Source organism: Amaranthus tricolor, chromosome 8 (assembly GCF_026212465.1).
Source record: "Amaranthus tricolor cultivar Red isolate AtriRed21 chromosome 8, ASM2621246v1, whole genome shotgun sequence".
In the NCBI taxonomy this organism is placed as follows: Eukaryota; Viridiplantae; Streptophyta; class Magnoliopsida; order Caryophyllales; family Amaranthaceae; genus Amaranthus; species Amaranthus tricolor.
The window spans coordinates 29,481,721-29,534,594 of NC_080054.1; the positions used below are offsets into that span (position 1 = coordinate 29,481,721).

The window sequence follows — 52,874 nt, forward strand, 5'->3', positions numbered from 1 at the left end:
TTGAAATATTTTACTTTAAGGAGAGAAAATTTTGATTAATGTTTATGAGACATATTTAGAAGATAAAAATATTAATGTGAGATCTCGTTAGATTCGTCTTAATGTATATTTTTTATTATATATTTTTTTAACTTTCTATTATTTGTATTTAGAAATAGCTTAAAATTTAGAATGTTTGGAAATGTCAAAGGAGCGGAGGTGTAGGGAAGGTTGCTATATATTTGGAAATGTCATATGATTTGTTCAAATTGTGATAATATTCTTTTTTTTTAGTATGTTTTGGAAATTTTATTATATTTTGTGGGATCATGTAAAGTATGGAAGTGAGTTAGGACCATCTGTTTTGAAGTAGCTATCGAATAATGTGAGTAGGAGAAAGCTGTGTGTTTTTTGTTCTTCATATCGTTACTTGTAACAAGTTATAAAAGAATGTAACAAAACTACCTAGGTTCCAATGTGTCGGGTACGCCAGAAAAATTGGGTGGGGGGAAGGGAAAACAACAAATTTGTAAATTGCAACACTATGGGCACGACATGCTGTTAACTGACTTGCCAGATGGATATCAAGGGTAACTTCATCTTATGTAGATTTTAACTGATGAAATATCTCGGATGCAAGTCATTATGTTCCTTTTTTTTTCATAAGATGATTGAGAGTGTTGGGAAGTAGGATATGAATTTTGTAAAGATCATTGAGAGTGTTTCATTAAATCGTGGTTTAGATTAGAGTTCTTGCGTGGTCTTATGTAGTTTATTCACTTATTGGAGTACATTGCACTGTTTCATAAGTGTTCAGTGTGTCTTAGTGTATGGAGTGAATATAGTTGGATTCCCAGTTCCACACTCTAGACCAATAGTTATCGCACTGCTGAGATGGACTGAACATAAAATTTAGTTCTACATACACATTTGATGATGAAACAAGTTATTCTTTTGAATGATATCAACAACATTTAGCTCTCTTTTTTACTTATTTCTCTTATCAGGTATGTCTTTTGCATGTAGGGAAGCAAGGGAATTGAGAGATCTAACAATCATGATCTTTGATTTGTAGAAAGAAGTTGAAGGTGTAATCACTTACGTGACGAGTATCTAGTTATAAAATAAGAGGAAGATCCGATAAAGTACAAAATAAGTGCTTGTTCACTGTTTAGTCGGTAAAGCACTTGTTAACGGTTTCATGTATGTTTACAAGGGATTTATTTTCAATTACGGAAGTAGTAGAACAACAATTTTAGAGTATGGAAGCATTATGAAATTGATGGAAGTTGGATTTGTCATTGATGGAACATTATGAAATTGTCTGTACTTTTAATCTCTTGTTTTTGTCTGACTTGAAATTGTTTGGTATTAGAATTTGGACAGGGTTATCAGTAACACTGCCTTACTTTTTTATAGAGACATATATAAGTTTGCGCGAAATGAAACGAATATTGCAATAAATAACTGTTTGTCGAGTTTAAAACGTGTAAAACTGATCAAGGTATTTGTCCATGGTGGTGTACTTCATGCCTGGGTAAAGCTCGGTAGCATGTACAATCAATAGAAGGTTGTGATTTCTTACATTTTACTTTACAAGTTTACACATTGTAAACGAATTTGCATTTTTTTTTTGGGTTTTGCAAGTGTTTCTAATCTATGTATGTTTTTGGGATCATCTATACAATTTGGTGCTTGTATATGATTAAGTAGTTGCTTAAAATTCATAATTTTTTATAGTAGGGAAAAATTATCGAGAATAATCTCACCTTTTGACGTATTGTTGTGAATAATCCTACTTTTTATTATTTATAAATAATTTAACCTTTTGGCCTTTGTTGCTCACAGCACCCCGAACTATAATAATGACCGACTACTGCAGGTCAAGAACTGTGCATTTAATTTCGTCACAGAATCAACCTCCTTCAACCTAGCAACATTTACTTAAATCTTTCTACTCCCTTCACATGCATTATAAACCTCTTCCAATTACTCTTTTCTCACTTAAAAAAATTTGCAATTGCAATCCTACAATTACAAATGTTCATCAAACCATAATCTGAAATTTCATGTATGTATACAATAAAGTAATCTGGTTAGAGGTGCTGTGAGCAACGAAGGTCAAAAAGCTGGATTATTCGTGAATAATGAAAAGTAGAGGTTATTCTCAGCAAAACGTCAAAAGGTGGAATTATTCTCAACAATTTTTCCTTGTAGTTGGTGCTACTGTTTGTTAATGAATTCTCACTTGATAGAAGATATATATAAACAAATAAAAAAATACTCAAAAAGCTTGATGCAAGATGTTCTATGAGCACATTTTATATTAATTTCTATTGTTTATTGTATTTTAGCATGTTGAATAGTCATTGGTACTATTAGCAAGTTTTCTAGCTTTTAATTTCGATTTCATTGAGCTGTTGCACTAAAAATATTTGCTTGTTTTATACTTCTTCAATACTTGCATTCACCACACCTTTGCAACATATTGACATTTCAGTATTTTCATTTGTCAACATCATTCGTATTATTATCAATAAAAATGTATAAAATATCATTATTAAATTCGATAGAATAACTTGGGGGACCGCATGCGTAGCAGGCGGCCCTACAACTAGTTGATAAAAGAATAATAAAGATAAGCATTATTCATTATTACTAGAATAAGAAAATTGTATTCCATTCAAATCAGATTATGTATCGGTTGAAGTTTTTGAGAAGTCTGAGTTCGATTCTCATTGCCTTATCCCCCAATTATCTCATTCTCTCAGCCTATCCGATACCAAATAAAAGAAAAATGTATTTCCATAGAACAATTAACTTATGCAAAAGTAACTACCAAAAACATCATCAATACTTATACAAAATTGTAAAATGGACTAATTTGGCTGTGATTTCTTGCCAAATATCTTCAAGACCTTTTCTTGCAGTTTTTTGATTGCAGATTTGTTCCCAACCTTCTTGTCATCATCTTTCGCCGACGTTGGATCTGGGTTGTTGTTGTCCCATTGATCAGCCCAAGTTGGTGCAGATTCCATGTTTCCGTTTGAATATTTTGGAGAATCAATTAAACAATTATGTATCATTTAACCAAATTTAGTTTATAGGGTTATTTTTCGCCTAATTATTACCTCCTTTCAGCCTATTTTATAATTAAAAAAATAATTAGATGTTGAAAATGTGTTATGCTCTCTATTCTGTAATTAAAAAACTAAATTAGGTGTTGAAAATGTGTTATGCTATAAATTGGTTGATTCTGTCTGTATCATGTCATTGACTTGATGGTGTGTTTTTTGTTAAGTATAATTTAATCTCAAATAAGAATAACTATTTTGAGAGTATCTAATATTCACCTCGTACACGCTATCCCAAAAAATATTTACCTTATATACAACATTTACCTTAATATTTGGAGAAAGATTAGGAATTGAACATATATACTCGTGACAATTAGACCAAAAAATAAAAGATCTCTTTATTATAAAAAAAAAGAGAATAATTTTTCAAAATATGATTTTATTACAAAAATAGTGAAAAAAATACGAAGTAAAACTCAAAAAAGTAATGCCACATGCAACACAAAACAAAAGCTATACTTTACAACATCTATATGAACAGAACACCCACTTTCTGTAAAGAGTTGCGTAAAATCACTTTTCATATGTCAGAGGACGATACCAAAGGAGAAACAACTAAACAAAACAAACAACAAACAATACAGAAAGCCTAAATGCTAGGAAAACCAGCAAAGGAAAAAAATGAAAGGCAAGAAAATAGATGGCGCCAAAGAGTTATCTCCATTTTCATATCTATCACTAAGGTTAGATATGCATCGAAATTACATATAGAAAAAATGTTTCAATATCAATAAAATAATTTGCTCAGGAGGTGCTTTAATTGCAATGCAGGTGCCTACATGAAACAAAAGAACGAAAATATTGCCCATGAAAATTTTTATCGGTATGTTTTCTTCTAAATGAAGATCTATTGTGTACATGATTCAGACCAGCAATTTCCTTGATAATATAGCCTTAGCTACATAATCTAATGCTCTTGGCTATCATCTCACCTGTCCGTCTGTGTAACAGTAAGTGTACAAATGCTGCTTTATACATGTTGGGTTACCTCTTCTCGTGCATGTATGCATTGTTTAGACTCATTTTCTTAATTTCATCCCTTAAATTTAGAGCATGTAATAGAAAGACATTGACGACCAATTTGGCAATGCTAAATCAAACTTTCCTTGTTTAATAGGCATTTAACTTCAAGAATATATACATTTATATAGTTATTTTTTATCAAAAATATTGATATAGTAAGTAATTTGAAATGATTAAATAAAAAAATATAATAAGTAGAAAAGGAGGAAGTACAAAATTTTTATTATGTTCACTAGTCACTCCCTCATCTATAAGAATAGGAATATAGTACTAGTGAGTAGGTGTTTGTTTAATTTATCGTGTTTATTTTGGGTATTTCGGGTCAGTAGTTTGAAATCAGGTTTTGTATCTATATTGTTTTTTATACAATTATAAATCATTTTTAAAGTCGGCTTAAATCGAATTTCATTATAAAATCAAGTAAAATTTAAATCATTGAATCTATTTTTACTACATTGGTCTAACTCTAAACTTAAGAATCTAGATTCTAGATTACAAGACTACACCATCGGTCATCAGTTCATCACCCCAAAAATACCCAAAAAGATGCTGAAATTCCTAAAATCCTTAATTCGCCCGAATTTCATCGCAAAATTCACAAATCCCCTCAAACCCTAATTCCCAAATTTCCCTCTTTATAAAACACTGCTTACACTGTCACTCAAACTAAAAACCCATCAAAAGCCATGTACATTTCAGACACAAATCACAATCCCACCACAACAACAACACCAACAAAACCCCAATCATCATCCATTGAATTCTCAGATGGTGATCACCATAACCCACATGACATGATGATTGAAGTGGTCACCACCCACCACCATCATGACCACCATAGATTACCCACCACAGGAACAACGTCATCTGGCCCGAAGAAGCGGGCTGAGACATGGGTTCAAGACGAAACCCAAAATTTGATCACATTAAGGAGAGAAATGGACTCACTATTCAACACTTCTAAATCTAATAAGCATTTATGGGAACAAATTTCGGCAAAAATGAGGGAAAGAGGGTTTGATAGAAGCCCAACTATGTGTACTGATAAGTGGAGGAATTTGCTTAAGGAATTCAAGAAAGCAAAACAACAATTGGGTAATGGTTGTAACGGAAATGGGTCTGCTAAAATGTCTTATTATAAAGAAATTGAAGAAATTATAAGGGAAAGGAATCGGTGTTCTTCTTCTTCTAATGTGGCTGGATATAGAAGTCCTAGTCATAATAATGGTGGTGTTAATCATTCTTCTAAAGATGATCCTTTCTTGCAGTTTTCTGATAAAGGTTTGTGCTCTTTTTTTTTGTTGGGATTGATTGTGATTTGTGAATTTGCTTGTGGGTGTTTTTCAATCTTTAATTTGATTTGTTTTTGATATTGGGTTCAATTATTAGAATTTTGGCGCAAGTCTAAATTTATGCCATTTTTGCTATTGTTTTTGTTATAGTTGTGTGAATTACATGTGAAAATTTTGTTTAGGGTATTTGTGTTTGTGCATTTTCTTTGAAAATTGAAGCAATTTTGCTGTTTGTATATTTGTTGAGGCAATTTGTTGTTTGTATGTGTGTTAATGTAGTGATTTCTATGATTCATACATAAATCTTTCCACTTGTTTGCTTCCATTATGTGGTGTTAGATCTGATCATGGGATTTTTTCAATGAGTGTTTGACTGTGGATAGAAATTGGTGTTATTGTTAAGAAGCTAACCTTCCTTATGCAAAATAGATTTTAAGAGTGGAGTATAATAGAAAGAGGGTTTACAAGGGTGGAATGGAACGATAGGTCTAGAAAAAGAGCAAATGAAGATGGCTGGGATAAGGAAGTAACTTGTTTTGTGTTATCGATCCAACAATAACAATAATGCCAAAGACTTGATACCAATAGTATGAGATTGTCTCCTTGAACTAAAACAAAAATTTGATGCTAATAAGGATCATCTACATATATTTTCTTGGATTAATTTCTATTTATTTTCACAATCTTATAATCCTAATTCTTCATGCCATTTGTCCCTCTGGTCATTTTTGGCCACTTCTTTAGCCTTCCACTTATAAGTTTGTCAAAGTATAGCCTTCCGCTTTTGTAACTGGTGCATTATTTGATTTTCTTTGCACGTGACCAAATGAACGTAAGTGTTTTTCACGTGTTGTCTTCAATATATACAACTTTAAGATCCTTCCTTATGTCTTCATTTCCAATTTTATAGGGTATGTCTACTCTTTCTTATAAGATAACGCATCTTTTTTTACAATAATTTAAGCCCATCATTCTAACTCATATAGTTAGTAGTGCTAGTCTAATGGTAGTTCGTAAAAGGACACTTTGCTAGATCTTTTCCTTCAACCTTAGTGGCACACCTGTGTGCATTATATTGCAATCTTAACTCTTCATTTGATCCATCAACATTGAATTATACCTAACATCTTGAATCCTTGATCAATATGCCCGTTATAGGAAAAAATTGGGCCAAGTTATTTGAACACTTACTTGAGATGAGCTCCTTCATATCTAGTTTGATAACACCTTTTCTATGATCCTCCATGCCATATTGACTTTTCATATGCCCTGTCTTACTTTGACTGAGTTTAAACTCTTTTGATTTTAACATTTGTCTCCACTACTCTAAATTAGCATTGATCCCATCTCATCCACTAATATGAATATACGATGACATCTTTAGACTGCATCTTGAATAATGATTAATTGAGGTCGACACTGTCTTGACCTCTTATGCTTAGCTTGAGTCCTTCACATTGGAGTAAAGGATATTGTGGTACTTTATATTATCATTATATTTTATGGTACCTTGCTATCAAGTTTCATTTTCCCCCTTGTAAGTTGTAACTCTTAAGCTGATTGTGATTGCAGGTATTGATGATGCGACTATTTCTTTTGGACCCATTGAAGGTACAAATGCCAAAACCTTATACCTGGAATTTTAATCGAGACTATGAATTTTTGGAAACATTAAAATAGCTGAAAACCATCAATGTGTGATAACTACGGTGGGTGGGTGGCACGCCTTATAGAGTTCAGAATAGTTGGTTTAAAGTCCTTGTTAGGTGAAAGAGGGAAAGGACATGAATGGTCAATTTACATTCATTTTCAGGGCTAAGCTCACTAGGAGACTAATTAAACATCCATGCTGATAGCTAACATCTCATGAAGAAAGATTGTCATATTCATTTTCCACGTCTTGCCTTCGTATCTACATTATCTATTCTTTAATGCAGTCATCAGTGCCTAATAACACCTTTTTGCTACCTCCTATACACCTGTATCATCATTTTCATACGCCTTATCAAGGATGCCATCTTTTGTTAATCATTGTGTTATCTGGGCGATAAAATTTCTAATGATACTGAACTGATTTGAAGGAAAGAGGACGTATGATTGTAGATTTCTACTTTTCCCTGGTGGTTGGTAGATCATTGCATTACTTCACAAACAGCTATCTTATAATCTAAGATTGAGAATGCACCATTGTTGGAAAAAGCATTCTCTATTTTAACAAATTTGGAGAGGAAATCTTTACAGTTCAATAATTCTGTGACTTACTAAGTACCGATGTAAAGTGATAGAAGGAAGAAGAAAGTCGTGGAGTGATTTATGTAAATGTGAAAAATAAAGACAAGGAGTTCTTCACTATATTGATATTATTCTTTTGCCCCTTCTTCCTTTCTTTTCCTTTTTACACCTGCATTTCTAATGGATGCCTTCTATTGCTCAACGATCAACTTTATTGTCATTTAATTGCTTTTAAAATCTGTTTTAGTTGGTCTTTAAAGTACATTAGTTTTTTTTCCCCACTTTTCTGTAACAGATAATGGAAGGACAGCATTGAACTTGGAAAGGAGTTTGGATCACGAGGAGCATTCTCTTGCCATCACCGCTGCTGATGCTGTAGCTGGTGGAGGTGTTCCCCCATCATTTTGGCGTGAGACTCCTGGGAATGGTGAGCATGTCTATACTGAAGGATATGTGCTTAAAACTGTTTGTAATTCATACTTCTATCTATTGTTCTGATATTTGTGTGATTGTTGTGAAGTTCTGTCATGGAGTAAGTTTTAATAATAGGAATATGATTACCATATTGCAGTTCGAGGTTCTCTTTCACATTTACCCTTCTCCACTTGGTGCAAATTTTATTTTGTTTGGTTGAAAATTTGAGATACAATGGTGTGCTTAGCTTCTCGTGTTGAAATTTATTCCAATATTTCTCGTATTGCAAAGATCTATGTAGCCGAGACTCATATTGAAGTGATAAGCACGGACAATACGTGGATGTTGTGCTTTAACCCATTAGGATATATTGTGTGCAATTTGATAACTAGACATAATGCTTTAAAATGTGGGTTTAGGTACCATCTCATGTCATTTTACACTAATGTTTAATACTCCTATCTTTTATGCAAGAATGATGAGTATAATATTAAGTATAAAATATGCTTTAAAATTGTTTTATAAGCTTTTGAGCAAAAACGTGCATAATAAAACATGTTACTTTACCTACGTGGTTTGTTATAAACAATTCTGGTATTTTAGTAGGCACGTTTTTTCCGACTATGCTGTTTGTTAAGAACTTTAATATTTTTCGGTGGGTGTCAAATGTCGATTTGTTACTTTCACAGGTGACGGCACCAACTCTTATGGCGGGAGAGTTATAACTGTTAAATGGGGAAATTATACCAGAAGGATTGGTGTAGATGGCACGGCCGAGGCTATCAAGGATGTGATCAGATCTGCATTTGGGTTAAGGACAAAGCGTGCATTTTGGTTGGAGGATGAGTATCAGGTTGTTCGTCCTCTGGACAGAGACATGCCTCTAGGCACTTATGCTCTCCACCTTGATGAAGGTATATGTTACGTTACTTTTCTTAGTAATTTGTGTTTGATACTATTACTCGGTGCACAACCATTTATTTAACCCAGCATGTCTCCGGAGCATATTGCAAAAACAAGGCCGCATCGTCTCGGCCGCGCTGTAAAGGTTTTTCGATATTACCCGAAGTGTAAAAAACTGCGTTTAAGGTTGATGCAAAGGATATTTCATGCTTTGGCTGATATTTGGCGGTACGACAACTGCATCATTCTTATTACCACTTCACTGTGTCGTTACCAGAGTCGTGACCGTTACCGCATTGCACTATGTCTGGGGTTGAATGTTAAGGCTAATTACTCTGTAGGCTCAACCTGCATTTCCCATTGATTGTTCTGTTTAAGCCGTTCGTGCTGCTGAATATTTAGTATGAAAATTTACTTAGCATAAGTTACCAAATGGACTTGTATTGTTCTTCCTTTTGTCCGATTTAAAGGCTAGCAAACCTTGCATCAATTTCTTTGGTTTCAGGTGTGACTATAAAATTGTGCCATTACGAGGAGTCGAAACACATTTCATATCCCAGTCCGACAATATCCCACACTGAAGAGAAAACATTTTACACGAAGGATGATTTCCGCGAGTTTATGCATCGTTGTGGTTGGTCATGTCTCCGTGAGTTGAATGGGTACAGGAATATTGATAATTTGGATGATCTTCGGCCAGATGCTTTGTATCGAGGTATCGTTTGAGAAATCTTGAGCTGGTAAATCTCTCATTTTTCTCCGTTCTATAACTTATGTACAGAACTATAGACAGGTTGCCTAAATTGGCAAATGTATATATACATTTCCAATTCCTTTTGCAATGGAATAATCAGCCTTTTTACAGTTTCGCAAATGTATATAGGTTCAAGCCTCGAATTCTATCCATACTAAAGGTTTGATCTAGAATTTTTTCAATCCTGTGGATCCGAGTTGAATTCATCTATATAAAATATAACCCTTACCTTGAGTTCTCAAAACTTAACACTCAGAAGACTGTCTCTATTCTCGCCCTTTCTTGTCTTGTAAAATCCCATTGCCGAATAGCAAAAGCCCGAAAGCATAATATGCACTCCGGACACACCTTCATAACTACAAATGAGGAGATCGGTTATAGTCCCCCATGTAATACTCTGACTGCCCTATGAGGTGGTTATTCCTACATGGGTCATAGAAGGTATAGCGAACATATCCATTCCTTATTGAACTTACTTTTCATTGATGTATCATATCATCGAGATTCAACTCAAATCACGATGTCTTTTTCTTGTTCTTGAATGGGTCTCTTGAAATTTCTAGGTTTATGCTCTACTCCGATTAACGATCTGCCTGATTTTGATTTGCCCATATAGAACAAATGTTTCAAATTCCAATACTTTTTTTTGTACCACAATGGATCAAAAACAGGGTCGTTTTGTTTTATTGATATATGATCTTGTGAGTTGTATTGCTGAGTTTCAAACTTTTATCCTTCATTATGGTTAATTTATCCAAGTACATGTTATATTTACCATGCAATGTTATTGAGTGTTCTTTTGGTCAGGGCCGGCCTAGAGGGGTGGGGAGACGGGTAGTTGCGCTGGGCCTATTATTTATACATTAAAAACAGTATTAGTGAGCCATGCTAGTTTTCTCATGAATCTCATTGTACAATTACTTTTATGCTTTATGCTGTTTAACGTTTTTTATTGTACATCGCATACCTTTTTTTTTTTCCAAGTCTAGCATTTGCTTTTTTACACTATTTATCTCTTACTCTTAATTTGTATTTTATTATTAATCTACAAGTTAAAACATAGTCAGGTGGGATCTTGTTTGATTCGTCTCAAAGCAAAGATTATCAATATTAACTTTTCATAATTTTTAATTATGCATAATTAGAGATATTAATGATTGAATAAATGTATTGGATAGAGGGTGTAAAACAAATGGGATAATGAATTGGAGGGAATATATTTGATATTTCATTTAGATCCACACATAATTGTGATAAGGTGAACCAAATGGAATATTTGTGAACACTATTGGTATTTGGTATTATACATTAAATATGGGTAGAAAAAAGACCTTTTCCACTAGAAATTAAAGTTAGTGGAAGAAGCAAAGCAAAGAAAAAGTTTTTGTATCTCTTATGAACGTGATGCCAAACAAGTCCAATGACAAAAAAAAAATAAATTAGGCACATGATGAGCACACTTCAACAATGTCTTGGCTTTCACTATCCACACTCACTTTTAACCACCTCATGCTTATTAAGAAGGTGCTTCAACATTATTGGCATTAGCTTTAGGGGTTATGTTCACCTTTACAATTCATAAAAATTCATATGAATAAAAAAAATAATTTAAGTCAGAGTCTATTTAGATTATGGCTGACTGTGATTGGATCAAAAACACTACACACCGTGCATAACATATAACACAAAAAAATGTTAATCAAATTAGCTCAGCACCCCTATAAAAATGAATGTTCAACACATCATATACTATAATATTTTAAATCTTCCACCAAGCAACAGGGGCGAAGCCATTATTTGAAATTAGGGGGAGCAAATAGTCGATATACTTTAGCAAATTATTTATTATATTAGAAGTAGTTATATTATGAATTTTTTAAAAATTATATAGACTGAAAATAAGAGATGTTCAAAACTGACATGATGACCCGATATTTACACGTCCTTGTAATTGAATCCGATTTGATCCGACTTAAAAACAGGATTTACAATTATGTAAATATCTATATGGACACAAAATCCAATTTTGAACCGACCCGAAACACCTAATTCGAAATCAACCCCATAAACAGAATAAACACCTTTATAGAAAATCAACTTGAATGAGTTGAAACTTCTCTTTTGAAAAAACCAAGTGTTTCTTGACACTATTATTCATCTACTAATTAAGTCTCTAAAAAAATACTACTTATTAAAATTAAGATAACAAAAATATAAATACATGCATTAAAAAGGGTGAATGTAAAATTATGAAAGATAAAAAGTAATCACATTATAATATATATTTATTAGTTTATTAAAGAATAGCTTCTTTATAATTATCTTTTTTGAAAAAAAAGTGTTTTTGACTCTTAATATTAGCCTACTAAGTCTCAAAAAAAAATACAACTTAATAAAATTAAGATAATAAAAATATAAACACACTTTAAGAAAGGGTGAATGTAAAATTATAAAAACATAAAGTAATGACAATATAATAAAAGTTTATTAAAAAAATATTTGTTTACATTAGTGTTTGATCCCTTAACCTTAAGTTACGAATGTATTTCTCTAACCATTGAGCTGTAATAAATTTTTTTTTTATTTTTACACTGTTTAAACTATGTATCATTTATATATTAGTAAGAAGATCAAAGCTAAAAATCTAAAAAATCGCATTTTTAACAAGGGGAGTCGACCTCCCCCGGCCCCCACGTAGCTTCGCCCCTACCAAGCAATACTCTGCAAATAAGCTAGGATTAGGGAAATTGAATTGACAAGATATAAATAGGGTAAATAATAATAAAAATACATATTCATTATACTACCTCCATTCTAAATAACCAAATAAATATATATTGACCTATAATGTAATCCAATACATTTCTTTAATTGTCAATTATTTTTTGTTGTGTACTTTAAGTTTCTTTTCTATTACATACATTTAATTCATTCTAACTTTGATCAATTTATTTAGTGTAACACTTAAGTTCATCTTTGGTATGTTCAATATACAATAATAATAACTGATTTTTGTTTTATGATATTTCGATAATTCTGTACAGTTCAATTTAATTTGTTATATTTATTTTGATTCAGTTCAATTATTGTTACTATTAACGTTGTTGTTGTTGGATGTTGTTGTTCCTTATTAATTTATTGCTTATATTTTAGTTATCTTTTTTATCTAAGAAAGCATTTGTTAAGAAACGACTCAATTAAAAACTTATGTTCATTGTTATTTATATTAATCACGTCGACAATCATGAGATGACCTAGTAACCGAAAATTTTCACTTCCATCATTATGACCAGAGTATAATTTCACTGAATACAAAAATGACTATTCTTATATATATATTACTTTTTCTATCAGTTAAATTCTAACTATTTTTTATTTGTAAAAGTAAATTCCGTACAAATGGAAGAGGGAAGTATTATTGATCTCCCTTGTCTCAACTTCATCCACAAGATCCTCAATTCAACAATTTATATAATCATAGCCCTATTCCACTAATTTCAATCATAGATCCTGAACTAAGAAGCCTTCAATAATTAAGGGACACTACCAAATGACAAGACAAATAAAGATGCACATGAATCTTAATTTTAGGACTGAACAGGTTACTAGTATTAGTCTAGGCCCCACTATATGAAGAAATATAATAATTTGATTTTTGTTATCAAATTCCACTACTCCTACTTAGGACATTTCTGTATGTAAAAACAAATTAATTAGTACTTTTATTGGACTGCAAAATTCAAAGTGTTTTAAAAGAAGACAAGACATTAATATAATTCTCTTCCCATGTGTTTGTAAAAGATCTATTATATCCAACCAACATTCCACTACTTTGGAAGCTTAACATTTAATGATTTGATTACTAAAGCTAGATAGTAGATACAACATATAATGCAAAAAAACAACAAAAAAAATAGTTAAACCCATAAACCTAAGAATATATATATACACATATATATACACACATATATATATATATATATATATACACACACACGCCCACACACACACAATTACATACACATATATATATATATATATGAACTAAGATCTCATAAATATACCTTTTAATTTCTAATCATGGGTGTTATATGTCATGAAATCAATGCAATTAAAATCGGTGATGATTGAGGCCTCTTAATATATTGAATACTCTATTATATCTTTGAAACAAAAACGATTTGAGCTAGAAGAATAGATGCAATACAAGTCATTTTCATGCTTTGTGCTGACTATTCTATTTGAAATTAGGAATAGATAAAATACGAACTCATAATCTTTCATTAGATTTATTTAACTAAAAGTGTAAATTAATAATGAAGGTCTTATAATATATTATATAATATATCTGAATCCAATGTTAAACAACATGAAGCCATAATAGGAATAGATTGGCTCTCTCCTTTGTAGCAAACTTATATTAAAAAAGGAGTAATACAATGTCATCAAAATGAAGCCATGTAGATGAAGTCGCACGTAGTAATAACACTGCAAAGTCACGGAGAACAAAAAAACAAACGGGAAATAGGAATAGAAATAAAAGAAGTACTAAAGATGTATTTCCAAATAATATGGTCCCCTACTTGTTTATATTGTCCACCTGAAATAACTTAAATTTTTAGTTTTAAGGAAGAAATATACCCTTATTGTTGGACACACAATTAATAGACTGGAAAAAAGGACAATATCTTTTCTTGGCTTTTACTTACAAATACTCTTTATTATTTGAGTTTACTATAATTTTTATTTTATTTGTCCTATTTAATTTGCTTTATTTTAATTTTATGACGATAATAGCTATATTGTTTTATTTGGTATATAAATATTTTCTTTTTTTAATATCATTCATACAATTTTAAATTTTATCTGAATTTTGCAAGCAGCAAACTCATGAAACAGAGGATCACAATGTAAAAATGTGTTAACGTGAATGCGGTAACGAAATGGTGATGCGGTGACCTAACGGGAGTAATGTGTTTATCATAATGTCTAAATACGATCTGATACGTACTAAAATGCGATTTTTGACACATGCAAAAAATATCGATTTATTTATTTTGAAAACTGCTACGATGCACCTGTATTTATTTGGTGATGAATGAATCAAAAGAGGCCATGTCAAGTTAAAGTGGCAAAATCACCAAAACACAAGCCACCATGTGTAAAGCATATATCATTCTCTTCATCATTGCATAAAGCCACATGCATTAATGTATTTTTCACCTCCCATAACCTTTGAAAACAACCAATTCCCAATTCAGCTTTGAATTAGTCAGGTATATTGTAATAAAAATCACTTTTTTTTTGTTTTTTCTTAACTTATATAAATAACCCATGTAATTAACTTTATGATTTGAACTGGGTTTTTGTTAGTTCCAAGAATTAAGCCTAAAAATGGGAAATCAATGGTCTTTTTTGCAGGTTTTCTCATCTCAACGCAATGCTACTACATCTGGGTTTTGATGTTTTTCATTGGGTTTTAGAGAGTTTTTCCATGGAAATTATTCTAGATATAGTTAATGTAGTGTTTTGTATATTGTTTTTGACATGGGTTTTGGTTGATATGTTTAACTCGAGGAATAGTACCACTAATATTGAACATTTCACGTGCACAACGACCAGTAAAACTGATATATTAGTTTATTCAGTGGGCTTTAATCTTTTGACTGTTTTTTGTAGTGCAATAATGTCTACTTTTTACTTATCTTATTGTCTATATGAGGCTTTTTGGTGCCACAAAACAATCTCATTTAGTTCAATTTCTACTACCTCAACATGGGTTTTATCCACTTTCATCCTAGTGTATTCTAGGGAGAAAATTCTCAAAGAAAACAAGAAATTACCTTTGGTTCTTATAGCATGGTGGGTGTATTCTCTTGTACATTATTTAGTTTTGATCACATTTTACATCATAACCCACTTAACATCCATAAACTTGCATACCATAGATTTTCCCAAGGTTGATTTTGTTGATTTCTTGGGTTGCCCATTATCATTTCTTCTATGCTTCAATGGTTTGTTCAATTGTAGAATGAAAAGTTCCAAACTTGAACTTAAGCAACCATTATTGCCTCATGAACAAGAGATTAGAGCCGAAAAGGTGTGTTCTCCTTACAATAGCTCAAGTTTTTGGAGCAAAATCACATTTTCATGGCTTAATCCAATGTTTAGAATTGGTAGAACTCAATTGCTTGTATTAGATGATATCCCATCAGTTCCTCTATCAGAAACTGCAGAAAATTCTTCATCTTTGTTGGAGGAATCGCTTCGAAACCAGAAAAGCAATGTGTTCTCTTTACCTAAAGCCATATTTTGCAGTATTAGGAGATCTTTACTCACCAATGCCTTCTTTGCTGGTATGTTTTCTTTGTTGTTTCATCTTGGAATCACATTGTTACAATTTTTGCCTTGAGTTGTATTTTTAATTGATTGAGTATATAGCATCATCGTGGAGTTTCAACTATTAAGCTTAAGTTTTTGGTAGCTATTGGTTGAGTTGGTTTTCTGAATTATTATCAGAAGCCAACTTGACAAAAGGTTATAATTAATTAATTCAAGTGAAAAATCTAGTGTCATGTTTGATGAGGTCATTTGTTGCATTACACTTCTAGCAAAAAAAACTCATGTGAAGGGGCGCGTGATAGAGCAAATTCAAGGGCTTCAACCAGACTTGTACAATGGGCTGGTGGTCCATCGGGCCCCTGAATCCAACTATTTAATATATGGGCTTTAGAAGGGTCAGGCCCTAAATGGATCGGATTTTTACTTTGCAGTAAATGGAGGGGGGTTGAAGATGGGCTTCAGAAGGGTCTTCTTGTTTTAATAAGAAAAAGATAAATGGGTCGGGTCGGGAAAGCCCATTTTCTATTTTATGGGCCCGATCCGATCCAGGTTCTTTCTACTAGAGCCCGACCCCACCTGTATCTGGCCCATTGCACAAACCTAGCTTCAACTTTGACTTAAGCTTTTAATTGAGTTATTTCTGACATTGATTTTTCTATATTTTTATGCTTACTCAGCTGTTTAGTTTCCATGACTATATGATAATGTTGTACATTCATGTGGTTCTGTTTTTAAGATTATGTATATTTTTCCCAGGGGCTAATACTGTTGCATCATATATGGGTCCCCTGCTTATAACCCATTTTGTTAACTATCTATCAACAAAATCTGATAACACTAGCTACCATGATGGTTTAACTCTTCCAATAGTTTTCTTCATTGCCAAATGCATTGAGTCTATATCACAAAGACAATGGTATTTTGGTGCTTCTCGAATCGGTATTCGTGTAAGGGCATCCATCATAGCCTTAGTATACAAAAAGTCTCTCAACATCAAGTTGTTTGATGTTGGGCAAGGCAATGGAAAAATCATTAATTTGATAAACGTCGATGCTGAGAGACTCGGAGACTTGTTTTTGTACATACATGGCATTTGGCTACTTCCCTTGCAAGTGTCTCTTGCCCTTATTATTCTTTATGTAAATCTCGGTCCTGCACCTGCCTTTGCCGCGCTTTCTTCCACAATTTTGGTTATGGTTTTCAACACACCATTGGCTAGTAGGCAAGAAATGCTACATTCCGAGATCATGGATGCTAAGGACTCAAGAATCAAAGCTACTATGGAAACTTTAAAGAGTATGAGAGTCCTTAAATTGCATTCTTGGGAATCTTCGTTCATCACGAAGCTTACCAAATTGAGGGAGACCGAAAAGTCATGCTTGAGCAAGTATCTATACACATCTTCTGCCGTCGCTTTTCTTTTTTGGGCCTCGCCAACTTTTGTTTCAGTTGTTACCTTTAGCGTTTGCATTTTCGTTGACACACCATTAACCTCAGGAACTGTTCTTTCTGCTCTTGCTACATTTAGAATTTTGCAAGAGCCTATATATAACCTGCCCGAACTTATCTCAATGATTGCACAAACACGGGTATCAGTTGCTCGACTCGAGAGCTTCCTAAGCGATGAAAACGAGTTGAAATTGCTAGCATACCGGAAATTTAGAGCCTCTAATCTTGCAATCGATATTGAGTGCGGAGAATATTGTTGGGAAACAAGCAATCCTTATGGTAGGAAACCGACAATTAGCTTAAGCGACCAGCTTAAAATCGAAAAGGGTTGCAAAGTAGCGGTTTGTGGGTCAGTTGGTTCGGGAAAATCAAGCTTACTTTGTAGTATCCTTGGTGAAATCGCACGAATATCCGGTAGGGAGATTAAGGTGTATGGAGAAAAAGCATATGTTCCTCAGAATTCATGGATCCAAACAGGTACAGTTCGGGATAACATATTGTTTGGGAAGGATATGAATAAGGCAATTTATGAGGAGGTTCTAGAAGCGTGTGCTCTGAACAAGGATCTTCACATGTGGACTGACGCTGATATGTGCATAGTAGGAGAGCGAGGGATCAATTTAAGCGGAGGTCAGAAACAACGGATTCAGCTTGCTAGGGCGATATATAGTGATGCTGATGTTTATTTCCTCGACGATCCATTTAGTGCTGTCGATGCGCATACTGGTGCACACCTGTTCAAGGTATGGTTTTATACAGCTGTCTTGAATCATTATTTGTTGACATGTATGTGTAATTGTCTTATGGATTGTGTAAGTTGACATATGCAGAAGGCTCTTATGCAAAAGCTGTCAGGGAAAACTGTCGTATACATAACCCATCAGCTCGAATTCTTGCGTGCTGCAGACATTGTTCTGGTAACTATGCTTACATACAATAACCAATTTTATACCGGAATTTGTTTTCTTATACGGTATTTCATTACCCAATGCCATTAACTGGCTCCCACCAAGCAGTGTCATTCCTTACTTTTTGTAGGTGCTAGGCAAAATAATAAACATGGGCCCTTCCTATAAAAGATCGTATCTAGTCTTTAATAAGCACTTGAAAAAATAACAGAGACGAATCCCTTTATATGAAGTTATTATCATTGTAAGTGTAGACGTGTCATATAAAACTTAATTGATTATATTAGGATAAATAAATATTATGTAAATGTCAAATTTGTCAATAGTTCATGCTTATGACATAGGGCACCCTAGAAATTAGGCTCTGTATGTATGTTAGGCCCTGGGCGGTGGCATTCCTAGCCTACCCTCTAGAATGGCCCTGCCACCTAGGAATGGTTCGGTGGTTTAAATGTGCGCAGCTTTACCTTTGTTAGTGCTTACAAAAAGGTTGTAACTTGTTTGTAATTGACCCTTGGTAGCAAACATCATTTGCAACTTTCTGTGAAAAATTGTATAGCTTATTGTTTATTGCATAACATACATAGGTGATGAAAGACGGTAGAATTATTCAATCAGGAAGATACGAAGATTTGATTACATACCCAGATGGGGAACTCGTCAAACAAATGGAAGCCCATAAAAAATCACTAGAACAAGTAAATGCCAATGACACAAATGCAAGATTATCCTCAGTTACTCAAGCTGAACTTATAGAAGAAGATTTTTCATGCTCTATTCAGTATGATAAACTAGCCAAAACTAACGAAGAGGAAGCGGTAAGAGGACGAGTGAATTGGAACGTATATTCTACTTTCATCACAGCTGCATATGGAGGAGCTCTGGTTCCTGTCATCCTACTTTGCCAGATTCTTTTTCAAGGACTGCAAATAGGGAGCAATTACTGGATCGCTTGGGCAACCGAGGAGGAGGATCGAGTTAGCCATCGAGAACTGATGGCATATTTTGTTTTGATATCTGGTGGAAGTTGTGTCTTCATATTAGGGAGGACGGTTTTTCTTTCGACTATAGCGATCGAGACTGCTCAACAGATGTTCCTCGGTATGATCAAATCAGTTTTCCGTGCTCCTATATCTTTTTTCGACTTCACACCATCTAGTCGAATAATCAGCAGGGTAATGCATGGAGCTATCAAATAGTTATTGTCATAACATATATACTTTCTTGGGTTTTCAGCCTTCGTTTCTAACTTTTCGTGCGCCTTTTTTGCAGTCATCTACTGATCAAAGTACTGTCGATATGGACATTCCCTATAGATTGGCCGGTCTAGTTTTCGCTCTGATTCAGCTACTTAGTATAATTCTCCTCATGTCCCAGGTTGCATGGCAAGTCTTTCTGATTTTTGTTGCTGTATTCGCCATCTCTTGTTGGTATCAGGTGAGGAGAACACACGAACTCATTAGCCTAAGACGGTTTTTTCTTGGTATATTGTGATGATTTCGGCAATCTAATACAGGCTTATTACATAAGTACTGCACGAGAGTTGGCTAGGATGGTAGGGATTCGAAAAGCTCCTATTCTTCACCATTTTTCCGAAAGTATGGTGGGTTCTTCAACTATCCGATGTTTCAATCAAGAGGGTCGTTTTTACGAAAAACTTATCGGTTTGGTGAATGATTATTCTCGAGTTACATTCCACAACATTGCTGCTATGGAATGGCTTTCTACGCGAATCAACTTTTTGTTCAACTTGGTCTTCTTCATTGTTCTAGTTATCTTAGTTATGTTGCCAAGATTGGCCATCGATCCAAGTAAGCTTTGTTGCTTCTCGACAATATAGCGTATCTTAGAAATACAACCAAAAGCTTAATATAATGGTTGTAGCACCAGGATATGTTATATACTCGATCATTAATACTTATATTATGTTTATTAAGCCCGCTAACTTATTCTCAATCTTTCAATATTTACTTAGGCTTGGGGGGTCTAGCCGCCACATACGGACTAAATATGACCGTTCTACAAGCTTGGATAATATGGAACTTGTGTAATGTAGAAAACAAAATGATATCAGTCGAAAGGATTCTCGACTTTTCGCGACTTCCAAGTGAAGCGCCTTTAGTTATAGAAGATTGTAGGCCAGAATCAGATTGGCCGAGTGAAGGGTTTATCGAATTCGAGAACTTGCATGTCCGGTATTCCCCTGCTCTGCCCATGGTGCTTAAAGGCATCACCTGCACCATACCTTCCAAGATGAAAGTTGGAGTCGTTGGAAGGACGGGCAGTGGAAAGTCTACTCTCATACAAGCCCTTTTCCGGGTGGTTGAGCCTGCACAAGGGCGTATTCTTGTTGATGGACTTGATATCGGTACATTAGGTCTGCAAGATTTGAGATCCAAGCTGAGTATTATACCACAAGACCCTACACTGTTCCAAGGTACTGTGAGGGCTAATCTCGACCCAATGGAGGAGCATTCCGATCAAGAGATATGGGAGGTATATACATCATGTTGTTATAATAGTGGAAATATATGCTGCGGTTTTGACCCCACGCACTTGTGATAGCAGCAGATGGGGTTTATTTGCTGCTCCGGTTTAAAACCGCAGTATAAAAGTGGGTTATATGCTGCGGTTCTCCACGATTACTGAGAATCGAAAAAAGGACTAATCTTTTTATCATGCAATTGTGCAGGTACTCAATAAGTGTCATGGCCTTGCTAGTATTATAAGGCGAGATGAAAGACTTCTTGATGCACCCGGTATGATAAACCATTCTATTTCCGGCCTTTTCAAATCAAACCTGATCATAAAAACTGGAGAATTAACTAAGTGCGCAGAGTGTTTTCTCATTAGAAGTTTTTGATTGTGGCAGTAGCAGAAGATGGAGAAAACTGGAGCGTAGGACAACGACAGTTAGTTTGTCTGGCAAGGGTGCTACTCCAAAGGCGGAGAATCCTCGTCTTGGATGAAGCTACAGCATCAGTCGATACAGCAACTGATAATATAATTCAAAAGACGGTTAGAGAAGAAACAAGCGAGTGTACTGTCATTACTGTCGCACACAGAATACCAACTGTCATCGACAACGACCTTGTCTTGGTTCTCGACCAAGGTGAATTTATATCTTCGGATGTTACTATTAATTTTCGTTCCTATAGCATGTTATGGTTCTCGGGGTCTCATTGCTACAACCTTCTTATCTGTTTTGATAAAGGTATGGTATGCCGTATGCATCATACTATCTCCGTCCCTTTGGGATTTGCTCCTTAAATGGACATATGTGATATGTCATAGGTAGGGGTGTTCAATGGGCCGGATAAGGGGCCTTTAAACATAATATGGGTTTTACATGGGCAAAACATTGAAAGCCCCAGCCAGCCCCTTTTTATTGCTAAAAATATTTTAATCCCCACTTATCAATTTATACAATTAAATTATCATTTATAATAATTAAATTGAAAAAATATTAATAATCTCCATTGACATTGTCATTTATAATATTTAAATTATATGTTAATTATGTTATTTACAAAGCCCTTCTAAAAACGGGCCGGATAAGGGCTCAAAATGGGACCTGACCCATTGAACACCCCCTATCTTACAACCTATCTATAATTTTGTTATAATCACAAAGAACATTGTGTCAAGACATGTGCAATACTATCACATGATTCACTATCAAAAAAGCAAATTGTGGTCAGTTTTGAACTATTTCAGAGTCATTTTGAGTAAATAAAAAATTCAAAAGGCGAATTAACTGGCGAATTATGTTACACTGTAATTGTTTACATCTATCATAACATAATTACTGATAAATGCAGGCAAGATCGCGGAGTATGACTCTCCGGCTGAATTGTTGAAAGATAGCTCTACCGCGTTTTCAAAATTGGTGAACGAATTCCTGAGTAGATCATCTAAACATTTCAATGAGACATAGGAACAAACGATAACCACGAATGACTTAACGTCCTTACGATCACTCTTTCGACATCATGACTGATTCGAGTTTTCAAGAAGAGCGAAAAGTAGCATAGGCTCTGAAGTGTAATGTGTACATATGTAGTTCTTGATCCTGGATCTTACACAAGTAGAAAGGAAATTAATTGATTTTTGTAGTTTTCAATATTTAGTCATGTAATATGAGTACTAAGAAGAATGTGCCCATTCATGCTTTACTTTTTTTTATTGTAAATAATATATATTTTATGAAATTTTTATGCCACCTATGATTATAAAGGTGTTCATTCCGGTTATTGGGTTAATTTCGGGTTGGATGTTTCAAGTCGGTTTTAAATCGGATTTTTTGTCGATATTGTTTTTTACATAATTGTAAATCATTTTTGTAGTCGGGTCAAATAGTGTTTGATTATAAGGTCTGGTATATTTCGGATCATCGAATCTATTTTGAACACCTCTACCTATGATGAATAACCTTATTCGTGTTAATATCCATTCAAAGATTACTTAACATAAAATATGCTTAACTGTGGAGTATTTTGCAGATCAATTTTTTCAAAAAGCAAATAGATCTTGTTGATATAAATAGTAATATAATTAACTTGCCTTTTTCATCCTAATTCTATAAGATGGGTTTCAATTATAGTGCAAAATGAGTTTTTATTAGTTTATTTTGTGATTAACAGAGATAATTTTACTGTATAAGACAAATTAATTTGGTATACAATATATCTCTAAGTTAGCCTATCCAAATTCCAAATACTCTTTTATTAGACTTATTGCTCCATTTTTCATTTTATTCCGTTATAATGAATTGATTATAATTATTCTTTTTTTAATATTATCGTATATATTTTCACTCTTATTTATAAATACTCTACTATAAAGATCCATTATACCTAACTCTTAAAGCCTCAATAACAAGAGTAAACAAGCCAAAAAGATAGGAAGGAGGAGTGTTTGGCAAAATCATGCCTTTCCAAGACCAACAATTTTATTTAATAAACAGAATATGTAAGAATCAAACTAAAAAAAAAAGTCATGCTCTCATGCTTACAAAATTTTATTAATCTATACTAATCATCGTTGACTTTGTTAATTTATATGATTTATAAATCATAAGAAACATTATATTATTCAACTTTTACAAAAATACTTTTTTTGGTGACTCATCGTCTTATTGACTTCTTCTAATATTTTTTCTTTAATTTTCATCTACATTTAATTAATGTTTTAATCTTATTCACTTATTTATTTATTTTTTAGTGAAATTTATATTATTAATTTTATGATTTACTCACTTTTTTTTTATTTCATTCTATTTATACTTTCGAAAGGATTTTCATTTTCCACCAACTAGAAGTATTTGCCGGTGACATTTTCAAACATTTCACATCGAAACGCCTACTTTAAAAACATCAATTAATATAAAACTTGTGGTTTCACAGCCAACTTGGTGTCGTGGTGTAGTTGGTTATCACGTCAGTTTAACACACTGAAGGTCTCCGGTTCGAGTCCGGGCGACGCCATTTTTTATTTGATTTTTTTCCCAATTTTTAATTACTTTATTTATTATTTATTTAGACTGATTTTGGACTGAATTATAAATTACATTTCCTGACCTTTGGTGACTGTATATATGATGGCATAACCCACACTATATTTTAGGAGTATAATTTAATAAGTTAATGAAAATGATAGCTATTATTTTCCTTTTAAGTTGGTGGAAAATATTAATTAATATATAATTAATATTTAAGTCAAAAGTGAACTGTATAATTGGAAAAAGACATGATTAAAAATTGAGCACAAGTTAAGAATGAAATGAAAATTGTAAGTTAATAAATGAAGAATGATAGTAATATATAAGAATAAATGATAAGAAACATATATATATATATATATATATATATATATATATATATATATATATATATATATATATATATATATATATATATATATATATATATAGGTGTGGATGAAATATTGAATATCATTGAAATTAATTTTTATGGTTTTATAATAAAAGTGTAATTTTGTTACGTTAATTCTTTTATTTTATTTATGAATTTATTTTATATTCTTGGAATTAAGACATTATTATTTACATTATTATTATATGTTTAAAATTAGAAGTGGTTGTCATGTTCCCAAATGTCAATTACGGACTTGTGATATTATACTATTATTATTAATAATTAGTACTCTATAATATTCTTTGTTTTCTCAATCACTTCTTTTTTCGATTCAACGGAAATTTAAAAGTCAAATAATTTTATCTATGTACTTTTTAATATTAAAAAATTTTAACATTTATAAAGTACATAATTAAATGAAACTATTAAATCTCATATGAATATGTTTTTCTACAATTTAATTAAATTTTATAGTCAAAGTGTAACACTAAAATTAAAATATTGTATTTTAGAAATGAGAATAACAAAAAAAAATTGATGTAGTCAACAGGCATACATGTGATAATTTACAAGATGCTCCTATCATGCCTTAACTTTGAGTATTATTTGACTTAAAAGTAATAATTTGTTAACTACGCAATAATGCATTTGCATGCATAATTTATATCAAAGACTAATGTTTTGAGAATAAAAGCATCGATACTCAATATTATATATATATATATATATATATATATATATATATATATATATATATATATATATGTATATATTAGTTTAACAATTGAATTTATCATATATACCCAATTGCATTGTTAAGCGCTTTTCTTATTTACTTTGATACAAAAATTAAAAAATTAAATATATTAGATTAAAATATATTTAAAAATAAAATATAAAATATAAAAATAAAGTGACGAAGTCATATTCAGAAATGAAAATAAAGAAAATTAATAAATATGTCAGTTATATATATTTGTTCTTATTACTTTTTGAAGCTTGTAATTAACCTTTTAAAACTTTGTAACAAATATGACTCTTTACCAAATTAAATTGTAAGTGAAACCTTTAGTTAGGTCATGTTTGGATTTAATGTAAATATCTAAAGGAAAAAATAAAGTCAAATTAATGAAATAAAAGCAAATAGAAATACATTTAAAGTAGTTGAGATAGTTGTGAAGAAGGTAAAATGAGCATGAAATAAAAATAATGATGTAAAAAGAAGATGATTTCTTCTATTATGGAGATAATACATTTCCTCACCCTCCCCAAGGGTAAATATTTATCCCATAAAATTAAAAGCTCCCTACATTTTTCATTAATTTGCAACCATTCTCCTATCTCTACAACAATTAAATTTTACTAATTTCTCATTTAAAAACTTTATTTTTTTACTTTGATTTTTTTTTATCCTTTAAATATTTGCATTTAATTCAAGTATACCCTTTGAGTAATTAGACTACAACCCTTTCCCTCCTTCGATTTTTGCCCCATATACTACTCTAGTTAGTATTTAGTACTCCTTCCGTTCCTTTTTTATCTTCCACATTACTATAACGGGTAGTTTCAAAAGTTCTTCCACTTTAGAATACTTTCTATTTTTAGAAAGTTTTTATCTCACTTTTACCCCTTAAAATCCCCCTTTTCTTTTAATGTACCCATTTTCTTTTATTTATAATTATTTTCTCTCTCATACTTCCAATACAATCATTACTTTACACTACTATTTAATTAAAATAATACCCACTACAACCTCATACTTCCAATACAATCATTACTTTCCACTATTATATAATTAAAATAATACCCACTACCACCAAAGATTCTCTTTTTCTTAATCTTTGTGAAATACCCAAATAGGAAGAACAAATAGTAACGGAGGGAGTAAGTAGTAACTCTGAATTTGCTCCATCACTGTATTTCAACAGGACTTCATTTATCATATTCTTTTGACCAAAATTATGAAAACTTTTTGGTCAATTCTAACAGATTAAATAAAATAAAGTTAATCTAATTTATTTTCCTTTTCCAACAAAGAATATGGTTATTTCTACAATATACGACTATAATACATATTTTTTATTTTTTTGTATAAATCACCTAGAATAATTTAATCGTTTACAAATTTTCATATAATAATTCTGATTTTTGATAAAATATGAATAATCTTAACTATTAAGGTTGTTTGCTAAGACTGCACCAAGGTAATCTCTTATCTATGCAATAAGTCATTTTGCTTAAAAAATAAAAAGGTAAATTCAAAATTAAATTATAAAAAATTTTTAAAATATGAAAGACAAATCAAGTAAGTTATTTTTTTGATTTTAACTTTTAATTTTTAATAATTTTGATTTTTTTTTATTATATTTTTTCTTTTTAAGCAATCAATCTGCAAAATCCGATCATCATTTGGGCAATATTATTTTTGGGTAAGTGATCCTAAATTTGAAAATTATCCATAATTAATAAAATTTAATTTTTGTAGGAAAATCAACAAAATATTAAATTAATCTAAATAATTTATTCTTATTTTCTAAGACGTTTGTGTTACCTCAAAGAGAAAATGATTAATTTCTAAAAATACATACGGAATAATTTTCTAGAAGTACTTCTAAAAGTTCTAGAATAACCAAATGAATTTCTTTCTTTTGTTCCAAGAAAGACATATCCAACTTGCCAATCAAGACTTGTTGCCTCTTGGAATTGACAAAAAAGCAGTTTTCAAAATAATAAACCATTCGAAAACCCCCAACAATTCCTTATTAATACACCCATTATAACTTTTCTTCCTTCATAGTCTTCTTCAAATCAATAATCATTCTCTAAAAGTTTCCTTTCTACATCTCTCTATCTCTTATTTTTGTCCCTTAATATTATGGGTAATTTTCACTTTATCATTTCATTTAATATTTATTTATTTTGATTGAATTTTGATGATGAAATGTAATTTTGGTCTTAAATTTTGAACAGCTTCTGACAAGAAAATTAAGATTGGAATCAATGGTAAGATATAAGAATGATTGATAAATTTTTATGGGTTTTAATTGTTTTTATTTTTATTTTTAATTTATGGGTGAATATTGAATGATTTATATAGGCTTTGGAAGAATTGGTAGATTGGTAGCAAGGATTGCTCTTCAAAGGAATGATGTTGAGCTTGTTGCTATTAATGATCCTTTTATTTCTACTGATTATATGGTAATTTTTTCATTGATTTATGCTAAAAAGTCCTAATTTTTTATTTTATTATTCAAGAATTTATGATAGGAAAAAATTAGTCTTGATCTATACTAAAAAATGTTGTCTTTTTTTCTTAGGTTAAAAACTTAACATAAATTAAATTTTTGTGTCAGACTTACATGTTCAAGTATGATACTGTCCATGGACAATGGAAGCACCATGAAGTTAAGGTCCAGGATTCAAAGACTCTTCTTTTTGGTGACAAATCTGTTGCTGTCTTTGCCTCAAGGTACTTCATTTGTTTGACTTGATTTTTTGGGTGTTTGGTAGCTTGCAGTGGATGTTTGATCACTTCGTAATATCAACTTTTTATTTTTCGTTAAATAAGTTGTTTAATTGTTATGAAGATTTTCGGTAAAAATTAATTGTTGGGTGTTTTGTTATTTAATAGAAAAAAAAAAGGTTTTAATAGAAAAAATTTTATTTTCTTAGGCCACTAAAATTTTAGAAAGGGTCTAATGTCATTTACAAAAAATAAATGCCAAACACATTAAATTTTGTAAAATTGATGAGTATTTTGTGGGTATGGTGATTTGATTATAGGAATCCAGAGGAGATCCCATGGGGTGAGACTGGAGCTGAATTTGTTGTTGAATCTACTGGTGTTTTCACTGACAAAGACAAAGCTGCTGCTCACTTGAAGGTATCTCACCAAATATATTGCACATGTAGTACTTCATCTTATAATTAATTTTAATTCTTACACTAATAAGAGAGGATTGCTTAAGAAAAATCTAAATAGTTGACATTTATATTTGTCTATTCTCAATAGAGTCAAAGATTTATAGTTCTCATAGGAGACTATAGGTAAAAATAATTCATTAATCAATTGCCCTACAACATATTTGTTATTATAGTATGAGATTATGAATAAGTTGTGTATAGAGGTGTTCAAAGGGTCGGGTCGGGTCGGGTCAAAATTTAAATGGGTTAGGTCGGTGTGGTTCATGTAAAATTTAAAAGGGCCGGGGCGGGTCAAAGTCCGTTTAAATCTGATCCACTTTGATCCTTTTTAAATTCATATTATTGTTTTTTATTCTACTTTATGGCCTGTTGGGTCGCCCCACCTATGTATAATATCACATTAAAAAAGTGGTAAATTTTTCCGCAACCAATTCTATAATTATCCGACTCGGCCTGGCCCAATCCTTTACATCAAGGCCCGTAATAGCCTGACCCGATATTGTCTTGACCCGCTAATGACCCGTTAAAATGTGACTTGACCCTTGACCTGTTGGGTCGACCCGCTCGTTAAACACCTCTAGTTGTGTATATCTTACCTTACCTCCCAATTCGCAAATCCTACATCGTTAGAATCTACTTGGCATTTGGCATTTGGCATGTTGTGTTACTGGTTTATAGCTTGTACCAATTTTGAGCTTTCAATGTGTGATCTCATACAATGATATGTTTTGAAGGGTGGAGCTAAGAAAGTGGTAATTTCAGCTCCTAGCAAAGATGCACCAATGTTTGTTGTTGGTGTTAATGAGAAGGAATACAAACCCGAAATCGACATTGTTTCTAATGCTAGCTGCACTACTAATTGCCTTGCTCCCTTGGCCAAGGTTAGTGAACTAACAGTCATTTATATCCTTCTTAAATTCCCTATGAAACAGTTATTTGGTCTTGTTCTTGTATTTATTCGCGTTCTAATATCGTGATTTATTTGGCTTTCTAAAATTTTGCAGGTTATCAATGATAGATTTGGCATCGTTGAGGGACTTATGACTACTGTCCACTCCATCACCGGTAAATTTATCAACTAAAACTTAACTACAATGATTCATATTTTTGGCAAACAAGAGTCAATCATAATTGATCCCTTTGTTTTCGTATAAGGATTAGTTTATGTTTATCCGACCTCTCTAAATCGTGCCTAGGCAAGAGATACTTATCATTGGATTACTGACCTGTTATTGCATATAGAGGCGACAAGTTGGAAGGGGCAAAAAGTTTTCATATTAAAATCACAAAGAAGATTTTAGACGAGGGGCTCGAAGTTACCTTAATTTTAGGGTATTTTGATCAATTTTGTTATCTTGACAACAAAACCAACGATTAGTTTGACTTCTAACATAGAGTTAAAATATTTTATGCCCCAAATATACCACGTAAATTACACTGTCGACGATTTTTGAGGGTGGACTGTGGCTGACCTTCGCCCTAATGTAGCTTCGCCCATGAATTATCACATGATTCACTAATTTACTTGTGAATCACGAATCAATGAAATTCAATTATGGTCGGTTTCAGGGTTATTTTGAGTGAATCACGAATTCAAAAAGTGAATTAAAATGGCGAAATATGTTACATCGGTTGTTTTGATAAATTTGGCCTTTGTTTTATTGGATTATGTAGCTACACAAAAAACTGTTGATGGACCATCTAGCAAAGACTGGAGAGGAGGAAGAGCTGCCTCATTCAACATCATTCCTAGCAGCACTGGGGCTGCTAAGGTTAGTGCAATTCAATCCTTATATGATTTGAGTTTGTTCTTAACTGTTAGCAAAATAAATTTGTGAATTAACATGGAAATTCGTTATAATCCATGGATTGTTTCTTCAGGCCGTAGGAAAGGTGCTTCCATCTTTGAACGGCAAGCTAACCGGAATGTCATTCCGTGTTCCAACTGTTGATGTTTCGGTTGTTGATCTAACTGTTAGGCTCGAGAAGGAAGCTTCATATGAGGAAATTAAAGATGCTATCAAGTAACAAAACGAAACTTATTGTATTAGTATTATTTTTGGTCGAACATTGTACTCTTTTGTGTTGTGGTTGCGACTAAACTTTGCTTAAAATTATCAGGGAGGAATCCGAGGGCAATCTCAAAGGCATTTTGGGCTACACAGAAGACGATGTTGTATCTACAGATTTTCTTGGTGACAGCAGGTATTGTTTCATAAAATATGATACCAAACACTAGCCATTCGAGTTAATCTTATCTCGTGCAAAATTGTTATAAATTATGCGTATTCTATTCTATAGGTCAAGCATCTTTGATGCAAAAGCTGGTATTGCTTTGAATAAGAACTTCGTGAAGTTGGTTTCTTGGTATGACAATGAATGGGGATACAGGTAACATCTTAAGTCTCTCATTAGTACAATCGATTGAAACGTTTTAGTTGTAGATTAGTATTGGATAAATTCAAATTAAGTAGTCTTTTCTATTGACGATCTTTGACGTCATTTCTTGTTGGGATGAAACTTTCGTTTTGTTTTTATGTAATTTGAAGCTTACACAAAAATATGCTTGTGATTTTGCAGTTCTAGGGTGATCGACTTGATCGTGTACATGGCTTCAGTCCAAGCTTGATCGTGCTATAAGAACTTCGCCTCTTTGAAGACAAAATGAGTTTGCAATCTGTAGTTTTCCGGTTGATACTGTTTAAAAGCTTAGATTTTGTATGAAGTGCTAAATAAATTTGAGGGGTATACCTGTTTTTTACCCTTGAAGATGTTTTGATGGATTCTTATTTCACATATCTTACATATGTTTTGATGGAAGTTGTTTATGGACGAGTTTTGTTATATGCTAATTCAGTATTAATTTTGTTCATCCTTTTATTTAGATTCTACTTGCTCATAATATTTGTTGTTGGATCCTGCATTATATTGCAGCAGACAGGAAGAATGATGAACATTGCAAAGCCTTAAATAGATCCCAATAATCTCTGTGTTTATATTTTAGCTCTGTTTTTCCCATTGAATCCCGATTTCACATGGATTGTAGAGTGGGAATTATACTTTTAGTAACCCAAAAGTCTGAAATTCCGTTTATTTGAGTATTGCTTTGAGGATTCATCTGCGGATCTTTCTTGAGCCGAGTGACTCTTTGGCCGTGAGTTGCTGCCTTCCTTTGCTTCCCAGACCCTGATAATAGTTCCTATGAGCGGAAAACACCGAGTATAATGATGATTTGAGCTAAAATTTATACACATGTACCTTTGGAATTATAGAATTCTTCTTATGCTCAATGTTATGATTGCACAATTCCCAACATATTTACTTTCCAAAGTAGTGAAATTGGAAACCTAACAAGATACTCTGAGGTTCAATAGTAGTTGATAAGATTCATGTGGTAGTTGAAGAGAAGATGAGGTTCTAAGTTCTTTAATGAGGAAGGTTGTGAGGCAAGTAGTGTAAGGCCATGCCCTTGTTATTCGTTGAATTGTCAGTTTTAAGATGCCTAGAATCTTTAGATGGGCTGAATCACGATTCACGCCATTATGAGCACTTCACTTGCTTGAAGCTTGTGATTCCATGGTAGATATATAAAGGAAAGGCAAGGCAAGGCAGTTTGATAAGATGAATTGAGTTTGTGTATGAAATGATGGAGAGGAATTTGTTTACCTTAGGACTATGGATACTGTTTGATTTCTATTCATTACTTGTTAGTGGAGGTGTTTAATGGGTTAGGGCACGGTAAAACCCGTGATCCGGCTCATGTTGAAAGGATCAGCTTGTTAATTTTCTTAAAAGGGTGGAGCTTTTAAAGGGTCAAATGGACCTTTGGCCCAGCCCGGCCTGATCCACTATAAAAATAATGTGACCCGATCTGACCTGTTAAGAAATTGCCCCGCCTTGTTCCGCCCCATTGAACACCTCTGTTTGTTAGGTTCCAAAGAAAGCATTGTCTATTAATGGATAATAGCTTCAACTTCAAGGACAGTGATGATCTCAAGCTAACAATTTGTGCAAGCACTTTGCCTGTTTATCCCCTGTTAGATTTCCTTATGTATTAGTAACTTTTTTAAGATCTGTGCAAGCAGATCGCGAGCTCCTTATGCTATTAACTCCAATTTTAAATTTGATTATCCGTGACGACCACTGAAACTGATCTATCAGTTATGTAGCCGACCCTTATCTTATGGCATAGACGCTTTCGTAGTGTTATTGTTGATGACACAAAAGTGTTTCATGTTTTTCCTTTCTTCATTCTTATTATAGCTATTTTGAGTCTTATTTTTTTGATGTGAATTTGTTTATTTGACACAGTTTGAAGGTTGATATCAATTTTGCATGATTTGGATTCCCAGGAGGTTGCTATGGGTTCCAGTACCTGCTGAAATGAAAAAAGGTATTCCTGAATGTAACAGGAGAGGAACATATGATTTCTAACTTATTCCTCCTCGGTCCCATTCATTTTGCATCATTTAGATGAAAAAGTGCAAAATGAGAGGGACAATGGAATATTAAGTGATTTATAAATTATGAGCACTTTTTATATATGTTAAGTTGCAAATGATATTTGTTACCCAATCGGGAATAACTTTTTTATTATTACTAACAAGGGTAAGGTGTGTGCGATCTACCTCTCAAAGCCTACTTAAGTGGGAACCACTTAGTGCCTCTGTGGTATTGGACAATTGGGTATTCAAATTTTGTTGACTAAATCTCATGTATAGAAAAATCCATTCATAAATTCTTATAGGAGACGGTCTCACCATGAGACGTGCTTCATATTTGAGTTAAATAGTCCAATAAGAGCAACTTTTAGCATAATAGACTTTTTATATAGACTCATCTCACGGTAAGACGGTCTCATATCACCTAAAATCCATTGCCTAGCTATTGCTGTGAACTGTGTTTGCCACTCATGATTTTTGTTCTGACAATTAAAAATTACAAAAGTGGATTTACCAAACAGGTCTTTATAAGCTACTAGGCTTAATTAATCCATATTTTTTTTAATGATGGGGAGTTGCCTTTCTAGCTTTGCTAAGATCTCTTTCAATTTTTTTAAAAACATGTAGGCCCTAAATCTTAAGATGAGTTATAGGAAATAATATGGTCTGGACATCCATTTTTAGGCACTAAATTTCCCGAGTATGGCCTTAAAAGTTTGGCTCTAGTTGGTGGCTCAAGTGTCAGACTACTGATTTTCCAGTTCACTCATGTTACTTTTCATGAATCATAATCTTGATGTAAAGATTTTTGAGCTTATCATTACCAAAATATAGTTTGAGACATCGTAAAATTATTCACATTGTCCACAAAAGTCGTTATGCCTTCAATTCTAATAGGATACAACTTAGAGCACCCATTATTGTTACGTTGTTCAAATGGGTGTTTGGCTTTTAGTTGAGACTTGAGACTTGAGACGAGATTTTTAAATTAAAAAGTCTCACTCCTTATTTGTTATGTTAGACTTATTTGTTATATTAGACTCTTAGTTAAGATTTCAGAAATAGCATTTTAACCTTATGTACTTGCTCTATAGGACACTTTCGACTTTTTTTATGGTGGACGTTGGTTAAATTTAAGACCCTCTCAATTATTCTTCCCAGTGAACAAAGAAGGACTTGAAACACATTCTTTTTTCAAATTTCCCATTTCCTCCCCCAAAGCCTTCCTACCAAACAACCCCTTGAAGTTCTTTTTTCTTTTTTTTTTTTCTTTGTTGATCTATACTTAATTTGCACAGGATACCTGCCTGTTTTCTCATATTGATCTGGGATTGGAATAAATTTAGTCACATGTGGCATGAGGCTTGTTTGGTGAGGTTGAAAACAAAAGAAAAATAAAGGATGGGCAAAATCAATTTTGTAGATCCAAGGAGAACTTAACCAACAATGATAGGACACCCATATAGAGACAAAGGGATTGATGAAAAATGCTTGGTTCCATGATGTTTCATTTTCTCTCTTCTGCTGGTTCTGCCATGTGCTTTGGGACCCATCTAAGCAAAATCAAGATGTAGCCTTTAATCTAATTAAAATACTTACTAAATTAAATCAAAAAGTTGTTTAATTATTGCCTTTTTTATTAATATGATGGCTACCCCAATTAGATTCTCTGTGTTACAGACAAAAACATAAAGTTCCCTCTTGTTTATAATAGTTCTATTAAATAGAAGTATTACAATAATTGAGTAAGTCTTGCCTCATTTGTTGAATTCTAGCGAATTAGACTATTTTGCTTTCCTTTCTTTTAAATACATTGAACTGTTCTCCTCCTACTTCATGTATTTAGTTGATCTCCCCGGTGTGGAAGGTACGTCACTCGAAGTTAGAGGTGTTCATTCGAGTCATTAGGTTGATTTCAGGTCGATTTGAAATCGGGTTTTGCTTCCATATTGATTTTCAAAAGTGTAAATCATCTTTGAAATCGGGTCAAATCGGATTCGATTATAAGGTCACATAAATTTTGGGTCATTGGGTATGTTTTGAACACCTCTACTCGAAATATATTAGCCAAGTTTGATACTTAAACCAAATACACTCAAAAAAATGTTATCTCTAATAATATAATGTAGTAAATTTAAAAGAATAGAGCACAGACGAGTATAGGTTTGCATGTCCAAGTAACATGATTAGTAGAGGTGAGCATTTACATTATTCAGATGTGGTATGGTAATCATGGAGTAATAAATACTACCTCAATAGTCAATCTCATCAATTTTATCCCATAGCCAGTCATGGTAAAGTAGTATTTTATAGAAAATGCAAAAATTGCGTAGATAAAATAAAAAAATAAATTAATTATAATTGAGTCAAAATTAAAAGTAAGACAAATTTAATGAAACAGACTGAGTTAAATTTCGTAGAATAGAAGTAGTTTCATTTGTTATGATGGTTTTCACTTTTCTTTCTCGTGATATAACATGATATGTACCACTAGGACCCACATAATTTCATTCTTTGTCTACCTTTCAGTCAACTGTCACATTCAGTGCAAGAATTTAGACCCTCTATGTACTTCTACTATTGAGAGGCATATAAAAGAATCTTAAACTTTCCATTTTGTTATCTTTTTCTCTTTTTGCCTTAAGACTTATATCAACTAAAGTGTTGTGTACTAAATATAAAGGACTGAGAAGTATACTGCCTCTATTTGTCTTCACAAATTGCATCCCATATCCCATTCTAGTTGTGTCTAGTGTTCACAAAATGCCCAACTCATACTTCCCACTTAGTTGGGAGAGCACAGGAGACCAATGGTGGTATGCATCTCCCATAGATTGGGCAGCAGCAAATGGTCTTTCTGACTTAGTCAAACAACTCCTCTGCATTGACCCAAACCTCCTCATCAAACTAACCTCCCTTCGTCGCACTCGTCGCCTTGAGCTTGTTTGGGAAGACCCAGACAACCTTAAGGCGACAGATGCGAGGCCCTACAACGATATCACTCGTTGCAGGGCCCGTGTAGCTCGAGCACTGCTCATGGACTGTGAGCCCAAACATGGTGATGGGCTGCAGTCCAACTCTCTGATGAGAGCAGGCTATGGTGGGTGGCTCCTTTACACTGCTGCTTCAGCAGGGGATTTGGGTTTTGTTAAGGAATTGCTTGAGAGAGATCCTAATCTTGTGTTTGGAGAAGGTGAATATGGTGTTACTGATATTCTTTACGCGGCGGCTCGGAGTAAGGATTCAGAGGTTTTTAAGGTTGTGTTTGAGTCTGCTATGAATGTGAATGAAGGTGGTTGTCATGAAGTAGAGAGTTTTGTTGATGAGATGGTGTGTAGGGCTGTTCATGCTGCTGCTAGAGCAGGGAATTTGGAGCTTCTTAAGGAGCTTTTGGTGGTTTGTTCTGATGTTTTGGGTTATAGAGATAGTCAAGGTTCTACCATTTTGCATTCTGCTTCTAGTAGAGGCCAGCTTCAGGTTACAACTCTTTCTCAATCTAGTCTTTCTGTTTTTCGAACATAGAGTCATCATCATCGAAGGGTCTGGGGAGTTTTTCAAACATAGAAGTTTATAGTTTTTTGTTTGAGATTATTGTCAAGGATCAATTCAATCAAAAGCTTAAGCTGATGGTTAAAGCCTTAGATTTTGTTATATACTCTAATATTGCCCCTTACACGAGAGCCCTTTGGGTTTGAAGTGTGGATGTAACACAGATCTTCCTCATACCTGGTGCGAAATAACTTGAATTTGAGGGATGATTGGGATTTGAACCTGTGATCTCTTGTTTCGTTGGCTCTGATACCAGTTAAGGAACTAACTCAACCAAAAGCTTATGTTGATCGTTGAAGCCCCATAATATGTTGTATACACTAACAATCATCAACAACATTTCATTACTCCAACGTCGTTAAATCACTTCTAATTATGGGGTTTGGAGGGTCGGATATACACAACCTTACCCTTGTAAGTGATAACTAAGAGGTTGTTTCCGATTTACCCTTATTAGCAAACATTGTCTATAATTTCAGATAAATAAATGAGAAATTCACATGATTTGATGGCCCATTTTGATAGAGTAGTACATTTTAATGAGCTTATAATGGACCACATTTAAATGGTTAATAATTAAAATCATGTGCATGTTCTATTTTTTGTGAAATTACACATGTTTATTGTTTGCTATCAAGGGTTATAGGGAAACAACCACTCTATTGTCGTTAAGAAGCTAAAAAGGGTAAGGTCGTGTACATTCATAAGCCCTAATTCAATGGTGCTACAAATAGTATTTAAGCAATGAAATGTTGTCTTCTAGTCTAGCTTGATTAAATCTATAGACTCTTATGAATAAAAAGTGGAATATATTTTGAGACGAAAGAAGTAGAAGTATATGTTATTTACTTTAGATCTGATTCAAATCTCATGGTTATTTCATTGGATTACATTAGACTGCATTAAAGGGCTTATTAATTCATGTACACGTCTTATTTACAGAAGTTTCTCATAAATATTGCTACAAAAAATCAATTGAAAAATAGCTATTTGTTATTATCCCTAATAAGGATAAGGTTGCGGTACATCCAGCCGCGGCATCCAAGTGCCCTCTGGCGCTCGTATGTGAGGAAACTAAGTTCCACAATTTTATAATTGATAATATATTTTTTGATAATTTTGGTTAAGGAATTCTCTAAACTTAATCATTTGGGGATGCAGGTAGTGAAGTATCTAATTGCTACAATTGATACTATCATTGACTGCACTGATAACCAAGGCAACACAGCATTACATGTTGCTGCATACAGAGGACACTCATCTGTAGTACAGATTTTAGCCCAAGCATCACCATCATTAACCACATCGAGAAACTCTGACGGGAACACGTTTTTGCACATGGCGGTGGCAGGGTTCCGATCCCCTGGTTTCCATCGAATCGACAAGCAAATCGAGCTTATCAAACGACTAACAACTGTTGCAATTGTCAACTTAGAAAACATCATCAATAACCGAAACAATGAGGGTAGAACTGCCCTGCATATAGCTGTTACCGAAAACGTTCAATGCAATGTTGTGGAGTACCTAATGAGTGTACCTTTGATAAATCTAAGTATCCGGGATGATTATGGATTAACCCCTCTAGATCTCCTCAGGCGATGCCCTAAAACAGTAACGTCCAATCTTTTTATCGAGCAGCATAGAGTACAAGGTATTGGAACAAGTCCTGGGACTTCATTCAGATTACCTGATGCTGAATTGTGCCCGTTTTCAGCAGAAGATAACGAGTCCGATATAAATTGTGAACTTTCGAGTAGTAGATTCAGCTCTTGCTCGAGTGAAGTAACAAGCCATTTTGCTTTGGAGAATAGTAAGAAATCTTCAAAACGGTTAAGATTTCTCCTTCGGTTTTTGAAGAAAAGTGACGGAAAATTTGCTGGTGCAAGAAGGAATGAGGAGCACAATGATGTCGATACATTGAGATTGTGCAGAAGTCTAGACAACGAATTAACACCACTCAGGCAAAAATACTCGAGGGCACTTAAGCCAAGCCATTCTGCTCGAGAGAAATTCACTAAAAGCCTAATGCAAGGAGTAATGCAAGCAACACCGCCCAAATCGTGTTTTTCGTTAAGTCGATATTCTACTTCAAGCCCGTTTTCTAGATCATTGGCATCTTCGCCTTCTTCGTTAGATAAACGAATGGGAGATTACGAAGGTAAAAGTGTTGGAAAATCCTCGTTCTTCAGTGGGCCTTTACATGGTGAAAGATCAGTATTGGGTGATAGACATAAAAGGGTAAGCTCTTTCAATAAGAGTTTGATGAATCAATACTTCTGTTTTGGGGCTCAAGGTTTAGCCATAGAAGATTCAGATAAATGCACAAGATCTAACAGTAGTTGCAGAAGGCTTGTGTTCTAAATTCTAATATGGTAAGTACTAGTACAGTGTGGGTCAGATACTCACTTCTCAATATTCATAGGTGTGGTCTAGGCTCGTTCGAGCCTATGTTCACCATGACAGTTAGCATTGATCTAGTGTTTTTTACCTCTATAGGTCTAGGTAAAGTAATAGTACCATGAAATTCTACAATTTCTTCTTATTCATATATAAAATGGGTTGATAATTTGGCCAATTATCAATTCATCATCCTAATTCCTATGTATATGTGTTGATAATTTCCGATTGTCCTTTATTTTATTAAGACCAAATACTTATAGTTCTTTGTTTTAGATTATTATAACAGTATTAAAATGACTTATCAAATTATGTGTGTGCGGTCCTTATTTTTATGAAATTGCAGATGATGCTTGCTATTAAATTTAATTGAAAATAACCATTTTATTATAGGCCTTTCAAACAGATCAGGTTGGGTCGAATTCGGGTTTGGTTCATATATAAACAGGTCAGAAAACCCTTGACTCAAATCCAACCCATTTAGTTAATTGGGTTGAAAATCACAACCTTGACCCGACCTGCAACAGATTAGGTTGACCTGATTTCGACCCACGTAACCCATTTATAATTTTTTGGTTTCGTTTTAAGGTTTTTAACGTTGATTAAATCTAAATCTTTAGGCTTTAATTTTAACTTTATGTTTTTTTGTTGTTTATTTTGTATTTACTATGAAAAATAAGAAAATATTAAATGAACTAAGTTTAGCTTATACTTATTGATTTAACTCAAAATTAACGCATTTAATTAAATGGGTTATACAGGTTTTTTTCAGGTTTAAAATTTTGACTAGAATCTAACCCATTCAATAAACAGATTAGGTCTGATCGACCCATTTAATTAATAGGGTCAAAAGTCTAAACCCAAACCCACTTATTTCAGGTTGGGTTAACTTTTATCAACCCTACTTTATTATCACTAATTAGGGTAAGGTTGGTCATTTGGTTTGCCCGACTTCTTCAACGTTTAACTAAGCCAATATCCGAATCAGTTTTACTATAAACCATCTATGAAAGTAGGTTGGTATTTATACGAGAAGACATTTTTAAAACTAGAGTCATAAGGATCACGTACAAATATAGCATGAAACAAAAACTTCAACCACTAAACTAATCTATGGTTCTCAATCTTATAAGATGATATTGGTTTGCAAATCAATATCTAATTATGTAATGATAATGAAAGGAGCTATAACATGAATAAGAGCGATATTCTCAACATTGAATCGAAGTTTGACAAGACGACTATCAAAATTTATATCGAAGGCCAGAGCAAGTTCAGATTTGATCAAGCCTAACACAACAATCGAGCTCGAGCACACTAGATGATGAAGACATGATGTATGACCTTCAATATACTTCTCTTTCATTAGCAAAATATTGTACCATTACAGAATTATGCAACTAATTTCAAACTTTATGAATAAATAAACATATAATGCACTTAAAGCACAGTAGAACCGAACACGCCCAGCCGTTGAGCTCATGCTTGCTCATATCGTCCCCATTTTGATGCATTTTTTTTAGCGATAATGAGTACTTCACATAACCATTCCCCCATCGATAGTCAACACCTGAATGGAACCGATATTTAATCAACAACGGAATTCAATATGCAAAAACGGAAATGATATATGGTTATCGAAGTTTTGCAGTTCTGGCTACTTGAAACAGGAAAAACTTTTCAGAAACTCGTTAGAAACAAACGGGAAGCAGAGAATTCACAGACCTGTCCAGTTATATAACCGGCTGCTGGATTGAGGGCTAAAAACTCCACTAGTCCAGCAACTTCTTCGGGTTTACCATACCTCCCTGAAACATTAACAACGGTGTTGTGACAAACATATTCGACTTCTTCACAAACAATAGTGTAATGAATCCATACAAGACTTCTAAGTAGTCAAAATATTTACGGATAAATACAAAAGACGGCTTGTAAGAAATGTGTCGGGCCACTGGTGAGACTAAGAATGCCAATTTTGTTTTCCAAATATAAAGATCGGCTGAGAGGCAAGTCGATTTTGAGATCATGTAACAACTATTGGAACGCCATTTAGAAGTTTAACTAGAAAGAAAATACAATATTTGAGATTAATGTCAAATAAAAAAGCAAGCTCACCTTGAGACGCTAGCTTTCCCGTAACGGAAGATACAAAAATATAATACACACTCAGAGTCCTTTTTAAACATTCATTGCAAGAACTAGAAGAGAGCTCAACATAGCAATCGGCATTAGATTAGATGATCAAATTTGTTTACAAAATTGAATAGATTATACTGCCACGTGTTAAAAGTTTTGCCAACTCCCTCTCTCAAAACTGCATGCTGAAGGCAGTTCCAATACATAGAATATCACTTCCAACACAAACGTAGATAACAGATATAGGAACACTAAGTGCAGAAGACAAACAATACAAGCATGGTAAGGCCCGTCTCGTTTATTTTTGGCCCCAAAGTGAAAGATAAAAACGACCCCTAAAAAACTTAAGGCGTAATAAATAGTTAATACTCCATTGTTTTTTATTGTTGATATTTGAATTACTCTATCAAAAAAAATTAATAATTCATATTACTTAGCAATATATGTAAAATATTTTTAATTTTAATTCAGGTTAACATCAACCTTTTACATGAAAATAAAATTTTTTGGACCCTAAAAAATTTGGGGCCCTGGGTGGTAGCCCACTTTGCCCTTGCTAATCAACGGCCATATGGTAAAGATAACCCGAAGAGAACCCCTTGGCAAAGGTTCTTTCCCGGCAATAGCTAGGTAAAATAGATATAACTCCCACACAGCATATCAGCATCATGCAGATCTACAAGAAACTAAAATGACTTCGAAAAATACCTAAGGGGATGGCATCCAAGAGTTTTTTCTCAATATCTTCCCCAAGCTTTGCAGTCATGTCAGATGCAATGAACCCTGGAGCTATAGCATTAACCTGCATCACAAGAGTACAACTCAAAATTATGATTCCATTACCGCCAACAACTGCCAAAGAAAGCACCAGTTAACAGTTTAAAGGACACAAAAATATACATTCATTCCCCTACTTGCATATTCCTTAGCAACTGACTTAGTGAAACCAATTACTCCGGCTTTAGCAGCACTATAATTAGCCTGTCCAGCATTTCCACTCAGACCTACGACAGAGGTTATGTTAATTATCCTTCCCTGAAAATTATGCAGAAAAATTTGAATTAGAGTGCAGGCAGAATGCAGAATCCTATGGCTATCTATATAATATATAAAGGGAAATATGCAAGTATGCAGAGATACCTTCTTCTTCCTCATCATAATTTTTGCAGCAGCCTGCAAAGACAACCCCGTATAAATGAGATTGAAAAGATTTAGCGTAAATATTAGGTGGGTCATGAGGTGTCCAGGCATACCTGTGTACAGAGGAACACGCCAGTAAGATTCAGGTCAATGACGTCCTGCCATTGAGCTCTCTTCATTCTCATCAGCAAACCATCCCTTGTAATTCCTGAAAACAAAACATTGAAGATCAGCTGAGACGCGCAAAATTAATTGTCCGCTATCAAATCAACCAGTGTAATATAATTCGTCAGTTAATTCGATTTGTAAATTTACGATTTGCTCAAAATGACCCTAAAATAGCCCAAAACCCGACTATAATTTGCTTTTTTGATTCGCAATACGCAAGAAAATTAGTGAATAGTGAATCATGTGACATTGAAATCAACTAAAGAGGCACTATAACATCAATACCTGCATTGTTCACTAATATGTCAACAGTTCCCCAGGCATCAGTTGCCTGTAAGTATAACATATATTAAATACGCATACCCTATAGAAAAAGGAAAAGGAGAGGGAAACATAGTAAACAACAATTGCAAATGCACTCACAGCCTTCATCATGGACTCTACATCTGCTTCTTGTGATACATCGCCTCCAAAAGTAAGAGCTTGCCCACCATAAGCCTCGATCTAAGAACAATTTAAGAATCACTTTCAAATTGTAACAAAACCTCATTAAGGCACAATAGTATCAATATATCTGCCACCAGTACATAGAACCATTATGCAGTTAACAGGAAAACAATCCAGCAAACATGTAAACATAAAACTAATGTGTCAAGTAAAAAGAAACTAAGTGGAACCTCAAGACTCAAGAGGAACATAGCAATACAAGAGTTGGAAGTGCCACATTTTGATATGTCAGATAGGTTGGTCAGCCAGTCTCGAATTGGTTGGGTTTGAACTAGCATATCATAGATTTATATTTCATTACAATCGCTATAAAATAGTTATAAATATCATGTAAATTTCTTTTATAAAATTTAAAAATAAATTTCTTATTATATTGATCCAAAACGATGTGCTGTAGAGTGAAAGATATATACTCATCCCGGTTTCGGAATCTCAAACAGGATTTATTTCAAAAAAATATTATTTATGGTATTAGTGGACTATGCATGGGGATAAAGTCCATATTGAAGATGAAGTACAATTATGACATTTACTATTTTACTGAAAGCAAACAATGTACTAACATTACCTCCTTTGCAACATCTTCAGCTTCCTTTGAAGACCTTGCATAATTAATCAGGACCTGTAATAGCACAAAGACAACTATGATCACCACTGGAAGCAAAAAGGAGGTCTAGAAGACACACGCCTAATAATTAGGGGAAAAGGTATCATTTTAAGCAATTTCTTTCAGAGATTAGGATAATAAATAAGATGTTTGAGCAAGAAAGGAAATGTTGTATATGATGATTTATCAACCAAAAGTACGCAAAATAAAGCACGGCAAGTAGACATCTTTCATCAACTAAGCTTGCGTAAACACACACGTGACAATTTGTGGCCTAGTCTAAAACTTGACAAATTATAGTAGCTTACTATAAGAGACAGTAATAGGTGTATACCTTGCAGCCAGCTTTTCCCAAGGCTAATGCAGTCGCTTTTCCGATACCTCTAGATGCTCCGGTGACAATAGCAACAGGAGCTTCCACATTTTGTGCGACTTCAGTGCTTGTTTGGTTTAATGTAGCAACTTGAGCTCTCACCCCTATTGTCATGCAATCCATAACGTTTAATAATGAATTTTATTCTTACACCACAACTACATATTTTCAAAACAAATAATCAAACGTGAAGTTAGCCACTTTCAAAAGAAAGATTACACTATTCAACTAAGGGGTGTTTTTCTTCTTTCAGTGCGTCTTGCCCTAGACATGGATCCCAAAGGTTTACTAAAACCTTCACAACATATGCATGACAATCAAATATAGAATGTTAGACCGTTTAGCCTTTTGCAAATTGTTTTTTAGCCTTAGCATGACGATCAAATACAGAATGTTAAGTTCCCATGAAATCTATTGGATATCCTCTTTTCACTTTTCCAACTCCTTTTGAAAGAAACACTTGTCCTACATCTTGAGATGAATGCCACATCCATGTAATGCTTGCCATATCCGATTATCTCTTCACTTCAAAATTTCATTACCACTTAAGATTACTTCACAAATCACCATGGTTGGTAATGAAAATGCAAGGAATGACAAATAGCACATATTGAGATGAATTTGTGTCACCAATCTTATCATAAACAACAATATCTAACTTTCTTACAACAAGATTCAAACTTACTACCACCCTCCCAAAATTATGGTCAATCAAAGGGGTAGTTCATGTAATTGCCCAACATGCCATTTGATAATCCTATGGAAAATTTGAAGCTTCATATAAATGGAGTGTTGTTAATGGTGACTCAAACTAGCAGCCACCATTGAAGAAGATGAATATGGGTCAAAAAGGTAGTCCGCAGGGCGCGGAGGGGCTGCTGTCCAGGTCCGTGGGGCGCGGAGTGCGTTTTGTCTTCATTTTGCAGCTCACGTAGTTGTACACGGCTCGCGAAATGGCGGTTTCTTTTCACGGGAGGTGTCTTTCGGGACGGATACTTTGTGTTTATTATGTAATAACTTCCTTTTATTGGGCATTAGTATATAAACTCCCATTTTAGGGTTAATACATGATGATTCACAAATTGAGAGAGATCACAAGAGAGCCATTATAATTTGTGAGTGTGATTGTAATTTATCTTGGAAATTATTTGACCTCGGTGCCGGTGGACGTAGCTAGAACCACATTAAATCTCTTGTGTCATTTTCTTATTATTTGCATTGAATTTCTTATCATTTTATTATTGTTCATCGACCTAGCTTCCACTGTCGCACAACATGGAGCTTCTATACCATTAGAATAACATAACAAATTTCAGGAAAATAACACTAAAAGTGATTCACATTACATCATTTAATGCTAATAACTAAACGTCCCCAAAATCTCTACCTTCTTATGATCCTATCCTCCTATTCCTCTCTTAATTTGCATCATTCTTAATCCTAAAATCACCATTACAGAATAAAGCTTAAAAGCAATCTCTCTAAGGTACATTTTCAAGGTGGCAATACAAGATATGAGAAGAAAAAAACACAACCCACAAGCCCAAATATAGCAAAAATCAAGAATGTCATAAATCAAAAAAAAAAAAATAAACCCTCTTACATTACAAGCATGAGACTTTTCTTAGTAAAAAAAAAAATTAAAACCCCAATTCTTAAACAACACCAAAAACCCACAAATTTTAAGGATATAAAAGTCAAAAAGAATGAAAAACCTGAGGAAGATGAAGAGGTGAGTGATCTACATTGAGAATCCACATTAAATTTGAATTGCACAGATCCCAATTTACGAGAAATGGGATTACTACATTGTCTAAGAAGACAAATTCTTTGTTCTCCTGTAGTACTCAGTGACTTCAAAACAGCTCCAGAAATGGCGGCCATTTGACGAAATTCTACAACAAAGGCTCCTGAGTCCTGATTTCCTGTTGTTGGATAAGTTATGAACCTCGGCAGCTCCGCAGATGTAATGAAGTTGGGTTGGTGGAATATTGATGTGTACGATGTGAATTTTTTTTTCCCTCTTTTTGTTGATCGGTTATTAGGTCTAGGTAAAGTAGTTGACTAGTTTTACCTTCACACTTGGGCTAGATGATAAAATAGCCCCATTTGTAATCGGTTGAAAATTAAGAAAAATGGGTATAAATGATCAAAAGCTATATGCCTATATTTTTATGAAAAATGAAAAAGTATGTGAATGAAAAAGACGTTTTCTTGAGTTGAGGAACTCTTTGGTCGCAAATTACATGTCATACCATGTAATCTAACAAATGGTACTTGTGGTACGCCTATAAGTTGTGAGTCATGGCCCACTCTGATGGTTAGTGAGCAGTGTCTTGCCCGATACGCGTTCATGTCGGCTCACACTCGAATGAAAACGATTAATAATCTATCTCATAGACTGCAAAGTAGCCATACAAAAACACTTATTTGCTCAAATATAGTACTAAAAGTATAAAAGAACTAAAAAAAAGTCGACAAATCACTTGATAACTCAGATATAAGTGTGTTCTAATCAAAGCACAAGACAACAATTTCATTATATAGAGTGAATCGAGCAATTACAAAGAATAGAGGAAAGTTTTTTTTTTTAAAAAAAAAAAAAAAAAAAAAAAAAAAAAAAAAAAAAAAAAGAGGAATTCATTGAAGAACTAACAAAGAGTTTGCCACAATCCCTTTGGTAATATTGAAAATATGAGTGTAAGGTAGATTCCACTTATACTTTTTATTATCCATAACATACTTCTAGTAGTTAAACAAAGTACATATTAAAAAAATAGAAAAAATTACCCTGAATAATACAACTTTTCATTGATTTCCCAACGATAATACGAACTTTCAATTAACCACAAATAATACGAAATTTAAGATGTTTTTTCCGCTGGTATACCTGACTGGTTTGTAACCAGTAGAAAAGGTCATTTATGACCGTTGCACATCAAATTTCATCTCCTACCTCTATTTCATTCTTTTTTTCAGATTTTTTTACCTCATTTCCTCACTTTATTCTTCCATTTTAATTACTTCTTCCTGCTTCTTCTCATTTTTTTTTTCCATTTTCATTTTCAAAGGTAAACTAATTTAATGTTGAACATGTATTCTCCTTCGTCATCATCTCAATCTAGAACATCAATTGCAAAAGGAATTCCTTTATGTAAACATGGAGTTCATGCTAAATTACAAGTAGTCAAAAAAGGAACAAGGGTTGGTGAGAGGTTTATGGATGTGCATTTTGGCCGGTAAGTATATATTTTTCAATAGCTTTATTTTGTTTTATGGTAATTTTTAATTTCTTTATCAATTAGGGTTTCATGATTTGATTTGAAATATAGGCACAAGATTGTAAATTTTTTAAGTGGAAGAAAGATGTAGAGCATTCAAGTGGAATTTCTTCTTGTTTGGAAGAAGAGAAAGCTATGCTGATTGATAAAATAATGAAATTGAAGGCCAAAAATGCAAAGTTGAAAGAAAGTGAAGCTATGTTGAAATTGAAAGTTGTTGAATATGTAAATGCACAAAAAGCATTAAGTTTTGTACTTGTTGCATTATGGGTTTTATTTGGATTGTTCTTATTTATGTTAAGCTAAATAAAAGAATTTGATCATGTAATGGAACTTTATGTATTGAAAATTCAATGTAATGAAAAAGTGTAACAAAGTTTCTTCTTTTCAAGAATTATAGCTTCAATCCATACATGTTATAGCCAAAATGTTACCTTTACATACATAAGCATTCCTTACATACAAAAGTACTAAATTGTTTTCCAAAATGCAATATTTGAACAATGTTCTAAGCCATAGATTACACCATAATGGTAACTTAATATATACAAAAGAGTTATGTTTTCTAAAAGAGCAGCAAAATGACACTTAGTCTTGCAACATTAATTCTTTGTTGTCGATGCTTGGGTTAATACTATTTCAAGAGGGTTCTTCTTTGGCTTTCCCCTTTTAGCAGTAGTGACACCACTCCTTCCGCTTGCACTACCAGTCTTACCCCCTTTACTCCCTTCCCCTGTTCTAATTGTCCTGTTGTCTTTACCTAAAGAACTAGTTTGTGCAGACATGTTGTGATGGGATAACTCTAGTGTGTTGGTTGCTACATCAACAATCTTTTTTGGTCTTCCTCTACTTCTCTTCAATGGAGGTGGTTGCTCAATCACTTTACCCTTTTTCGGACACTTCCTTTTGTTATGTCCAACCTTATTGCAAATGCCACATGTCATTTGAAGGTCGTGTCTTGAGAGCTTTCCTGGTTTTTTAGGATCTTCATGCGGACCCTTGACTCTGTTTTTTCGTGGTCTACCAGGACCAATCTTCATTGGAGGAGGATCGATTGATTTGTCAATTTTAGGCCAATACCTCTCGCCAATACAAGGATTGATGTTTCCTTCATAGGCTCTCAAATAAGCCTCTTTAGTGTAGCACTGATCAACGTATGACTCAGCTTCTTTATGCAAGTAAAAAATCAATGCAACTCCATGACAACATGGAATCCCTCTTAAATCCCATTTCCTGCAAGTGCTGATTGCACTTAGCTGCTTCTTACTTCTTTGAATCTAACGTTTTTTGTACCTTTGGACATAAAAAACCCTTCCACTTCATCAATGTCTCTTCCTTTTTATTAGCCATCCTCTTCATTAGCATTGATCTAATTTCTTCAAGCATATCTATTAAGTGATGTGATCTAGCATTCATAATGTAGTTGTTGAAAGTTTCGGCCATATTGCTCAAAATAACATCACACTTTCCTTCTAGTTTGACAAAAGATCTACAAAACAAGTGTGAACCACATTTCTTAAAGGAATCAACAGCAACCGGATTTACATCCTCCATCTCACTAATTGCTTCCTCAAAATCAGCCAAGTTATATGCTTTGACACATCTCCAAAACAGTAATTTCATCTCTTCTCCTTTGAATGACTTGTTCCAATTTGCGTAGATGTGCCTAGCACAATGCCTATGTTCTGCTTTTGGAAGCTCAAGTTGGACTGCCCTCAAAATGCTCTGTACAATAGATAAGTGTATTAAATGTGCATAAATAACATTAAGCTGGATTAGGAATAACATTTTGAATACTAAATCAGTAGCATCAGTATACTAAATCAGTATACTGAAGTTAGTAGCTAAATCAGTATACTGAAGTCTATTACATCAGTAGCTAAATCAGTAGCATCAGCATACTAAGTTAGTAGCTAAATCAGTAGTTGAAGTATACTAAGTCAGTATATAAATCAGTACATAAATCAGTAGCAATACACACAGTATATAAATCAGTAGCTAAATTAGAAATAACTCATACTCGGATGGATAGTAGCTAAATCAGTATATTGTAAGTCTATTACATCAGTAGCTAAATCAGTAGCATCAGTATACTAAGTCAGTAGCTAAATTAGTAGTTGAAGTATACTAAATCAGTATATAATTCAATACATAAATCAGTAACAATACACACATTTCTGAAGTATACTGAAGTAAAGTCAGAAATAACAGTAGGGAAAGGTGTATACCTGGTGTAACATCCCGGATATCGGGGTGTTACACCTGGTGTTCATCTGATATTACTATCCACTCTTTACTTTTTTCATGAGGCAAACACTCCTTCAATTCAGAAATGAACCATTGCCATGATTCATTGTTTTCACCCTCAACAACAGCCAAAGCTAATGGATCCATTTGCTCGCTAGGGTCTCTCCCAACTGCACTTAATAGCATTCCTCCCAAGAATGTTTTTAGAAAACAGCCATCAATGCACAATATTTTCTTACACCCACCAACCCAACCATCATTAACCCCTTTAAAGCAAACAAAGATCCTCTGAAATATGGGTGGATTTGTGCTTGGATCAGTAACAACAATGAAATGGCTATTAGGGTTACTTTGTTCTAAAACTCAATATAGCTCATGAGCTTCAGATAATGTTGTTTCATAGATCCATGTAACCTCCTATGTGTAGCATACTTAATCTTGTAGGCAAATCCCCTACTAATGATAATTCGAAATTGTTTCCTAACAATATCAACTAGTTCTGCAAAAGGAATGTGTGGCCTTGACCTGAATAAATCAAGTAACTGATCTGCACACCAATAAGCTTTGAATTGACGATTTAAATCCATGTTTCTTTGACAAGTGTGTTCACCATTAACTTTCTTGACAATAAAGGAAGCTCGTGTTTTATCCCAACTGGCGTAGAGCTTAAAGGGACAACCTTCAATACACCTTACACCAAGCTTATTCAATTTAGACTTGTCACTCAAACAAAACTTTACATTTCTTCCCTGATGAATTACATATTTTCTTACCGCCTCCTTAAATTCAACTGGGGTGCTAAAAGCTTACCCAACAATCCATTTGAACTTCCTAAAACCGGTTCGACCATGAACTCCAGTAGCATCATCAGCTTCACCATCACTATTTTCATACTCAGAGAAAACCTTCGTGTTACTACACTCACCCAATTTCAAAACAGAATCATCCACTTGCTCTAGTTCTTCGAATGACAAATCTTGACTTTGCACAAGCTCCTCTGAAATTTCATCTTCATCTTCCTCCCTCATGCGATAGCTCATAATCAAGATCTAGTGAATCATCCTCCTCAGATGCATCTTCATCACTTACCTTAGGACTATTACCAAAATCTGGCTCATCTTCAGAAAAATCATGTTCAAGAGGTATGTACTAGTTTCCCACTTCCACATAAATATCACTTTGGGGTGGGTTGTTTGGTTTTTTATTGATATTGTGGGGACTAGAACTTTCACTAGGGGAATCTTTTTTTTAAATGCTCTCTTAGGGGTCAACTTTTTCCTATTCCCAAAGTGGACTAAACTTTACTATCTTTAGTAACACTTTTTGATATTTCTAGAATCAACATTTCACCATCCTTTATCATTAACTACATATACAGATAATGCTCTATTTTCAACAGCTATCTTAGACATTTTCCCAACACAAATACCATCAGTAACCCTCTTTAACCCTTCCAAAAAGCTAACAGCATTAGGTAGATGATACCAAAGACAAAACTCATATTTTACTCCAAGATCCTCCTTTACAATTCGTTCTAACTCAAAAAAAGACATCTTATCTAGGTCTATAGAGATGATTTTACATATCCCATACAAATACTCAAACCCCACAACTCCTTTTTTGAATACCTTACCATACCAAAACTTCAAAGTAATTTGAATCATTCACATTAGCCTAAAAACAAGCAAAAAGCACTAAATTACATCCATTTTTGAATAAGTTTTTTGTATTACAGGATAAGTTGAGGGAAGAAAAGGACTAAATAAAATTCGATTTTAAGATCTTATTTGATAGTACTTGCTGCAATAAAGATAAAATCTAATTTTCAAATCTAAACAAGTTAAAACATCAATATAAAAGTGAAAGAGCAAGTAAGGAACCTTAAAACTATTAATAAAAACATTTGTGTGTCTTGTGATTAATGGTATGAAATTAACTCCCACGTGTTGTTCTTTACTATCAAGGAGCCCCCCTCTTATAATACAAAATTGAAAATATGCATGTGTTGTTTTAACTCTCTAAGAGCCCCATTTGTGAAAAATAATAAATTAAAGGTTATTTATATTGAAATTGAAAATATACATGCTATTTCATCATTAAATCTTATGTTAAGTTGCAGATTGCATCAAATGTATACGTATTTTGAAGCCTCTTATCATCAATTCATCATGAACTCTTATCTACTCTACTTTTGACTGCCTCTTAAACTCATCCTCTACATAAAATACTTATTACAATCAAATGAACAAGAATTTAATTTTAATGTCATTAGTTTTATTGCATACTAAAAGGCCAAATACTTCTTCTATTCTCTCTTTCCTGTAGCATTTATTATAAAGATAAAATTTTAGCAAATTAAGAAAATAAATACAATTTTTTTAAAAGTATGATTTACGAAAGAGCGGGAAAAATATGTGCTAAGATGAAAAAATAAAGAGCATGGATCGTCACTAATTATAGAAATCTAGCAAATCTTATTTAATGACCAAAATAAAAAATATAGCAAAACTCATAACACAAAACAGTATAAAACTATAGAATTGGATAGGGGAATATGATACTACTAGCTAATACAATAATGGATCTAAATATGACTAGCATAACTTGTACAGCTAGCTTGATTAGATGTATAGCAATGGACAATAATTAAGATTTGATTTTGTTATTTAAGCTAAAAAAACTATTGGTTACTCATACTTCTAAATGATAACATATTACAAAACAACAAAAAATGATGATGCATCATCCAATACATTATGTAGTTTTACAACCACATATTAATGCAACTTGGTTTATTCATACATTCATACATGAAAATAATATTAAGTTTGTTAGAGAGAAAACATCAAGACATGAAATGAAATAACAAATATTAATAATGTTCCATTCTTCTCCCTAATTAATAATGCATTATTATTATTGTTGTAAGTAATAAGCTAGGTAATATAAGCCAAGTAAATAATTATACTATGCTTTTTTGTCCTAATCATTTAGTCCTATTTGATTTCGGTACAAAGACTAATAAATTGAATTTAATGAGTTAACGTAGAAAAATATTTAAAAATAAAAGAGAATATAGAAATCAAAAGTGGTAGAGTTATATCAAAAAATAGAAATGAGATAGATTCATCATTAAAACAATTTAAAATAAAAAATAAGTCAAATAGAATAAGACAAAAACAAAAAAGTTTTTTCTCAGTTGTAATATTGTTAGAGTATATAACATATCTTGGGGCCTCAACCATCAGCTTAAGCTTTTGGTTGAGTTGGTTCCTTGACAAATATATAATATGTTTGGAGTATGTAATACTTTTCCTATGTAAGAACCAAAAATTCATTCTCATTGTCCCCTCCTGATCTAGCCCTCCGCTCCATCGGCCTAACCTGTACTCATAAAAATTAAATAATTACTCCATTATATATTGTTTTAGCCTAAGTATTGGTTGATCATATAATAATTGAATTAATTATCATTGTCCATGGATTAGAGCCGTCATTAGGCAGTTACAATTACCTGCATGTGTCATCATCAGATAAGGTTTAGTACTAATCCTTTTCACTTAAGAAAGTGGTCCCCTAAATTATAGTGCTAAACTGTTCTTCTGTGAGAAGTTTAACTGTTTAAGGAATGATCATCTCTTCTATAACTGTAAATTAACTTTAGAATTACGTTTTATTGATGCATGCTTACATATGGACAAATTTTAATCAGTAGCGGACTTGAAATTCCAAATTTTAATTATTAATGATGTTAAAATTAATTGTTAATTAGATGGAAACAAAAACAAATTGAA

At 33.3% G+C, this 52,874-nt stretch overlaps 5 protein-coding genes and 1 non-coding gene across 7 annotated transcripts; 5 read left to right on the forward strand and 1 right to left on the reverse strand.

The window, feature by feature from the left end:
- Positions 1-4,650: 4,650 nt before the first annotated feature.
- Positions 4,651-11,173, forward strand: LOC130821005 (trihelix transcription factor GT-4-like). Its single transcript, XM_057686597.1, has 5 exons — positions 4,651-5,420; positions 7,004-7,042; positions 7,959-8,090; positions 8,767-8,991; positions 9,486-11,173. Exons 1-5 carry the CDS (start codon positions 4,826-4,828, stop codon positions 9,704-9,706), a joined length of 1,212 nt encoding a protein of 403 aa, XP_057542580.1. The 5' UTR covers positions 4,651-4,825; the 3' UTR covers positions 9,707-11,173.
- Positions 11,174-14,925: 3,752 nt separating this feature from the next.
- LOC130821445 (putative ABC transporter C family member 15) lies at positions 14,926-22,657 on the forward strand. 2 transcript variants are annotated; one of them, XM_057687231.1, is made up of 11 exons: positions 14,926-15,010; positions 15,156-16,090; positions 16,833-18,268; positions 18,356-18,442; positions 19,021-19,608; positions 19,706-19,870; positions 19,950-20,244; positions 20,409-20,929; positions 21,126-21,192; positions 21,306-21,545; positions 22,255-22,657. In XM_057687231.1, exons 2-11 carry the CDS (start codon positions 15,175-15,177, stop codon positions 22,368-22,370), a joined length of 4,431 nt encoding a protein of 1,476 aa, XP_057543214.1. In that variant the 5' UTR covers positions 14,926-15,010; positions 15,156-15,174; the 3' UTR covers positions 22,371-22,657. The 2 variants fall into 2 exon arrangements, with proteins under 2 accessions (XP_057543214.1, XP_057543213.1); XM_057687230.1 differs by lacking the exon at positions 14,926-15,010 and having other exon boundaries at positions 15,088-16,090.
- Positions 22,658-23,845: 1,188 nt separating this feature from the next.
- On the forward strand, positions 23,846-23,919 carry TRNAV-AAC (transfer RNA valine (anticodon AAC)). The gene has a single exon. It is a non-coding gene; the product is annotated as a tRNA-Val (tRNA).
- Positions 23,920-26,895: 2,976 nt separating this feature from the next.
- LOC130821447 (glyceraldehyde-3-phosphate dehydrogenase, cytosolic-like) lies at positions 26,896-31,105 on the forward strand. The gene is made up of 12 exons (XM_057687234.1): positions 26,896-27,188; positions 27,280-27,312; positions 27,407-27,507; positions 27,663-27,778; positions 28,093-28,192; positions 28,968-29,114; positions 29,238-29,298; positions 29,908-30,005; positions 30,115-30,257; positions 30,355-30,438; positions 30,535-30,624; positions 30,814-31,105. The coding sequence occupies exons 1-12, from the start codon at positions 27,185-27,187 to the stop codon at positions 30,860-30,862; spliced, it is 1,026 nt and encodes a 341-aa protein (XP_057543217.1). The 5' UTR covers positions 26,896-27,184; the 3' UTR covers positions 30,863-31,105.
- A 102-nt stretch (positions 31,106-31,207) lies between these two features.
- Positions 31,208-38,930, forward strand: LOC130821446 (uncharacterized). The gene is made up of 2 exons (XM_057687232.1): positions 31,208-36,152; positions 37,386-38,930. The coding sequence occupies exons 1-2, from the start codon at positions 35,439-35,441 to the stop codon at positions 38,583-38,585; spliced, it is 1,914 nt and encodes a 637-aa protein (XP_057543215.1). The 5' UTR covers positions 31,208-35,438; the 3' UTR covers positions 38,586-38,930.
- Positions 38,931-39,780: 850 nt separating this feature from the next.
- On the reverse strand, positions 39,781-45,657 carry LOC130821448 (3-oxoacyl-[acyl-carrier-protein] reductase 4). Its single transcript, XM_057687235.1, has 11 exons — positions 45,268-45,657; positions 43,514-43,656; positions 43,141-43,194; positions 42,489-42,569; positions 42,351-42,396; positions 42,011-42,105; positions 41,898-41,930; positions 41,658-41,792; positions 41,466-41,559; positions 40,347-40,429; positions 39,781-40,191 (listed from the first exon to the last, which is right to left on the reverse strand). The coding sequence occupies exons 1-11, from the start codon at positions 45,434-45,436 to the stop codon at positions 40,159-40,161; spliced, it is 966 nt and encodes a 321-aa protein (XP_057543218.1). The 5' UTR covers positions 45,437-45,657; the 3' UTR covers positions 39,781-40,158.
- Positions 45,658-52,874: the final 7,217 nt, after the last annotated feature.

Excerpts from the sequence above, each read along its gene's own strand:
- LOC130821445 (XM_057687231.1), top strand. The coding sequence starts at position 15,175 with ATGCTACTACATCTGGGTTTTGATGTTTTTCATTGGGTTTTAGAGAGT. Across the intron at positions 18,443-19,020 it reads GTGCTGCAGACATTGTTCTG|GTGATGAAAGACGGTAGAAT; the intron begins GTAACTATGCTT and ends TAACATACATAG. Across the intron at positions 20,245-20,408 it reads AAGATTGGCCATCGATCCAA|GCTTGGGGGGTCTAGCCGCC; the intron begins GTAAGCTTTGTT and ends ATATTTACTTAG.
- LOC130821005 (XM_057686597.1), top strand. The coding sequence starts at position 4,826 with ATGTACATTTCAGACACAAATCACAATCCCACCACAACAACAACACCA. Across the intron at positions 8,091-8,766 it reads GCGTGAGACTCCTGGGAATG|GTGACGGCACCAACTCTTAT; the intron begins GTGAGCATGTCT and ends TTACTTTCACAG. Across the intron at positions 8,992-9,485 it reads TGCTCTCCACCTTGATGAAG|GTGTGACTATAAAATTGTGC; the intron begins GTATATGTTACG and ends CTTTGGTTTCAG.
- LOC130821447 (XM_057687234.1), top strand. Across the intron at positions 29,115-29,237 it reads GCCTTGCTCCCTTGGCCAAG|GTTATCAATGATAGATTTGG; the intron begins GTTAGTGAACTA and ends AAAATTTTGCAG. Across the intron at positions 30,258-30,354 it reads GAAATTAAAGATGCTATCAA|GGAGGAATCCGAGGGCAATC; the intron begins GTAACAAAACGA and ends TAAAATTATCAG.
- LOC130821446 (XM_057687232.1), top strand. The coding sequence starts at position 35,439 with ATGCCCAACTCATACTTCCCACTTAGTTGGGAGAGCACAGGAGACCAA. Across the intron at positions 36,153-37,385 it reads CTAGTAGAGGCCAGCTTCAG|GTAGTGAAGTATCTAATTGC; the intron begins GTTACAACTCTT and ends TTGGGGATGCAG.
- LOC130821448 (XM_057687235.1), bottom strand. The coding sequence starts at position 45,436 with ATGGCCGCCATTTCTGGAGCTGTTTTGAAGTCACTGAGTACTACAGGA. Across the intron at positions 41,793-41,897 it reads TTATGATGAGGAAGAAGAAG|GGAAGGATAATTAACATAAC; the intron begins GTATCTCTGCAT and ends CATAATTTTCAG. Across the intron at positions 40,430-41,465 it reads CTTGGATGCCATCCCCTTAG|GGAGGTATGGTAAACCCGAA; the intron begins GTATTTTTCGAA and ends TTAATGTTTCAG.